The sequence below is a fragment of the Piliocolobus tephrosceles genome, chromosome 8, assembly GCF_002776525.5.
Source record: "Piliocolobus tephrosceles isolate RC106 chromosome 8, ASM277652v3, whole genome shotgun sequence".
In the NCBI taxonomy this organism is placed as follows: domain Eukaryota; kingdom Metazoa; phylum Chordata; class Mammalia; order Primates; family Cercopithecidae; genus Piliocolobus; species Piliocolobus tephrosceles.
In genome coordinates, this window is record NC_045441.1 from 29,656,621 (window position 1) to 29,728,709 (window position 72,089).

Sequence of the window (72,089 nt, forward strand, 5' to 3'; positions counted from 1 at the left end):
ACCCATTTTCTATATTTAGATTTCAAATAAGATTTAAAAATAAAGTTATATCAAAAGCCACTTCTCTATTTGCTGTGCTCGCAAGGTTTTGCTGCATGTATACTTGGAAATGAAACTCATAGTCTAATGGGGAGAATCTCAGTATGAGTGTTATATAGTTTCTCCATCTAGGGAGGATGAGTGGGGCTCATCCTGGGTACCAACTTTGTAGGTAATAAATCTTATGAAGTTCTGTGACTCCCTTCCCACCTGATGTGCTGTAGAGTTTCATAGTTGAGGTTATTTCACTTGGGGAGAGACCCATCTGACCCTACTGAGAGGTCATTTTCTGCTTCAGGTACTAGAAAAAGAGGTTAAACATAACAACACCCTTTTGGCTTGAGGATTATTATTTGACTTGAGGAGCTCCCTTAGTTGGCAATTTCCTACCAAGAAGGATCTCCACATACCTCTGGAACTCTTTTGAGATAGGTCTATACTTCTCTGTTAGGCTTTTTACGTCATCAGTATTTCTCTTGCTCTATGATTCAATGGAAAGATGACAAGAAAGGAATCTCCTGGATTTTCATATATGGGGAAGCAGCATGGAAATTCTGGAAGTCTCTTGATGCCGCTTTCAAGCTCCTGACATATTCAGGCAAGCGAGACCTGGCATGCATCAAGGCAGCAAGGAGGGCACAGACTGCATTTACAGAACTACATTTTGTTTGGCAATACAATACAGGAGACATTAGCAAAACGCAAAGACAAAACAAAGGTCACTTACATAGTATCAGGATGAATGATGGTCAGCACTGACTAGTGTGATATCAGAATTAGAACTGAGTGTAGAAGCCAACTTCAGAAACTGTGAAAAGAGAGGGGAGAAGGATGACCTAGCTTAATTTGAAGAGATGGTAACTTGCTGGCATCTGGCTACTGAAAAGAACAAAACGCTTGACCTCCTAGTAGTGCCAGGGGCTATCTTAAAAGCAACAATGATCAACAGGTCAGAAGTTATTAAAATAAAGAGACAAAAAGCAGGATATTATGAAGTTAAAATGGCAAGATGTCGTGATTGGTTGCTTTAGAAATGGTGAGGGGCAGAATGAATGAAAATGGATGCGAATATTTCTGACCCAGCTAACCTAAGTGTTGATAGAGTGATTAATATGAGTGGGCAATTACAGAATCTTGGCTACTTTAGGGAAAGAATTGTAGTTTTGGATATGATGAATGAAGGGAAGTAAAGAGATGAAAATTAAATCCCAGAAATCAAAAGAAAAGGTAAATCTGAGAGTCCAGGTGTAAAGGTGAGAACTGAAGCCATTGCTTTGGGTCACCAATAGAGTATACATTAAGAAACCAGAGGAAAGGGACTGGAATTGGGTAGATGAAGGAAAGTAAGAGAAGTACAGTATAGTAAATGCATAAAACAGTAATGCAGTTATTTGTTATCATTATCAAGTATTATATACTGTGCATTATTATCAATGCTATACTTTTTATGATTAGCAGTGTAGTAGATTTGTGTGCACCAGCACCACCCCAAACATGTGAGTGATGCATTGTGCTATGACTTTATGATAATTATAACATCACAAGGAGATAGCAATTTTTCAGCTCCATTATAATCTTACGGACTCCTGTTGACTGAAATATTGTTATGCAGCACATGGCTATGTATATGAATATACAGAAAACAAATAGCCCTTAGAAATTAAAATGTTACAGATAGCAGGCTGGGCACGGTGACTCATGCCTATAATCCCAGAACTTGGGGAGGCCAAGGCAGGTAGATCACCTGAGGTCAGGAGTTTGAGACCAGCCTGGCTAACATGGTGAAACACTGTCTTTACTAAAAATACAAAAATTAGCCAGGTGTGGTGGCACACGCCTGTAATCCCAGCTACTCGGGAGGCTGAGGCAGGAGAATCACTTGAATCCAGGAGGCAGAGATTGCAGTGAGCCAAGATTGCACCACTGCACTGCAGCCTGAGTGACAGAGAGTTTGTCTCAAACAATAAAAAAAAAAAGATATAAAATAAAATCTTATAGATAGCAGAGATTGAGAACTCAACAGTGGGTTAGAAAATAAAGTTAAGGAACTATTCCAGGAAAATGAAAAAAGATGGAAACCAGGTTTAAAAAAGTAAAGGACAAGACCCAGAAGGCTCAACATCTGAATAACTTGTCTCTCCAGAAAAAGATAGTACACAAATAGATTGAAGATGATCATCATTCAAGATTTTTTTTTTTTTTTTCAAAATGAGGTGAGTTTCCAGATTCAAAGTCTTACAGGGTGTTCAATACCTGATGAAAATAGATCCACACCAATGATCATCATTGTAAAGTTTCAGAATGCTGGAGACAATGAAACAAAAATCCTCCAGAGAGAAAAAAGAAAGTCCATAGAGATGATTAAGAATCAGAATGGAATCTGACTTTTCTGGATTATGCTAGAAGCAAAAAAAGAGATAGAACAATGCCTTTAAAACTTTGAAGGGAAAAAGAACTCCCTGCTATAATTCTATACCTAGCCAAGCTATTAATCAATTATAAGAGTAAAAATGAAGACATTTTCAAACATGCAATGTCTCAAATACTTTGCCTTCCTTCTACTCCTTTTCAAAAAGGCATTAACAGATGTTTTCCAGCAGAGGAGGTAGTAATCTAGAAAGAGGAAGAGACAGAATGCAGAAAGCAAGAGAGTCAAGTCAAACTAGAGACAACAATGAGGAAGGGAGATTCCAGAATGACAATAGTGCCCAAGGGGCTGAGGAAAATCAGTCCATATTAGAACATCATGACTCAGAAGGCAGGCATGTTGAGGGCTGTTATCTCCATGATTTCTATTCTAATACTATATTTTTAATCTGACAGAATAGCTAAAGGAATTGCTTCTTCAAAACAAAGAAGTATGTCATTAAAGAAGAAGTCATGACATGCAGGAGCTAGAGAACCCAAACAAGGAGAAAAGCAAGAGAATTCTAAGGATGATGGACAAAGGGAAGTCCTAGGATGACAGCTATGAAAAAGCCTAGAGATGTTTCAAAACAAAACAAAATTAAGCGAATAAGTCATTGAAGGATTACTGATGTAATTTATCTCATGAAAAATTAACCTGACAAGCTTTGGAAAGATGTTGAAATAATTAACAATACATATAAAGAAAACTAAGTCAACAAAAAGACAAGGCATGTATTAAGTTCGGGAAAAGCAAAAGTGAAAAAGGAAGCAGAATCATAGTACACGGTAATGCTCTGTTGCAAAGAATATTTTCGTATGTATAATAATGCTAACACTGACTATTGGCTCAACCTCAAAATACAGTATTATTATGAGTATGGGAGAGAATACACAGAGGAAATGGTGGTATTAGAGAGCCAAATCCTAATCTATCAATACAGGAAATCAGCAGATGATGTCTAAAGTTGATGAATCAAAAGACAGAAGTATCATATTATTTAAGAAATATAAAGATGTATAAATACCTGAAGTAATTGCTGAGTCAAAAGTAGTTGCCTTGAGGAGGACCGTAGAAAATGAAGAGGAATAGGGTGAGAAACTTCTATATTCTATATTTTTAACAAGTCTCTTAGCAGAATTTACTCTTATGCCTTATACATTATTATGGACTTGAAAATATAACAGCAATTCACACTTCTTTGAACAAAGAAACTATTTAACATTGACTCTTGATACCAGTAATCACGGAGGCCTGGGTTGGTGTGATTATCTGGTCCAGCAATTTTGACCAAATGGATTGCTTACTCTCCAGGTACTGCAGTTGTGCCAGCAGAAAGAATATAACATAGGAAGCTTTCTGGAGCTGGAGCGCAGCTACCCAGACCTCCCAGTCTTTTGGCTAAGAATACTCTTCATTTAACAAAGAATTATGGCCAGGATTGGATTGCAATATGTTAACCTTTCATTTAATTTAGTTCATAATGTTGAATTGGTACTAAAATCTATTTATGGCCTTTTCCCTTTTCTACTTTCTTCCAGGAACATTATCTGGCATTCTAAACTGGGGGAAAGTCTGTATAAGGAACCTCTAAATCTTGGCAGAAAGTATAAATTGTTAGAGATCTCATGAGTAAGACCAAGCTGTGGGATGTCTCAGGATTGACCTTCTAGATCATCTTTTCCAACCCCCTCATTTTACATGTTACAGAAAAGTGCAGCCAAAAAAGGACTCAGTGATTTATCCAAGGCCCTGCATCTTACTAATGGCATGGAAAGGATGAAAATTCAAGTTTCCTGACTTCAGCTCAATGGCTCCTTCTTTATTGCATTATGCTACTAATATAATGATACTGCAGCAAACTAAACTACACTATACTACACTGTACAACCCTGTATACCTCACACTGCATTATATCATATCACTCTATATATACGACAAAGCAACAAACTACGGCACCTCACCACACCACTGTACTACTTTGTACCACACTACTTTGCACTGTGCTATGCTATGCTACAGTATACTATACTACACCATACCACTCCACACTAAACTATACTATACAATACTACATTACTGAGGAAATAACCTGGAATGACTGTTAATCTTTAATCTTCTGGAAGCAATCCACAGAAGTCCTCTAATATCCCTACATGCAAATTTAGTCTAGCCCTACTTCTTTTTTTTAAAGATTTTAAAGTATTTATTAAATAAAGGGAATTGAGGGTTCAAACTGGAAGTGGGCATCAGGGTCAAGGTTATTTGCCAATGTGTAACAAACTATCCCAAAACTTAGCTAGAAACAATTTACTGTTTTTTTAAAATCAACTTTTATTGTAGATATAGTGGGTACATGTGTAGGTTTGTAGATGGGTATATCGCACCCAGGTAGTGAGCAGAATACCCAGTACGTAGTTTATGTCTGATGCCTCGCTTCCACCTCTAGTATTCCCCAGTGTCTATTGTTCCCATGTTTATGTCCATATGTGCTCAATGTTTAGCTCCCACTTGTAAGTGAGAACATGCAGTATTTGGTTTCCTGTTCCTCTGTTAATTCACTCAGGATTATGGCCTCCAGCTCCATCTGTGTTGTCACAAAGGACATGATTTCATTCTTTTTTATGGGTGTGCAGTATTCCATAGTGTGTATGTACCACATTTTATTTATCCAAATGTCCATGGATGGGCATTTAGGTTGATTCCATGTCTTTGCTATTGCAAATAGTATGACAATACATGTACAAGTGCATGTGTCTTTTTGATAGAATGATCTATTTTCCTTTGGATGTATACCCAGTAATGGGATTGCTGGGTCAAATGATAGCTGTGTCTTAAGTTCTTTGAGAAATCTCCAAACTGCTTTCCACAGTAGCTGAACTAATTTACATTCCCAAAGACAGTGTATAAGACTTAAAAAAAAATTCAGCTTTTATTTTAGATTCAGGGGGTACATGTGTAGGTTTGTTACATTGGTATATTGCATGATACTGAGGCTTGGGGTATGATTGATTCTGTCACCAAGGTAGTGAACATTGTACCCAATAGTTAGTTTTTCAACCCTCTCTCCCACTACCCCTTCTCCAATGCCTATTGTTGCCCTCTTCATGTCCATGTGTACCCAATGTTTAACTCCCATTAATAGGTGAGAACATGCAGCATTTGGCTTTCTGTCTGTGTGTTAACTTGTAGTCCCATTTTTTTTTTTTTTTTTTTTTTGAGATGTAGTCTTGCTCTGTCACCCAGACTGGAGTGCAGTGGCATAATCTTGGTTCACTGCAACATCTGCCTCCCAGGTTCAAGCGATTCTCCTGCCTCAGCCTCCTGAGTAGCTGAGATTACAGGCACACGCCACCACACCCAGCTAATTTTTGTATTTTTAGTAGAGATGGGGTTTCACCCTGTTGGCCAGCTGGTCATCAACTCCTAACCTCAAGTGATCTGCCTGCCTTGGCCTCCTAAAGTGCTGGGATTACGGGCATGAACCACTGCGCCCAGCCATGGCTCCATTTTTTGAGCTAACACTTACTCTCTTTGTTCCATGCATCTTATCCTAACCCTCTCGCAGTCCTGCAGTGGTCTTTGGGACACAGTCACCTTCCGTGTAGCAGACTGCCATACTCTTTGCTGATTTTCTGGACTGTGCTGGATGCTAATCCAGGGTCATGTCCTTGTGCTGATCCCTTCACTTCGTCGTTGTTTTTTGCCCACTTGCATGGTGCCTCATTTTGAAGCCAGAGTTCTATGGATGCCTTTGTGTTCTCGAGTCCCTTCTGTGTGATTCTGGCATCCTTTCTAACAAACTGAGGAGTTTCTCAGCTCTGACTTTGGACTAGGAAGACCACAGCCTTGCTGTCACCTTGCCCTCTCCCCTACTCCAAGCGTTGGTGCTATCCATCAAGAACTTGGGCTAAGAATGTCATTCCTTTTTTTTTTTTTTTTTTTTTTTATTATACTTTAAGTTCTAGGGTACATGTGCATAACGTGCAGGTTACATATGTATACATGTGCCATGTTGTCATTCCTACCCTTACCAGCAGTAGGAGTATCCTACTACCAGAGAAGAGTTGGATTTGGTGAGAGCATTTGGCTAAAACGTTGGCCCTTGATGCCAGATCTGGATTTATCACTTACCAGGTGGTGACCTGAATATCAGCTTCCTCACCTCGGAAATGGAGATAATAATAAGGCCTCTTCCATAGCATTGTTGTGAGGATTAAATGTAATCATGCCTAGCAGACTTTTTGCACAGTCCCTAACATATAGTAGGTGCTGAATAAATGTTGGGTATTTTATTTTCTTGTATCCTTTGAAAGAGACTTGGTAATATTACCTGAAACCAAGGTTCAGGAAGTTGAGTAACTTGTCCACAATAACTGTTATAAGGGATGGAAATGAGACCAGAAGCCCATGTTCCAACCCCTTCCATATCCTGCCTCTTTGAAAATCAAGCCCCTGGCCAGTCTGAATTTCTGAGCAATGCTCTGCCCACCTGTTGGGCAGCTCCAGCTAGGATCCCCCCTGGTGCCAGGCATCTGTCTGAATCGTGACGAGAACATGTTGATCCCTGTTGGACCTGTGCCTAGCCCACCCAGCAGAAACTTCCCCGCCAGCCTCTGCAGCAAGGACAGCTCTCTCAGCTCCCGTTCCAACCTACAGAGCAGAGCCGGTGCCAATGCCACTCTCTGCCCCAGGCCTGTCTGACTGCAGGTAGGCTGCTCTGACTCACCGGAGAATCCTGAGCTCTGACTCATTTTTTGTCTAATGTCTTTTGCAGGGTCAACATGACAGCCACATATGGAAGGGGCGTGGAGAAGAAAGGATAGGGGAAAAAGAAGAAAGGTTGTTTTTACCATCAGCCCTGTGTTGAAGTCAACAGGAAATGGCCCAGTGTGAATCAAACACCATACTGTCCCGACTAAAAGGGAATGAAGATCTCTTCTGAGTGACTTAAGAGTTAATCAGGACCAGGTCAAGAGTTTATCACCCAGAGTTCCATGTTTGAATTTTGGAGAATTCCCTTTGTTTCATTTCAGCACATTCACTTCAGTGCCCGTGTCTATTTTAATAGCCTGGAATGCAATTCCCTTTGCCCATTATTCTCTTTCACTATGGGTTTTTCCGACCCTCGGGGTAGATTTATGCTTCTAGTTGAATGATTACTCAGTGAGTCTTTGCCAAGGGATGTTCTGTTCCAAGAATGACACATCTCTTTGGGGATGACTCTCTACCTAACCAGGGTGGGTGGGAGGTCAGGGGAAGCCCCTACCCAGAAGAAAATAGTTTCTTTGTGTGCTTGAAGAAAAACACTCAGATGATGAACAGCCTGATTTGGGGGCTGTGTGTGGGTGAGCCACTCCAGTGAAGTCGTCCTCAACGCTCCCTCAGAAGGAGAGATTATGAATTTAATGAGCAGAAGAATTCTGACAAGCCTTAAAGCCAAAGGCAATTAGCAAAGGATGAATAACTTGAATTCTTTGCAGTTATGAAATCACTTCATCCTAATGAAATTATACACGCATATATCTTTATAATATGTTTTATCTATATATCTACATGACACAAAAGACTATAATGTAATCTGTGTGCATATACATGCATTTCTTACTGTGCATTCAGTGACACACTAGTACTAGGAGATGGTACATGAAAATAGAGTGTCATGGTCAAATCTAATTGGAAATGCTACATGCTAGGGCTCCAACATGTATGCACAAAGGCCACTGGATAATGGGGACATCCCCATTGGGATATAAATATTCTGAGAAATCTTACAATAAGGATCTTGTTTATTGACTCTCCCATTTCAAATATATTTGAATATACAATCATCTCCCTGCCTTAATATCTACCAGTGTCCCCAAAGAATCGATGCTCTACAATGTACTTTGAGGAATGCTGTAATACTGTAATAGGACACTTTTTGCAAGGCAGACCAAAATGTTCTCTTCTTTGATGATGCCAATGCTGAAAATATTTTTGCCATTCATGTTTTGCCATTGCTTTAAAATACTATGTGAGGCTCTTTGGAATGTGGTAAATGGTGGTCAAACTTTGTTCTCTGAAGTGATTTGGTTTTTAGAAACTACCTTTACTCAAATGTATGTCTATTGAAATTAGACAGGTGACTGATTAAGCCAAGCCATACAAGCCAACAGCAAAATATGTCTGTATGACTGAAAAAAAATAAGCTTTGGTCTCACTTCATAACTGGATAATTACATCAACTTTTGGTCCGGATTCCCAATCTCTGCCCTTTCCCTGCCTTATGCTATGTTAACACTGGACTAACCTTTCTAAATTAAATGATACCTTGTCACTTTCCTTAATCAGAGCCTTGGGGGTCCCTGGGATGAGACTCTCCTGCATTGCCCCATTTTAAAGATTTCCAAGAATCCCCATGCATGCAAACTTATTTTCTTCTACTCTCCTAATCCATGACATTTCCAAACTAGTGTTCTTAGTGTCTTGAAATTTCCTGGGAACTCCTTGTCCTGTGCCAGTTGCCTGAGATATTCAACTTTCTTCTTTCAACCAATGTATAATTACTTAAGACCCAATTTATTCGTTATCTTTTCTTATAGCTTGATTAAATATGCACTTATTCATCAGTGTAATTGTTCTTTAGATGTCTTTAAGACATCTAATTCCAGGCTATATTTCAGGCTATATTTCAATTCCAGGCTATATTCCAGGCTATATTTCAATCTGAAGAAAGGGAACCTATTGAAAAATGACATAAAATATAAGAAATCATTTTGATTCTGGAATATATGATATACTCTGGAATATCTGACATGGTCTCAGATATTTGTCACATTTTCTCATGTAACATAATTTAGCAAAGAATTATTTACTCCCTTAATATAGGACAATTACTTCACGTTCCTGACTCTTAACAGCATTTTAAGTTATTTGATGCCAAAGAGTCACGTCTTTCAGTTTTTCTGACTTCTTCTTGCACGTGACACATGTGAAGTCTTCTCAAATCTTTTCTAGTATGAGGAAGAGCAAAAAATAAATTTTAACTACTTTATAAAAATGTATTGATTATTTTATATGTCAGAGTTTCAGTGGAAACAAGAAAGTTAGGCAGTTTCTGCTTAGGTTAATGTTTTGTCAATTTTTCCACTCCTCCATTCTGTTATACAATCAAACCGTTCCTTCATGTCTAGGTGCCATTCATTTGGGAGAGACAAAGAGTGTCTTGTGTAATTCAGGAATCCACTAACATGGTACTTTCCTAAAAAGAATGATAAATCAGGATGACCTAAAGAAGTAAGAATGCATGGCCCCAATCCCTGTCTGTTTCCACACCTGGTCATAGCCCTTCTATATATTCACCATATTGCTCTGAGGGTGTGAGCCATGACTCCTCTCTGGAAAACTCAGCATTACGTAATGTGTGGTTAAGCCCCTGAGAAACACTGTAGATGTAGTATTAGACCAATAATGTGAGGAAGATGAAGTATGAGTGTTTTACCATAAACTGCAACACTGAGGATCATTAAATGATATTTCTGACCCCTACTCTGTCTACATTTCATTGTTACCTTGGTAGCAAAATGGCTTTAATTATTATTACAAAATTCTGGTAGACTGGCATATCATCATAATGGCAAACCCTAGGTTCTGCCCAATTGCCTTACCATTTAAAAACATTTCAAACTTGCAGTACACTGGTCTGATAATTTATTTCTATGAATACCACATTTCCTATTGAAGAGTGGAAGGTATAGAATTTGAGGAACTTCACTTGGACAAAAGAAACTCTGGAGCGCATGGGACATCAACACCTGCAGGTGTGCTAATGCTAGAAATGAACAAAACATTTATGAATAAATTCAGCACTTTGGTCCTACTGTATATGGCTTGACACTGACTAATACTTATTATTATTATTATTAGGATGTTTACATGATCTTAGTATGCTGCAGTGACCTATGAGATCTTTATTGTGGAAAATGTTTTCCCCAGATGATTGTCCAGGTTTCAGAGGCATGGACACAGAGCTGGAAGTGAGGGGCAGAAGTCATCTCCTGGGCGAATTACCGATCTGTATAGTGACGATTGGCAGAGTCAGTATTAGAGTGCAAAGGCACAGTGATAGCATACCCTACTGAAAAGTACACATCACAGCCATTCTTTCAGACTTGTAGAAATTTGGAGACATCTATGTGACTTAAAATGTCAGCTGATTTTAACCCTTTCATCATTAGATCCATTGATGTCAAAAATGTAACACAAGAAAAATTAAATCCTGTGTATTTTTTCCTGGACAGAGGATTGTTACACTAAGGGTTTCTACATAATTTACCTTCCAAATCAGGCAAATTAAAAAAAAATCCCACATCATAATTGTGTGTACTTATGGGGTACACAGTGATGTTTTGATACACATAATGTATAGATCAGATTATCATCTCAAACATTTATTTTTGTTTTGGGAACATTCAATATCTTCCTTCTAACTCTTTGAAACGATATAATACACTGTTGTTAACTATTCGTCTTACAGTGTCATAGAATGCTAGAACGTATTCCTCCTATCTAGCTATAATTTTCTATTCTTCAACAAATCTTTTCCTATGACCTCCTTCCCCCTCTATTTCACAGCCTGTAGTATCTTCGGTTCTACTTTTTCCTTTTATAAGATACAGTTTTAAGAGAGAAAGGGACTACAGCTAATACTTAATGCTGGAACGACAGATATAAATCTGGGATACTAAATTATACTATACAGTACTAAATTGGGGTTTAGAATGTATCCTGAAAAGTTAAAATGCAGACGGTGCTTAAAAGAAAGCAAGGGATATAATAAAAGATGCAAAAATTAAATAACAAATAGATCACTAAAAAGTGCTTATCAGTCCGAGATATTTAAAACTACTCCCTTCCCTGAACTCGATAGTCAAATACTCAAAAACACTTCTTGTTGAAAAATGATCTTGAGAAGGGCAGTCCCAAGAGAAGTATTTGGTGTGCAAGAATTCTAAGCTCCAGTGTTTCTGACGAATGGCGTAGAGGAAGACCCTGGCTTTGACTCCCACAGGACCTTCTTTCCTCCCCATTGGCGATTAGTCACTCCATGTTTAAAACTGAAACGTTCATTTTAAATACTACAAAAATGTGGCACAGAGCGCAGGCAAGGCATCTGTTCCAGCAAAATGTTATGTTTTGATCATTTTCAAAAATGATTTTTCTGTTTTTAAAGAAAGTGTGTGGACATGGGGATGAGTCAGTCAATCTGAGGGGTACTGTATGCTGGGTTATTTTGAAAGCTGCAAAATTTAAAAATACATGGAAAGAAAATAATTTTCCTTAAATATTATTTCAATTTTATTCTTTGACTTAGTATTTTTTTTTTCTTTTTTAATCTTTCCATAGCATCAGATTCCTTGCCAGAGGAAAAAAATGCCATCCTTGAAGGCAGCTATAGAATCATCATCATATGGAATTCTAGATACAGGCCTACAAAAATGTTTATACTTGTATTCAAAGGTCTAGGTAATCTTTATTGGAAAAAGTGGCATATCTTATGCAAAGGTGATGTACTTAGATATATAACTGCACTTTTTAAAAAAACAGTTCCTGATTACTTAAATATTACCAAAAATCAATCTATTCCCTGTATAGAACTTCTACCACTTAATATTAGATCTACTACTCATGTGTGATTGTGCGAAAATTGTATCATAACCTCAATATTTTCAATCCTAATACATACGCCCTTTCATTTTCTGAAATGAAATGCATTTAGTTTACTAACAGTGGTTCATAGCCCCCGCCCTGTCCAAATGTAGGCTATTCTCCAAAATTAGAATATTTGGGAGTCTTAATGTAGGACACAATAAAACAAAATTTCAGTAAGATTTCTCTTACTTTTTTTTTCTCTATAGTCTTGCAGTATTCCTTTTCCATAGACCCTCAAAAGCAAGCTGAGCCGCTCTGTTTCTGGGCATACTCATGCAGTTTGGTCTCACTTTGCTAGCTCAAATCCCTACTGAGGAAGAAACTCTCAAGTTCCAGTAGAGAACAAACACCAACTTGTTGTGTTTTCCATAGCAGATCACCTTATATGTGTCCATTTCTTTATCTGGAGAAATGGGGAGACATGACAGTTATCCACTTCCAATCATAGACTGCTGAATTCTGAGATGTTAGAAATTATTTGCGTTTGTAAAGCATGTACCAGTTAGAGTTTAAAATTCCACCATATTGGTTGAACCAGATCAGAACAGCCACCTAAACAACTATTTTTATCTTGATCTGTTCATTTTGGCCACCTAAAGCAGCACAATCAATTGGACCAACCATTCTGAGATACAAATTGGCTGGTAAGAAAGCCAAAACACCAGATTGGCTGCTTTTTTTAATTGGTGTTTTTCACGATATGAAAATATTGGGTGAAAATGGAAAAACTGAGTCAAAGATCCAGATGTTTGATCTTCCCGTTGCCAAATAACCACACATTTTGTAGCATTCATATTTGCAACTGAATTTCTCAGCTTTCACCAGAAAGCCTGTCATCATATAGATATAGCCTTAGAAGATCTGTAAACACAAAACTGATATGGTCCCAAGAAAAAAGAATCTCTTTTACCCAAGATAACAGTTGCTTGTGTATCTGCTGTTTTTTCCTTACTAGGCAGCTTCCTGAAAAGGAAGCGACAAGGGCCATTGTTCAAAATCCTGCAGTGTTCCCATCTTTATCTAGGCCTAAATCTGCCTAGAAAGGAGCATACCTTCGTAAGCTGATTAACAGCCACAACAAGAAGAGCTTCTCTCCTGAACTGGTTCAATTAGTCATTCAGATGTAGATACAAAAGCATCACTGCATCATTGCCAGGGGCATGACCCAGGCCCAGGTCTTTTGAATTGACCTGTTAAACACTGACCAGGACTTCCGTTAGGCATTGGAATGGGTGCATCAAGCTGTTCTATGTATTCTAAATCCAGTTTGCTAACAACACTTACGTAGTTCAATGAGCTTAGCAAAAATGAATACTATTACCCTTAAGCATGTGTGGTGGGGGCAGGGGAGATAAAGTTACGAGTTAAATGTATTGTCATTTTGCCTATTTCTGATGGCTGACATTTGTTTGCATTGCTTCTTCTGCACCCAGGCACATATTAATTCAAAGCCACAACCACAGTATGTATTATCTGTAATTTTTCTTTTCTCCTCCTTGGATTCACTCCTCTTGAAATATCACATTTTAATTATGTGCATAGCAATGACTTCATTGCTTCTTAACTCAGCAGCAGCCAACTCATTTTCCCCCGATGGTATGATGACCTGTCCTGTGGGAGAAATCCATCTGTTTATATTCTTTAAGCTGTATCTACACAAGGAACAGGTTTTGTATGTTTTGAAACCATCTTTCCTCATTTCACTACTTATTGCTTGCCTAGAAAGGAGAAAGCAAGGAACCAAGAGGAAATCATCACATTCAATAAGCATTTCTAGCAACATTAATAAAGTAAGGACACTTGCATAAAGAACATGGCGTAAAAATTATCAAAGGCCATGGATTCCACCCAAGGTAAGTATTTTATCTCAGTGTCAAATACATGTATAAACCCATTAGCATGGGACTTTGTATACAGAGTAACAAATAATAGCTATATTTTTTCATTAGGATAATATATGAAAGGACCAAAAGATGAAATATTTGACCCTTGGCACTATGTGAATGTTAATGAAAACTCTTTCTGCAGACCCGATTGTCTATCTGATGCTAATTATAGGTTTATAAAGGAAAGTGATTTTACCTGTCTGGCATGAATTCCTGGCTTGACAGTAAACATTGTTTGAAATGTACTTAATAGAGTGCCTTCAAAAGAAATTTTGTACTGTCAACTTACTTTTACAAGTAATTGGAGAAGATTGTTATCACCTGTCACAGGAAATCTTTACATGAGAAGGGTTTATTCCAGGAAGAAACTCAGGAAGAAACCCTTCTCATGTAGAACGTTTTGCTCATCCATATAGTTTCTGGATTCCACCATGGATAGAATGGTCTTCACTTCATAGATGGCCCCTGTTAATTGTGGAAATTCTATACAATGAGATAATGTGTCAGATTTGGATCCAGAGAAAACTCCAAGAGCAATCCTGGGACAGAGTTGGTAAAAGATTGGAAAAGTGCCCTTCTCAGTCTGTAGGGAAGGCACATCTTCACAGGGAAGAATGAATATAATTCTTCTTCACTCTCACTCATCAAAGAACTAGGTAAAGACCCATGAGGATACAAAGCATTGTTTAATCTAAGCAATGTCAAATTTAGCCAATCCCCAGCAGCCCATAATGATAGCCAAGCACAGCCTCATTCAGACATAAACAGGCTTAATTTTAGAACTAATACAAATTTAGATTAGCAGGATATTCTTAGGTTCTTCACAAACAGTTAGAAATGGAAGATAGTTTATTACTGTCCTATCCGTGAGCTCCAAGAGCTTGGAGGTGGACAGGGGGCTGGGTACCCATGAGAGTGTGCTACTTCAGCTTTACTTCCTAATCCCACTGAGATGCAGACTGTATGGCTGGCCCTTCTGCTCAGCCATCATTTTTTTCTTACTGATTCCTTCACATAACTGAATTAGGGATCTGAAAATTTCCCTAATTCTAAGAGATCTGGGCTCATCTATGAACCCTAGGCATATTACATAACATTTCACCGTTATTTGGAAAAAAAGAAAGAAAAGCATAGTAAACATACGAAGAGCTAAGAAGACAGAAGAATCATTTTGGGCTGGAACATTCAGAAAAATGCTCCCAGAGGGCAAATAAAATGTGTTGGGTTTTGAAGGATAAATAAAAGCTGATGATAAAGACATTCTAAGAAAGCAAATGATGAAAGAGAAGAGAAATCTGACATGCAGGGAATAACCAGGAAGTGAATACTAGTGCTCAGGAAGTTGATTTTGTTTCATCTCTACTTCCTCAGTGAGGAGCAACACCTAGACACTCCTACTATTGTCTCCAGCAACCTTATGAGACTAATTTATTTTTATTTATTTATTTATTTATTTTACCAGAAGAGAGGACATTATGTTCACAATTGCTTCTTTTCAGGTAATGGTTTCAGACTTACGTCAATTACATTCCCCAAGTCCCGGTGAAGCATGTTTCATCATCCTTAAACATTGTGCCAATTATCAAGCTGTTGTCTTTCAGCTTCAAATTCACCCTTCTACTATCAGCTTTGGGAAAGTGAACCTGGGATTCTGAAAACCACTTTTCTGCCTGGTCGGAGGGTACCATATTAGACTCCGCCAGTGCAGAGACTGGGGGAGACTGCTGAAGCAGGGAGAAGGACTTGCTTGTTCCTGTCTGATTCTTGCTTCAGTGCTCCTTCACTCTAGCAGTAAGGTTGCCTTCCTGGAGCAGCAGCTGAATCTAGCTAGCAATTTTTCCAGCTCAGAGTCAGGCTTATGAAATTCTTCTCAGAGACACCAGCAGTACACTGGGCCTTCTTGTAGGCCTGGATTCCCACACCACAGAGCTACTGCTCCAAGCTTTTAAGGGTTGAAAGTTCCAGCTTCTTCCCTTAGTTCCCCAGCCCTATGGGTGGTGGCTCTTTCTTGCGGTTGTGCCCTCCATGATACTTTAGAATCCTTCTTTCACTCTTTCTATATGTAATTAACAGTTCTTTATATGGAATTCTCTCCATTAAAATAACCTGAGTGGTTTCAGTTTCCTAACTGGACCCTGACTGAATCACAGATGAAGAACCTAAAACTTAAATAGATTATTTAGTTAATTAACTTTTTTAAGTTCCCACAAGTAACTTGTAATGCTGGTGGTCTAGATTTGAACTACAGCTCTTCTGACTAATGTCTTACTCTTTTAGCCCTCACTATAATTAGCCTCCAGCTAGACACCTGCAGAGACAGAGCATTTTTTTTTCCAACTATTGCAACCCACTTGAATTAGTCAAGACTTTTATGGTTTTAGGTGGTAGAAATCCAAACAGAGTTAGATTAGCACAAAGGAAGAATTTCTTGACTCACATAACTATATGTTGCGAAAGGAAAGGGTAGGAGGGGGATTCTGCTGAATGTATGGCCAGGCCCTAGCCCTGTGCCTGGGATAGAGGAGTTTCTCTTCACCACCCTCAGCCTCCACTACACATGCCCACACCTCTCCTTCCTGTTTCATTTTTTCAAATTGCAGGAAACCCACCTGCTGGGTTATAAGTTCCAATTTCACCATCAGAGAGACCAAAGACTTGTTTTTTCTCCCTCTGATCCCAAGTTCAAAAATCCCAGGAAAGGGATCTGCTGGATCGGGACCTTTTGGATCAGGAGTTCATACCTGTTCCAATCACTGATGATTGGTTGTAAGGAAAGGCTAGAGGGTGACACCAATGCCTTTCCAGTTTGGAATAGGTACGTTTTCCCATTGACCATAAATAGTAGTCAAGGGAGAAGGATTTATAAACCAAGAGAAGCTCCCACGTAAACCCCAGAGTTAAAATAGAGGAAGGATTTCCCAGCAGAAGCTTGTATGCTAGTCTAGGCAAGCAAAACAATAGATGTCTAATATCTTACTCTTGCTCTAAACTTTGCATTCATACTCTGCATGTCTACAGTACAATAATAAATCACATCTATGTTTTGTAGAAACAAGCTATAGATCATTATTAATTAAATGCATGGGTTTTTTTGGTAAGTGACTAGTCCTACAAATACTGGGTTTGAAATGTCTTCCTTTTCTTTTTATAATGTTCCTATAAAATCTTTCATAATAGTTTAAATGTGTTAATGAATCAATATATAGTCATAAGCCTCAAACACTAAAGATCTTTCAGTCAGTATTACTGGGGCCAACTCTGATATTCATAGGATGAAAAGAATTTATTTTAAAATAAATTAAGGCACTTTGGAAGGCCGAGGCAGGTGGATCACGAGGTCAGGAGTTTGAGACCAGTCTGGCCAACATAGTGAAACCGCATCTCTACCAAAAATACAAAAAATTAGCTGGGTGTGGTGGTGTGCACCTGTAATCCCAGCTACTCCGGAGGCCGAGGCAGGATAACCCCAGAGGCAGAGGTTGCAGTGAGCTGAGATCCCACCACTGCACTCCAGGCCAGGAGACAATGTGACTCCATCTCAAAAAAATAAACAAATGATAAATTAATTAATTAACATATAGTAAGCACCGTGTCTTAGGTGCTGGTTTTGGAGTTTCACATTTTATTTAGCACCACAATGACCCTATGAAGTGAGCATGATCATTCCTTCTTTTCAGAGGAGGAAATTAAGGCTTGGTGAGAGTAAATCACTTACCCAAATGGATGAAATTAGTAGGCAGTCAATGCAGGACTATAATGTAGATCTAAAGGATTTAAAGCCACATTTTATTTGCACTACATCAGGTTTTCCCCACTGAGCTCTGTGGAGTGCAGTTTTTAGCAGAGACACCTCAGGGGCCACTACCAGCTCCAATCAGCTGGACTTGTACATCTGACTCCACTTTGCCCCCATCTCTGCATCAGAAAACAGCTCTGCCTTCATACTGTGTTCATTCGGGGTTTCTTTTGAGCTCTCTTTAAAATAAATTAAACCATGGTAACTTTATACTAGCAGCATCCCTGCCCTCCACTCACTACATGCCAGCAGCACTCCCTTCTCTAGTGGCAGCAATAAAAAATGTCTCCTTGGCTGAGCGCAGTAGCTCATGCCTGTAATCCCAGCGATTTGGGAGGCTGGGACCAGAAGTTTAAGCCTACCCTGGGCAACATAGCCAGACCCCTATCTCTCCAAAAAAAAAAGTTTCCAGATATGGGATTGGTAAATGTCCCCTGGATGGTAAGGTAAAATCGTGCCCCAGTTGAGAACTATTGTTTTAAAACAACCCACCTCTTTTATGTTTGTTTGTTTGTTTTTGTTTATAGAAGGAAAAGGTTTAATCGACTCACTGTTCAGCATGGCTGGGGAGGCCCCAGGAACTTACAATTATGGCAAAAGGTGAAGCAAACATCCGTCTTCACATGGTGGCAGAAAGGAGAAGAATGAGCAAAAGGGGGAAAAGCCCCTTATAAAATCATCAGATCTCATGAGAACTCACTCACTATCATGAGAACAACATGGAGGTAACCACCCCTGTGATTCAATGACCTCCCACCAGGTCCCTCCCATGACATGTAGGAATTACGGGAACTATAATTCAAGGTGAGATTTGGGTGGGGACACAGCCAAACCATATCACTATGTTTTATGACATTTTATATGCATCTTAGTGTATTGCCTACTTTCACAATTATTTATTTATTTATTTTTAATTTTTAATTTTTTTTATTTGTCCATAAGTTATTGGAGTACAGGTGGTATTTGGTTACATACATAAGTTCTTTAGAGGTGATTTGTGAGATTTTGGTGCACCCATCACCCGAGCAGTATACACTGCACCATATTTGTAGTCTTTTATCCCTCATCCCCTCCCACTCTTCCCCCGAAGTCCCCAAAGTCCACTGCATCATTCTTATGCCTTTGTGTCCTCATAGTGTAGCTCCCACATGTCAGTGAGAATATACAATGTTTGGTTTTCCATTCCTGAATTACTTCAGTTAGAATATTAGTCTCTAATCTCATCCAGGTCACTAAAAATGCTGTTAATGTGTTCCTTTTCACGGCTGTGTAGTATTCCATTGTATATGTATACTAAAGTTTCTTTATTCACTTGTTGATTGATGGGCATTTTGGTCGGTTCCACGATTTTGCAATTGTGAATTGTGGTAAACATGCATGTACAAGTATCTTTTTTGAATAATAACTTCTTTTCCTCTGGGTAGATACTCAGTGGTAGGATTGTTGGATCAAATGGTAGTTCTACTTTTAGTTCTTTAAGGAGTCTCCACACTGTTTTTCATAGTGGCTGTACTAGTTTACATTTCCACCAGCAGTGTAGAAGTGTTCCCTGTTCCCTACATCCACACCAACATCTACTTTTTTTTTTTTTTTTTTTTTTGTTTTTTTTTTTTTACTGATTTGTTTGAGTTCATCGTAGATTCTGGATATTAGGAGTTTGTCAGACGTATAGATTGTGAAGATTTTCTCCCACTCTGTGGGTTGTCTGTTTACTCTGCTGACTGTTCCTTTTGCCGTGCAAAAGCTCTTTAGTTTAATTAGGTCCCAGCTATCTATCCTTGTTTTTATTGCATTTGCTTTTGGGTTCTTGGTCATGAAATCCTTGACTAAGCCAACATCTAGAAGGATTTTTCCAATGTTAATTTCTAGAATTTTTAAAGTTTCACGTCTTAGGTTTAAGTCCTTAATCTGCCTTGAGTTGAAGTTTGTATAAGGAAAGAGATGAGGACCCAGTTTCATTCTCCTACATGTGGCTAACCAGTTACATTTTTTTTCTTTTGAGATGGAGTCTGGCTCTGTCACCAAGGCTGGAGTGTAGTGGTGCGATATCGGCCCACTGAAACCTTTGCATCCTGGGTTCCAGCAATTCTCCCGCCTCAGCCTCCTGAGTAGCCGGGATTACAGCCACATGTCACCATGCCCAGCTAATTGTTTGTATTGTTTTGTAGAGATGGGGTTTCACCATGTTGGCCAGGCTGGTCTCGAACTCCTGACCTTCAAGTAATCCGCCTGCCTTGGCCTCCCAAAGTGCTGGGATTACAGGTGTGAACCACCGTGCCCATTTCTCTTCTCATACAAAGATACTGTTAATGGGTTTTAATGGTTTTTTAAAAATGGGTTTTTAAAAAAAATGGAACCAGGGCATCATAATGTGTTATATTTATAAACACCTGAGTTCAAAATGATATTGAACCGTTGTTTTTATTGAAATCTTTACATGGGTCATCACATTTTGAAAGCTTGAAAATGCTAGAGCCACACATTGAGCAATTATCTTAAGTGTTAAGAAATTTGCTTCTAATTTGTGGCTTTTGATGTTGTTCTTCATTAATACTCAGGCTTGTTGAGAGAAGCAGAGCATCTTAGCACTGGAAGGAATGTCAAGAGGTTATTGGCTGCACCACTATGCCTACTTGCAAATCAACATCTGGACCATTCCTAGATCAATGTTTAAGAACAGGGAATCATGTATCTAATTATTGCCAGATAATATTACTTAAAATGAAAGTTCCTTAATGTTTACCTGACACATCATTGGCATCTCATTCAGCAAGCTACTTCATTTATTTAGCTTGGCATAATTCTCCAGCACACACAAGAATTATCCCCTGATCAAAGCTAGGCATCATATGGGCTTTAATGAGGCTGTTTTATGGTTAAGCTGAGAAAGCCTTTCCCTCACCTATAAAATTTGTAAGACAAATTATTTTGATCATACAAATTGAAGAACATTGGACCTCAATGGCTCATTTTTATGTTTTAGAGAGCTTTCAAAAATTATTTTATAAGAATAATTTTTATTCTGCCTATAAGTTCTTACTTCCCAGTTAGGGTATGATGATCTTTTATTTAGTTATGTGTCATTGATAGGTGACTCAGTTTTTCTTTAGGAGGTGCCATTCTCAGCCATCTCCTCCATAACTAGCTACAGGATGGTATATTAAGAGATTTGCTTCTGATTCCACTGGAAACACAAACTATCAATGTATTAGCAAAGCAATATATTTAAAGGATTTCCTAAGGAAACTTAGTCTATTTCCCTAGAGATCCTTAAACTGTGAGGCCCAAGGGTTTTAAAAGGGTTATGAACCCCCCAAAATTAAAAATGTATGTAAAAATGTGTATTAATTTAGGGAGGTAAGGAAGCTGGAGAGATTTTCAGACATCTTAGTCCAAAAATATTGTCCTTTTAAACCAGGTTAGGGGAACTGAGAATTATATAATCTGTAGCAGTCTCCTCTGTAGAATTCGTTTGACTGATTGTGCTTTGTTGATATGCCATAAATCCTGAAGGCACTCCTTATGATACTAACAGCTGTTTCTCCTATAGAGATGTTTGTGGAGAGTGTTTTCTGTTGCATTATACAGTTTATTCTTTATGAGTAAACCTTGGGGAAAAAATTCTCTTTTAGTGTAAGTGTGAAGAATAGCTATGCATCCACTGACCAATTATTTGGTGTTTATATTATGGGCAAAAGAAATTATGCAACTGCCCACATTTCTCTCCTCATCTTGGCTGTGGGAAAGCCTAATGCTCAATTTGTGGCCCACCTTTTAGCAACTGTACAGGACTCCTTGGTATGCTTAATTGGATCAGACACATTCTTGGTTCCATTTTCTGTCCCTAGGGGTGTTTTTCTTTCTTTTTTTCCTCAAAATCCTAATATTTATATTACTGTGCTGTTTTATAACTGTTTATGAGGTTCAAACCTGTTTTGAAACATGGTAGATTGTAAATACACTTTTTAAATAGTAACAAACAACTAAAATGAAAAAGAACAAAGCCAAATGATTAATGGTATTCTGTGGCTGGGGAAGATGCTGATGATAAAAAGGACCTTCACATATGAATAGGAATTCTTCCAACAGAGAAAGTAGAAGAAGAAGTGTTGTTGCAGGAGGATTGCAGCAACAATGGCATTAGATAAGCTTGAGGAGTTTGAAAGGAGCAGCAGCCCTTGTTTGCATGGATTGAGACTGGAAAGAGTAGGAGGAACATCATGGTTTGCAAGCTAAGTTAGACTCAGGTTGTGAAATGCCCAGTTTACTGTGCTATGGGTGTGGCTTTATCTTGCAGACAATGGAAAATGACTAAGTAATTTAAGTCACAAAAGTGGTGTGATTAGAATGTACTCTAGGAAGATAACTCTAGTGACCCTGAGGAGGAGGAAGTGGAACTAATGGAGAGAATGAAGGCATGAAGACCTGTACAAGTCATTTACAGCCTGTTTGTTTGTTTGTTTTCCCCATCTCAGAGCCAACTCTCAGAGCCAACTTCAATAAAAAACAGACCAGGTTATACAGGAATAGCCTCTTTGCCTCCAGAAAACAAGGTCTGAAAGAAAAAAAAATCTTGGCGTCCAGATCCGGAGTCCTGGACTGCTGGGAACCTAAAAGTCTAGTTACTCTGCTTACCTTCATCCTACATGACCCATTTTTTCCAGGAATCTCTGCTCAGGTTCTAGGTGTCCATTCATTCAATCTCTTCATTCCAGTCCTTGGTACCCATGTCACTGCTTCAGCCCATTGACTAAGAACCACAGCTCTCTTCTTTACTCCTGTCAGTTTCCTTTGATGTGGGCATAGACCTTGAACCAGTAATCTCACATCTTAACTTGAATCCCCTTCCCTGGTTTACAGAATCACCATGTGCTGAGAATAGCTGCTGCCTGGAAATCTGGTTGCCACGCCCAACTTTTCCTATGTCCATTATCCACAGATTGTTGATTTTGCTAAGGGTGTCCTAAGTTTGGTATACCTCTTTGTACTTGCTTTTGGAGCAACAGTAGGGGCTGGAAGACTACCCCTGCAATTTTTATTCGCTTCTTTTCTGCCCTTACCTCTCTTTATCTTGTGATCATAGCCTATGTCCTTCTCCTGCAGGGAACTCCAAAAATGTAGTGAACCAGAGGTCAGCCTGTTTACTGATGATAAGGAAGCTGTTGGTATAGAGTCGTGTCCCATATAATGAAGTTTTGGTCAATGGACCACATATATGATGGTGGTCCCATAAGATTATAATGGAGTTGAAAAATTTCTATCACTTCACGATGTCATAACCCATTGTAACACTGTAGCACAACATGACAACATGTTATTCATGTGATGATGCTGGTATAAACAAACCCATGGCACTGTCAATTGTATAAAAATTTGGCACATTCAATTATGTACAGCACATAATACTTGAGGGCAATAATAAATGACAGTGTTACTGGTTTATGTGTTTACTATACTTTTGACCATTATTTTGGAGTGTATTCCTTCTACTTATTAAAAAAAGTTAACTATAAAACAGCCTCAGGTAGATCCTTTGGGTGGGTTAGGGTTAGGGTTAGGGCATTTTTTGTCACAGGAGATGACAGCTCCATGTGTGTTAGCAACCCTGAAGACCTCCCAGTGGGGCAAGATGTGAAGGTTAAAGACAGTGATATTGGTGATCCTGACCCTGTGTGGACCTAAGCTACTGTGTGTGCTTGTGTCTTAGTTTTTAACAAAAAAGTTAAAAAACATAAAATAAAAAATTTAAAAATAGAAAAATAGCTTATAGAATAAAGATATGCAGAAAGAAAATATTTTGTGCAGCTGTACAATGTGCTTGTGTTTGAAACTACTATAAGAGAGTAAAAAAATTAAAAATTAAAAGTTCATAAGGTTAAAAAGTTGCAGTACCTAAGGTTAACTTATTATTGAAGACAGTTTTCAATATATTTAGTGTAGCTTAAGTGCACAGTGTTTATAGTCTGCAGTAATGTACAATAATGACCTAGACCTTCACATTTACTCTCCACTCAGTCACTGACTCCCCAGAGCAGCTTCCAGTCCTGCATGCTCCATTCATGGTAAGTGCCCTATACGGTGTACTATTTTTAAAAATGTTTTATACCATAGTTTTACTGTTCTTTGTAATATTTAGATACAAAAATACTTCACATTGTGTTGCAGTTGCCTACAGAATTCATATAGGAACGTGCTGTACAGGTTTGCAGCCTACGAGCAGTAGGCTATACTATACAGCCTAAGTGTGTAGTAGGCTATACAGTCAGGTTTGTGGTAAGTACATTCTGTGATGTTCGCATAATGAAATTGTCTAATGATGCATTTCTCAGAATATATCCACATCTCATTAAGCAACACAGGACTGTACTAGTAATAAATTAAAAGACTGAACTGTGACAACAGAAATAAGGAGTGGAATTGAGAAGTCTTTCAATTGTGAGATTCAATTGTGAGAATTTTATGATTGGATGGTAAGGTTTAGCGATGAAGAATCAAAGAAAGGTCTTTGTTTTAAAGCTTGGCTGAGTATTGATGACGACACTGACTCATTTCTACTTCAGTCCTCTCTCGCTCCTCTGTCTGTCACTGTCAAGCTTCTTGGCTACCCATGCTGTAGTGACCCCTTAATGTCCTCCCATTCAGTCTTCACTCCTTCCGGTCTATGTCTCTCTCCATTCTGTATTCTTCCTCCACCTCTTCACTGAGCCTTTTCTTTCTCAAGATAGTCAGAAAACTCCATGATGCCAAATCCCATCTCAGGAGCTCTCTCAACAGCACTGGGCACCAATGTTTATCATTCTTCTCTTGTTGAAACATTCCCTTCTCTTGGCTTTTGTAACACAATCCTCTCTTGGGTTTCTTTCTTCTTTTGTGACCTACCCATCTTATTCACCATTGACTCAGCAAGCATTCATTGAATTCATACACTGTGTTTGGTACAGTTCTAAGAGCTGGGATATGGTAGTAAACCACACTGACAAAATCTCCAACCCTATAGAACTGGCAGTCTTGTATGGGGAGACAAACAGTGAAATAAATACCTAAAATAGATAATATGTGAGATAATGAGAAACGTTAAGGAGAAAAATAAAACTATAAGGTATGAAGAGGCATGAAGGGGCTCAATTTTAAGAAGGGAGATTAGAGAAGTTCTCACTGAGGTGACATGTGAACAATAAAGATGGAGGGCCACCCTCAAAGATAAGTGGTGGGAGATTTTTCCAGGAGGGAATAAATGGGACAGATGCCCAATAATGTAGGCCTATGTGTCTGAAAAAGATGAAGAAGGCAAGGCCAGTGGATGAGGTCTGGGCAGTGAGAAGGGAAATTGGGGGCCTACTAGGGTTTATTAGGACTTTGTGTTTTCCAAGTGAGATAGGAATCATATGAACAATTTTAAGCTGGTAAGTGACAAGATCCAACACATCTCACAGAATCATGCTGGCTTTTGAATTGGGAAGAGATTGCCTGGGGACAAGGATAGAAACAGGGAGGTGGCTATGGTTGTCTGGTCATTGAACCAGTGTACTTGTGGTGTATGTGGTAAAATAAAAACAAAATGAATTGTGGAGATACATGGAGGTACAGGTGATGGTATTTGTTGATGGGTTACATGTAGGTGTGAAAAAAAGAAGAGAAAAAGAAGCTAAGAATGACTCTAAGCTTTTTGACATGAATTTTTTAAAAAAAGAATGGAGCTGTATTAATTTAACTGGGAAAGATGACAAAACAGGTTTGGGAAGGCTGATCAGTTTTGGTTGTAGAGATGGTATACCTGTGTAATGAAATATTTGAGTTTGGGTAGAGTTTCAATAAAGAGAGACACACTTCTCAAAAGAAGACATTTATGCAGCCAACAGACACATGAAGAAATGCTCATCATTACTGGCTATCAGAGAAATGCAAATCAAAACCATAATGAGATACCATCTCACACCAGTTAGAATGGCGATCATTAAAAGGTCAGGAAACAACAGGTGCTGGAGGGGATGTGGAGAAATAGGAGCACTTTTACACCGTTGGTGGGATTGTAAACTAGTTCAACCATTGTGGAAGATAGTGTGGCGATTCCTCAAGGATCTAGAACTAGAAATACCATTTGACCCAGCCATCTCATTACTGGGTGTATACCCAAAGGACTATAAATCATGCTGCTATAAAGACACATGCACATGTATGTTTACTGTGGCACTATTCACAATAGCAAAGACTTGGAACCAACACAAACGTCCATCAATGACAGACTGGATTAAGAAAATGTGGCACATATATACACCATGGAATACTATGTAGTCATAAAAAAAGATGAGTTCATGTCCTTTGTAGGGACATGGATGATGCTGGAAACTATCATTCTAGCAAACTATCACAAGGACAGAAAACCAAAAACTGCATGTTCTCACTCATAGGTGGGAATTGAACAATGAGAACACTTGGACACAGGAAGGGCAACATCACACACTGGGGCCTGTCATGGGGTGGAAGGAGGGGGGAGGGACAGCATTAAGAGATATACCTAATGTAAATGATGAGTTAATGGGTGCAGCACACCAACATGGCACATGTATACACCTACACATTGTGCACATGTACCCTAGAACTTAAAGCATAATAATAATAAAAAAAAAAAAAAAACAAGAGATACATTTGAGAATAACCAGCATATGGATGGATTTGCAAGTCATCATACTGGATGAGATCACCAATAAATTGGGTTTTGAAAATAAGAAAATGTCTGAGCCCTGGGGCACTCCAAAGTGTAGTTGTCTGGCTGATGAGAAGAACATTACGGAAGACCACAAACAACTGACATTGAACAAGGAAGAAAACTAGACGTGGTGCCTTGAAAGTCAAATAAGATAAATTCTTTAAAGAGCAGGGGATAAAAACTTGTGTCTCCTGATGCTGATAGAGAGACTACAGTTCTTTTTTTTTTTTTTTTTTTTTTTTTTTTTTTTTTTTGAGACGGAGTCTTGCTCTGTCGCCCGTGCTGGAGTGCAGTGGCCTGATCTCAGCTCACTGCAAGCTCCGCCTCCCGGGTTTATGCCATTCTCCTGCCTCAGCCTCCGGAGCAGCTGGGACCACAGGCGCCCGCCACCACGCAGGGCTAGTTTTTTGTATTTTTAGTAGAGACGGGGTTTCAGCGTGTTAGCCAGGATGGTCTCGATCTCCTGACCTCGTGATCCGCCCGTCTCGGCCTCCCAAAGTGCTGGGATTACAGGCTTGAGCCACCGCGCCCGGCCAAGACTACAGTTCTTAGTTTGCCCAGGACAAGCTTCAATCTGTTGTCTCCACATAATTATTAATAGCTCCTCCTTTCATTCTCATAAGTGAAGTAGTCAGCCAATTGATGAGTCCAGTAGGATCAATTGATAATTAACTATTATATTTAGAAATGTGAAAGTCATTAATGACTTTGATATGAGTAGTTGTGTTGAGGGCCTAGGCAGAGGGGCTCAGGATAGAATTTGGGTACAAGGAATTGAGGAACATGAATAAAGACAACTGAATCAAGAGGTTTTGCTGAAAAGGGGAAGCAGAAATGTAGGTGGTAGCTGGAAGGTAAACTGTTGTCAGTCAAGATTGGTATACCAGTCTTGCTGGGTGCGGTGGCTCACTCCTGTCATCCCAGCACTTTGGGAGGCCAAGGCAGGTGGATCACGAGGTCAGGAGATCGAGACCATCCTGGCTAATATGATGAAACCCCATCTCTCCTAAAAATACAAAAATTAGCTGGGCGTGGTGGCACATGCCTGTAGTTCCAGCTACTTGGGAGGCTGAGGCAGGAGAATTGCTTGAACCCAGGAGGTGGAGGTTGCAGTGAGCCAAGATTGCGCCATTGCACTCCAGCCAGGGCAACAGGGCAAGACTGACTCTGTCTCAAAAAAAAAAAAGACTGGCAGGTTTTATTTGTGTGTTTATTTGTGTTGGTAAGATGGGCTTCCACATTTCCTCAATTCCATCTCCTTTGTCTGCCCTCTAAGTGTTGGACTTCATCAGGGAAAAGTCTTAAGCCTTTTTATTCTAAATTCTCTTCCTTGATTTACTCACCAATTCTCATGGTTGTAAATACAACCTAATTTTGACAACTTCCAAAAAAAAAGGGTTGACTTTTTCTGTTCTGAGCTCAAGATCTGCAATTTAATTGCCAGATTCAAATAGCTTCTTGAATTCACAGCTAATGAACATCTCACACTTAACATCTCCCAAACTGAATTTCTATCCTTCTTCTTGCCAAATCTCCTTCAGCCCCATGCCTTCCCCGTCCTGTCCATGCCACCCCATTCTGTACAGAGGTGCTCAAGTCAGAAGCCTTGTGATCATTCTTGAAATTTCTTCCTTGCTTATCTTCCTGTATCTCACTCATCACTAAGTCATGTCAAATCTCCCTTAAAATACGGATAATATATTACACCAGCCCTGGATACTTAGACCCGTTCTTCATCTTTTCTCTTCTCTGTTCTATAATACAGGGGGTTTAGCCCTGGAAGCTGTGCTCCCAGGTGCCCATGTCAGCTGGTTTCTGATTGTATTCCATTCCATCCATGGGAGGCATCGACAGGATAATGGAGCAGGAGGAAAGGAGATAACAGGGCCCTTCTTTCTCCACTCATTTTAGGTGGTGTCTTCTTAACTCCACCTTTCAATCAGGAGACTTTTGGCCAGAAACTCCAGTAATGCCATCTTCTCACCTTGGTCCCTCCAGCCTTCATCATTCTCTGCCAGTGGGGCCAGGTGAAAAGGTGTTGTTTAATCTCCAGGTTACCTAATTTTCCCCTGTGGGCTTCTCAGAAATTCCATCACCTAATTAGTAACTCCACAGATTCAATTTCCTCCACTTTCTTCTATTTTAAACAGAGTGCTTCTGGTTGCTGTTTTGTTGGCTCCTCAGAAATGGTCATATTCACCTGCTCTTCTCCTCTTCATGAATGGCTGTATTCTAAGGTATCATCATCTCTTCCCTGAGCTGCTGCCCTCTAGCTGGTTTCTCCACCTCTCATCTTTCATTCCTCTTATTCATTCACACAGTTGCCAGAGTGATCTTTAAAACAAACAAACAAACAAACAAACAAACCCAAATCATACTGTTCAATGGCTTTCAGTTCAATATAGAATAACAGACTACCCTCTTAACCTGCCTACAAGACCATGTATACTTTGGCCTCTGACAGTTTCTCCAACAATATCTCACTCATTCTATGCCACATCCTTCTCCCCTATCTCCTACAGACCTTATCCTTTTCATGAAACTCCTCCTCACATATCACACAAACTTGGTTCCTTCCCTCTACCCTGTTATTTTCTATTTTGGTTTTCTGGTCTTCTCCTTTGTTTGACGCACCATGATTTCTACTCAAGTGTTTACTTGTATGTAACAAAATTTTCCTTTTTCAACAAAATTTTCAAGAGGTCAGGGAATGAGATTGTAGTGTTTCTTATAATTTAACCAGTGCCAGTTTGACTTGTAGAGTGTCTTCCTAGAGGACACCAGATAATGTTTGAATAAATGAATGAATACACATTACTTAATCACACTAACATTTTTTTCACCATTAGGTTCCAGTTATTCTCTTCTCAGAGGCATAATCAATAACCAAAATGGTTGTGAATTATAGCTGGAGTTGCTAAATGGACCAGGCCCTGCTCTAATAGATAGTTAGGGGCTTTATGCTGAAAGGAAAGCTGAGGTATCTTTGGTTTGGGGAATCGGGATTCAAACAGTCACTGATCCTTTCCCAACCTCTTTCTCTTTCTCTCTGTTAATCTTATTACTTCCTCTTATCAACTCCTTCAAATGTGCTGTACTTTCCAAAGGAAAACCCAAAGTTCTTGGCATGACATGTAAGGTTCCTGTAATCCCATGCCAGCCTCTTTCCATATCCAGGAGTAAATGACCACCTTCTATCCCCATAGCCTGTTTTCAGTCAGTATGGCTGTCTTAGAAGTACCACTGTGACACACATGAGCAGGCTTTTCCACCCCTACTCCATGCCACTGTCCTTGAAGCTCCCTTTACCAGCAATACCTTCTCTTTCTTGCCACCTAAGAAACCCTAGTCAGCCTCTTTATCCCACACAGCACCTCCTCATACCCTGAGCTTCTCCTCAGTACCACCCTCTGTGTCAGTCCCCCTGCTGTGTCCCCTAGCACCCAGTGTTTCTCTATTTCGTTGTTTATCACATTATATTTTATTGTTTTTAAAAGGTCTCACTGCTTGAGACTACGAGCAGGGACCATATCTTGTTCCTATTTGCATTCCAACACATGGTGCAGGATCTGAAAGGCACTTAACAAGCTTGTGTTGAACCAATGGTTGGGTACATTGCAATTTGGTTTTTGCACACCTTCATCAGCTCAAGAAATAATTTTGCCTCAGAAACTTCTATTTGTTTCCTCCCTCCTCTTAGTTCCCACATTGCACTTCATAACGAGTTGTTCCCTTCATATTGTAGCTTTGAGCTCAGCCACCACCTACCCATCTGCTCCCCCTGCCCCCTGGCCTATTGACTCTGCCTGCTGTTCCCACTTTGCCTTCCTTCCTCCTCAGTGGCAAATCTGGCTCCAGAGCCTCTACTTTCCATGGGACAGGAAGAAGCCGTATCGGGACTGTGATCTTGCTGCGGGGGGCTGGGGGGAAGGCACAGAGTGGCCCTGCCACCCACTGCCCACCCTCACCCTGTGTTCCTCAGCACTGAAAGCACTCCCAGGGCCCGATGAGCTAATCCATTCTGCCTCAGCCACGAGGGTGCAGTGGGAGGAGACATTCTGCAAATCAAAGAAATAATCAGGGACTCATTTGCATGCACTATTGATTTTGGTTCCAGGAAATGTTAATAGCAGCAGAGAGTGAGACCCTCATACCTCTTTATGCTGAAAAGCAACCCTTCTACTTTTTCCATTGCAGCCCAGAATGAACTAGAGTGTGATTCTGGCATTTAATTAGTGGGGATCTGCAAGGCTGAATTCCTCTTTGTGGAGTAGCAGTGATGAACTCTAACCTTTCTTGACATGACAGCCTGTTAGCTTCTCCAAAACCATTTCTTTTAAAAAGACACGCATAAAGCAATGATCACTTTTGATTGTGCATGGCTCTGTTTCTATGACTGGTACCAGGAATGATCTGGTTTTTCTTTCCGCAATATTCTTCCTTGGATGAAAGGACTAGGAGAAAGCCCTGCAACCCCACGAGTCCGCGCGTTTGTTGAAATCAGTTCAAGATCATCCAGGTCTGCAAAACTCGGCTGAAGCAGCTTGTTGCATAATTTACCAGAGAAAAGAGGGCCATCTGGAGAGCCAATCTGGAGAACTCGAGCAAAGGCAGAGTCTTTTTTTTTCCCCTCTTAAGTTATCCTGATTGACTCCCTGCCTATATTGGGCCTCCGCAGTGCTTGGCCCGCATCCTGAAAGATGGCAGTCCAGGTCAAAGGCCTTGGCCTCCTGGCTTTGAACCCTGGCAAAGCACTGCCTGGCCCACAACTGCTAGTAGCCCCACCTACCAGAGCTGTGCAAGGTTCTCAGTCACCTCCCACCTGTCTTACCCCATGACACTGTGGGGGCCTGTGTCATTCCCAAGGACAGCTGGTTCACGCATATGCAGAGGAGGCAGCTACCCACAAAGGGATGTGGGAAAGCTCTACCAAATTTTAAAACAATAAAAATAAAAAATAAAAAGAAAGAAAGAAATCTGCCTTAACCTCTAGTCAAGGAGAAAGTCATTTCTTCCACAAAGATTAAATCCTTTGTGTTAAAGCAATCTATTTCTTTTCAATCCAGAGACTGTGAGTGCTTCTATAGGGTAGTGAACACAATAAACTAGTAACAGAGAATAGTATTTTTGTCAGTGATTTAGGTGATATTTTAAGAGGTATAAAGAGTTTCTATAGAATTTTCCTTCCATAGAGCCTGGGGAAGAGGCTAAGGGGCTGGGGAGGAGGGCAGCTCCTATCAACCACCTCTACCTGCCCCCTCTCCAGTCCCATCCTGTGCCCTGAATCCGGCTGCCCTGGACTCCAGGTGCCACCTATGTGCTGGCTATAGCTGATTTGTAGTGATTTCCTGAAATGTTCCACTGAGTAGCTTTCTGGAATGGGAAAGAAACAGCACAGACTTCAGATTTATGAGGTCTGCCACAAGTATGGGATGAGAGGAAGTTCAAGGAATTTTCCAACCCTGTGCTAGCCACCTTTCTTAGTCTACAATGCTTTAATATGATCACAGATGAAGGTAGTCAATGCTCGTCCTAGGATTCAGCCAGTTAAAAATAAAATAATTGAGAGTCTGACATTGGATAAATTACATAACTTTCCAGGCTTAATTTCTCATCTATATCATAGAAATAACAGTGTTTATCTGATTAGATTTTTAAAACTCCAATACATGCATAAGTCTTGCCAAGTAACTATATGTCCGATTAAAAAGTGTTTTCCTTTTCTTTCTTATATGCTTTAAAATGCACAAGTTTTTACACAATCCAATTTTACTGGTTTGGCAGTATAGAATTTCCTCTGTGTGTACCTCAAGGGTACTGAAGTTCAGGCTCTAGGAGTCTGTTTCTTGAATGGCAGGGCACCTTTGGCTTCCTTTCCTGCCAAAACCTTGAACTCAGGCGTGCGGGGCAGGGGGAGGATTTATGCAGTCTTGCATGGACGTCTACAGTGCCTCGGCTGAACAATGTGTTAATTATGGCCTTTCCGTCTCAACTGCACCTGCCCGTTTCACTATCAGAAAGAAAAATCTTTCCTTTCTTCCTTGCTTCACTGTTATACTTTAGAACCATGATTGTTTTGCCGAAATAGATATTGACTAGAGAAGGACAAACCTCAAAGGTTTTGGATTAAGTTCTCTTTCTGATAAACATGATGGAGTTTGAATGCTCTGGGGAGTCTTATTTAAGCTATCTTAACCTTTGGGGCCCATGAAAACTGGAGGAAAAATTTCTTTCTTACCACTTTCTTTGGTTTGCTACCATTAGAAGAGACCATGCTGAAAGCACAGGTCACTCCAAGGCTTTAGCTGCAATTGTTTTGCGATTTGTTTTGAAATCCTAGGGAAACAATACTTGTATACATGCAAAACAGGAATAATAAGCTAATCTTTGGCATACCAGGGGTTCTTAATCCCTTTTACTCTTTGGCCTGTCAATGCGAAAGTCTGGTGAATTCCAGGAACCCCTTTCCTAAGTAATGTTTTTTCAGTGCCTATACTAAAAACATGTAGGATTTAAAGAAACTCAATTATACTGAAATACAGTTTTCTCTGCGAGCCAATCGGTTTCTGTCGAAATGCAAAAAGATCTTTAAAAATTACATTTGCTGCCTTTTTATTATTAAAAAAACCCCTGCTTATTATTTAGTAAAGGTGTAAAATTTGAAAATTATAATAAAAGTATAAGAAAAATTTAAAAATCACCTACAGCTTCAATTTCAAAAGAATCTTTGAATATTAATTCACCTGTGATAGGTGGTCAGATTACAAAGGAGAACTTTTTGGGTTTTTGTTTTTTTTTTTCAGTGCTCAGAGCCCAGTCAAGGTGCACATGAACGGTGAGCACAACCTTTGAGAACTTTTCAATCAACACCTAGTCCCGGAGCTGAATGGGACACAAGAGTCTAGCTAATTCAGTACTACTGAATCTAGTGTGAGCATCAGATGCATCTGGGGAGATTGTTTTTTTTAATTTAGATTTTCAGGTTCTATTCCGGGCCTTCTGACCAAGAATCTCCAGAGACAAGGTCGAAGAATCTGAATTTTTAAAGGCCGCTTAGGAACATCTGATTATCAGCAAGTCTTGGGAACCACTGATAATACAATCCACCCACCTCAGTGCAGAATGCTTCCCAACAAGGTCTCTAAATGCTTCTTCCAAAGCATGTTTGGGTTTGGAGATTCAGCTCAAATGCTCTGACACAGACTGTCCTAAACTAGTATCATCCCAGCCTGTGACAGAAATTGAAAAACAAGTAATACTTCATGCTCTAAAATCTTGATTTCTGCTTAGTTGTGTCCTCATCAAATAGCTGCTTTCTATTTCCCATGGCCAAGTGCACAGAAGAAGGGGGTGGGGGCGGGGGGCGGCTGGCTGGCTCTAGCATTTGGCTGGACAGAGTGAGAGCTATATTGGAGGGGGGGCCGGGGTGGGGGACTGATTCTTGGAGTGACTCTCTGGATCTGGATCGTGGGCTTTTTCATCCTCGTGAAGTCTACGTGCTGCGTTTTATTCATTAGCACCTACAAGGGACTAATTGCCATCAGGCATGTAGGTGGAATTCCTGGCAGGGAGCAAGAAATGGAATAGGTTTGATGACAACCAATGATCTGCCAAAGCCCTGTCAGAAGGAGAACAGAGTCTTGCTGTCACTCATCCACCCCTTTAAATTCAAATGAAGATGCTTCTGAGTGGGGAGGGGGAGGGGGTTGGCACCCGTCCAACTTTGCATTGAAGATACTGTACATTTTTACTGTATATGTGAAAGTCCCTGCTCCTGGTGGTGCTGTTTCTTAAATGAGGAAAAGAGAGAAAGAAAAATAGAAAAAGAAAAAGAAAATCTGAGGCCTTGCGTTAGGCCTGCTGTACTTACTACTTTCTCTAATGTCAGTGGCCAGAGGTGACTCGGGCAATCACTGACAGGCATCAAGGGGACTCCACACTTCCTCTAACTGTGTGCACAACCTCATGTGAATTATGTACATATTTCCATGGTGCTTCTCATTTTCTCAAGGAGACTGTACTCCACAAAAGATGAAGAACCATTGCCGTAGAGTATCAGTGCTGTCATGGGACATTTGAAGGTCACAGTCACACAAATGGAACCAAGATCCCTGGCAGGAAGCAATTCAAGCTACCGGTAAAGCTCCACTGATCCAAATAGCAATTTTGCAAGTAACAGTAATTTCATGAAGTTACACATACAAGGCATGGGTGTGTAACCACTTCCCCCAATGACAGTGGGTAGTAGTAGCTGTGGGTAGCAGTGCTCATGTATTTAAATCAGATCTAGTTATCTCTGACAAATGCCAAGAATGCTTTTAACTATCTCAAGTAATAAACTTCCCCGGCTCAAGTAAAAGTCAGCCTTTTCTGCAGGGAACAGCCACAGCTTTCCTTCTCATTCTTGTAGCCCATTCTCCTCCTCCCTGCTATTTTCTGCAGCAGGGAGGGAGTAGACCAGTTCCGACCTCTGTGGTGTAGATCAACTGTTACTCGGTAAAGTGAAGGCATGACTCAGCGACATCATGCTGATTTATTGAAGAAAACTACAAAATCTCTGGTCTCAAAGACATTTAGCAGAATGACAGGAAATTATCTATCTTGGGTAGTTCTATGGTTGAAGAGGAGTTTGATTAGATGACCCCATAAAAGTCTTTTAATGTTATTAAGTTAGTAATCAATTAAAATTGTTATCATCACATCCTATGTAAAATTTTGAGGTTTTTTTTTTCTTTTTTTTTTCCCCCAGCAAAAGTGTTTTCGAAAAGTTTATCTTACTGAATTACTTGGCTGTTTATTTCACAAGTACTTTATTTTGTTTTTCTACATTTTCTTAAGATGACTACAAATGTTATGCCAGTGACATTTGTAGGTGGAATCAAAACAGCGTTAATTAGTTGTATTGAAGAGTTCCCTGACTTTAGCCTGTTTGTCAGTAACAAAGACACAGTATATTTTCCTTAGCTCTCATGAGTAACTAGTCCTTCAAGGATCAACATGTTACCTTAAAACACCTCTGCTTTAAACCAAAGGAATACATCAGTTACAGAGATACTGTGTGGGAATATTTTTCCTGAGAGAATTGGTAGTTAATGAGCATGTTTATCCTTTTTCTGTTGGAAAATGTTTTTATCCAGTCCCAAAATGGTGCCCATAAGCTTTATATTAATTAATTTTTATTCATCAGTTGACATTTATGCATTTTCAGGAAGGTACATTTAAATATCAAATGGTGGCCTGCTGCAGTGGCTCATGCGTGTAATCCCAGTGTCACAGAATCCTTAGGGTGTCACTTTGCCAGCCGGAAACCTCTGTAGCTGGCACCACCTTCTGCCTGAGTATTGCTCATGCCTGCTGGACTTGTTCAGCCCACTCCGCCTGGTAGGCTGTGCTCAGCTTGCGTTACTGACCCAGATCGCACACCTGCCAAGGGCCAGCCAGGTGCAGGGTGGTGAGGGGTGTGTGGGCAAGTGAGCACAGGGTTCAGCCACTGCACATAGCCAGGCACATCAATCGCTGTTGTGGAGCAGGCAACTCCAGGCCCCAGCACAGGTGCTGGCTCCATGCAAGGCTGCAACTGGACCAGATGTACTGCACACGGCTTCTGCTGCAGGCACCCGTGTCTGGATGAGGGGAATGCATTGGCACCCGAAAGGTTGGAGACACCAGGAACTTCAAAGAGGGAGTGATAACCCTGGCTCAGGGATGCCCTAGGTCTGGGTTCCCCAAAAGGCCTCAGTTCTTCTCTACTCCTAGTCACCTGTAAAGTAGCAAGTTGAGAGGAGGTTGCTGTGTCTCCACCCTGTTTGTCTTAAAGCTCTTCTCCCCTTCTCCTTGTCGCTCACAAGTAGCAAAGAGCAGGGAAGGGAGCATGTCTCAGCCCTGTTGGTGTTACAGCTCTTTTTGTCCTGCCATTCGGCAGGTCCTGAGTTCTTGTCCTGTGTCCTGGAAGAATTAGATACTTGGACAACTGGAGGGTGAGCAAGGCAGAGAGGAGCTTCACTGAGCAGCAGAACAGTTCTTGGGAGAGGAGACCTGTGGTGGGTATCTCCTTCCCATAAGCAGGTCATCCCAATGATTGGAGGACACCCAAAGAAGAAAGCTCCTTCCCACAACTGGCAGTCCCAATGTCTGTGTGAATCTGGCTGAGTCCAGGGTTTTTATGGACTCAGGTGGAGGAAGTGCGTGCTAAGTGGTCTATGGGCTACGGTGGGCAGGCCCAGAAAAAGCACCATAAGTTCTCACTCCTGGCTGTGGACTCCACCACCCAGAGCTTACAGCTTGGCCCCCAGGCTTCAGTTGTCCCTGGCTTGAAGGTGAGGCTTCACCAGAGACCTGCCCTTTCCACCCAGGAGCCTGTCTTCCATCATCATGCTGTCCTCCATGCCCTGGCTGCTTGGGCACAGGGGTGCCTGAAGGCCCTCAGCGAGCTGTCCTCAGCTCCTTGGCGGCCTGCTTTCCTGAACCCATTGGTGCCCAAAGCTTCAGAGGGGGGCAGAGGCGGCGAGGGTGCTGGTGTGTCAGTGCTGCTCTGAGCGCACACACACTTGGCCAGGTTTCGGCAGCACCTGAGCTTAGCTTCAAACTTGCTCCAATTGGAGCTGGTGCCAGGAGCAGAAGAGGCCAGGCAGTGGGAATAGGCACTTCCAAGCCTGTGTGGGGATGGGGTTTCCTGGCCCTGAGAACACAGGGATGCCTGGATCCATAGCCATGGCTGGGCTGCTGTGCTGTGCCTGGGACCACCAGGCGTCCTGTCAACTCGGAAGGGGGTGGGGCTCCTGTTGGCTCCACAGAGTGTGCAGCCCTGACCACACCAACCCCGCCGCAGCTGGCATCCCTGAAGCAGCTGCTCCAGACAGGCTGCCACTGCCATCACCAGCACTTTAGGAGGCTACAACCGGCAGATTGCTTGAGCCAAGGAATTTGAGATCAGCCTGGGCAATGTGGCAAAACTCCATCTCTTAAAAAAAAAAAATTGAAAAAATTAGCTGGGCGTGGTGGTGCCGGCCTGTAGTTCCAGCTACTAGGGAGACTGAGGTGGGAGGATCATCTGAGCCCGGGAGGCTGAGGTTACAGTGAGCTGTGATCATGCCACTGCACTCCAGCCTGGGTGACAGAGTGAGACCCTGTCTCCAAATAAATAAATAAGTATCAAATGTTAGTGAACTTCCTATTAAAATCACCAGTGTTGATGGAGATGAGTGAAAGATTAATTTAGGATGGTAGGTGGAGTTAGGAAAGGGGAGTTGTTTCTCTACCATTTTGTGCCCTGATATTTGGAAGGAAACAGAGCTTCATCTTGCTGTGTCATCTGTGGATACATAGACACAACCAACAATGTTGTGAAGCAGGAGGGAGATGGAGGGAGAAAAGAGAATGCAAAAGAAAGCAAAGACAGGAGTGGTGCAGACATAGAATTACACCAAATGGGCTGCAGTTGGAACTCATGTGTGAAACTGTAGAGAAAAAGGGCAGGGATGTGGAGGAATTCTTCAAACACCGCCTTTGAACTCTTTCTTAAATCCATGCCTACTGGGGAGTGGATGAACGATTCCTCTTTTCAACATAAGGAATGGTGAATTGGGGTCCAAGCAGAGCCCCCTAATCTCACAATGAGTTGTATAAACTGAAAAGATCCTTGGCAAAATGTTATTTTTCCATTATCTGTCTGCAGTTGCTTTTCTTGTAATTCCTCCTGGTACTCATTGTAGTTCAGGGCTCACCTTTTTCCACCCATCATCACAGGATAATATCCCATCAGAATTCAAGCAATGCCTCATTTCCAATTACCTGCCAACTAAATTTTCTCAAAATTCACCTGTTCTCCTTATGCCATTAAGCTCCTACTTTCTGCTTGACTGAGAGTAGATGTTGTTATTATGCCTTTAAGTTTGAGAAAACAATCTGATCAAATGTCAAGTTGCTCTTAAGCCAGATTTTACTAATGAGGCAGAAAGTGGTCATTTCTAGAAATCACCGGGAAAGAAAATACAACGTTATACAGAATTATACAACATTATATAAAGCATTATACAATTATACAACATTATATAGAATACAATTATCCTAAATAAATAAATAAGTATCAAATGTTAGTGAACTTTGTATTAAAACCACCAGTGTTAATGGAGATGAGTGAAAGATTAATTTAGGATGGTAGGTGGAGTTAGGAAAGGGGAGTTGTGGAGATTCAGAGCTTGGGGTTGTACTCTGGGATGAGTCTCTAAATAGCTCAAAAACGTGAACAGACTTCTCCTTTCTCCTGAGGTTGGTGAAAGCTGCTCCCAGGGAAGTCTGTTCGCCAGACTTATTGATGCTTCCAGGGGGATCTGTTTCTCTAGCCAGCCCACTGTGTCTGGTTTAGAATCTTTAGTTAGGATGTTTGGTTGCAGATCTTTGGCTTCAGATTTGTCACTGTTTTGCCTCCCATTGTGGACAGGATGTTTCATTTACTTTATCCTTGGCCCCAGCTGCCCAGTCATCCAGTTAACCAGCCAACTTTTTCTCCTGACCCCAGATCCTAGGACCCCAATTCATTGGGAAGCAGTGATTACACAGCTAGGCATTTTTTACCCTTCGAATTATGTCAAGTAGAGAAGGGCCAATAGATACTGAGAAGAAAACAATACTGACTGCCTACTAGGTGCCACGTATTTTGCAGGGATCATTCCAGAATCCTTACAACCACACCATGGAGCAGTTATTATATCCTCATTTTGAACATGAGAAAACTAAGACTCAGATAAATAACTTATCAAATTTACACAAATAGGAACTAGCAGAGCTGGGACTCAAACCCAGATCTATCTGATTTCAAAATATTTGCCATCTGTAATACACTAACCATAGTCTCACAGAAGGCACCAGCCTACCTACTTGACTGGATCCACCTGTGAGGACCAATGACTATGCCATTGTTATTTTGATTAATGAAATCCATTCCTAATTCAAGAAACACCTGATACACGCTTTAGGCATATAATGTATAAAAGATACAAAGAACAAAATAATAGTTATCCCTTCTCTTAAAATTCTCTCAGTCTACAGGAGAGGAAGTTAAATAAGTAATCATAATATGGAGTAATATTGTGAGGGTTGTTGATAAAAAATGCTAAGGGGCTGGGAAATAGCTAAGGAAGGATTTATTCTGGGAGTTAGGATGAGATATGTTCAAGGAACTTTTGTTTTTTCTATTTTTTAAAGCGGGAAACTTTTGATCCAGACCCAATGTTTAAGTAAGGATCTTCCAGGAAAATATGATGGGCCAAGGGTTCCAGTTGGAAGAAACTTACGAGCAAAGATGCAGAGATAAGCAAGTTTCTGGATTTTTCTGGAACCTGTGAATTATCTGACGTAGTTAGTAAAGTGCTTCTCGGGTGTCTGGCTTCAAATACCCATACGAGTAGAGTAGAAAGGTTTTATGTAACATTTGCGGTGAGGATGGAAATTACCTTACCAAAGCAGAATTTCAAGTTTTTTCCTTTAAAAAAAAAAAAAAAAAAAAAAAAGATGGTTTCTGGCATTCTATTCCAAACTATACATGTATTTGTTTATAAGCAATATTTTTCAATTTACTTACTCTATGAATTATTTACTTTTTCTTGAGGAATATTTGAAACCGCAGGATGATGTATCAAGTTCATCCAGGGGCTTTGTGTATGCCCTGGTGACTTTACAAACTACTATCTCAGAGTTCATGCCATTCTGTCTCATTTGAGAAGCATGGAGCTCAAATACATGTGTATGGTTAAGTCGTACCTAGAGATGAGGCTGAAAATGGAAGCTGGGTTCAGTTTAGGAAGTGTTCAGGTCAATCAGATAATGGGATCATGTACACGTTTTTACGAATGTATCAAAAAATCTTTTTGTGTAATATGTGTTCTGAGACACAATCTAATTGTTCACAGCAGTTGGTTATATCAATAAAAAAGCAAGTTATTTGATAAACATTTTCCCAGTGAAGAGCAGACTGTCTTTTATCCTCTAGTCATTAATTTCCCCCCGCCCTACACTTATCTCTTTGTTGCTTGTACACATGCAGCCACATTCAATTCAATTCAATCACTCCTTGACCCATGCCCTTAATGCAATTGTCCAGCCTAACGATGGGCAGCTATAAAAGATGATCAAGTTCACTTAGAAAACACAGAAGTGCTGGAAGGTTTGTAACAGGAAAGAGATAAATATAAATCTGGCTTTCAGCCTGCCAATTTTAGTACAGAAAATTCTATGAAAAAATTTAATGCTACCAAACTCATTCATATTTGGTGGGTTTGGTTCAGATTTTCTTTCCCCTCACCTTGGACTACTTGAGCTCCTGTTATCAAGGCTGGCCTCACCCCTGGGTCACTGGGAAGGCCCTCTTCCCCCTCTCCCACCTTCAGTTATGCCTGAAATACTTTAAGTAGGAGACCAGTCAATCAATTTTGCCTCCACAATATGAGTAACACCTAGCACTAAATTCATACAAAGAGATGAAAACTGAAATCAGACATTTCCTAAGGCAGCGAGTATGGGTCGATAGGAAGGAGGAGAACACACAGGGGTGTTCGAGGCCAGAAGGGATACCAGCTGGACCCTGTCTCAGAGAAAGCAAAAAAATGGTGAACAGTCGGTTTTACCCAAGGCTTGCGTTAATGAACCTTCACTACCTACTTGGTGACCCCATGATGGAAAACATGCTTCTTCTGCCGGCAGCTTGTGCTGTGAAAGGCTAAAGATATTAAAATTATAATTAAATATAAATTTACAAAAATTCTAAGACAAAGGTTTTATTCTGACTCCCTGCAATTCAATTCAGACCATCACCAACAAATCAGTTATAAATACCTACAAACATCCTTAAGCTTGGTCCACAACAATGAAAAGACCCATCAACAAGAAACATAAAGTAATGAAACTGAATTAAAAATCATTTTTCAGAATGCAAGTGGATATGTTGACACTACATGCCACATGTCCCACAATTCAAATAATCTTGGGTGTTCTCTAAGACCATTAAAAATCACTGTGAAGAAAGGACATTTGATTATCGTGCTTGTACAAGTAAGGGTAAAGGGTTAGTATGATGATTCTTGTACAGCAGTAATTTGGATGTGGGATGATATTAGTAACTATAAATAAAATCAGTAAGAAATCTAAAGTGCTTAGTAAAGGTATTTTCATATCTTCTAGGAAAGACAATTTTAAGTTGTATAAAGCAAAGTGACAATTACTCTGTCCACTGATGTTTGTCTGTATTCTAAAGGCCATAACTATATTCTAAAGACACTAGGAAAGAAAATGCTACCAAGATGTAGTAAGGACACTTGTGAGAAGCAAAATAAATTACAAAACAAATGGCCTATCTGAATGCATCACTAACGTGCATGGTCTTGCCCTTGAACTTGTTGGAGTGCTATTTGCTACACTGTACATTACTAGAGGAAATAATCAATAGTCGTATCAGTTTATAACAGGCCCAGCAATTGCATATCTAGAGTTCTCCTGAGCCTTACAAAATTGGGCATCCTAGATCCCATGTATATGATTGAGCCATCATTTCTGAAATCTGATTTCAATTGGCAAGTGACCCCACATTGTCACCACTTCTTTCACATCTTTCTGTCTAGTATATTCCAGGAAGGACAGCCTTCCTTGGTGCCCATGCTTTGAGCTGTCTCTGCATTGATGCTGTGTGTTTTCAATTTTTTTTCCGTTCTATGAAACAAGGGTGGACTTAGAGAAAGAAGAAAGCACCACACAGAGCCTCTAGACTATGTATTAGTTGCAAAATGAAGAAGGCAGTAGAGGAGGAGAGTCATCTTCCATCTTCTCTTTTGGGACACTGAAAATAGGTGGAATTCTAGATAAACCAAGGAGTCTTTCTAAAATAAATCCACAAACTCATAGACTAAAACTCAGCTTATCCTGTTAAAATATTTTATATGACACAGCTCTTAGTCCTGTACTTTCTGACTTTAAAAAGTGGTAGAAAATACTAGGAAACACTTAGATGAATATGTTTCGTGGTGGCCACATTAGAACCATAGGCACAAGATAGTTACAGAGAATGAACTATTGAATGTAAGCAAATCTTTCACTTACAGTGAATTTGCCACTTTAAACCAGTTCTGCCCCCAATATTTTTAATGGAAATTCCTAAAATGTGTTAAAATTATGCTAGTCATAATTAAACCTTTTTTATTGATACATAATAGCTGTACATATTTATGAATATATATGATATTTTGCTATATGCATATAATGTGTAATTATCAAATCAGGGTAACTGTGATATTTTCAATGACACAGAAGGCATATGTGCTCAGTAGTCTATAGAATATCCTTTGGTGTTATTGAGTTATAATGGTTACCTACCCTTAAACTCACTGACCCCATGCTGTATCTATTCTTTCTTTTTCCTGCATGATCAAGCCCAATCAGGTGATGAGCTGACAACACTTATGTCTTCTGGCCCTACCCTCCTGAAATACATGAATTCTAATCTGCATCAGTTGAGAAACCAGGTTCTCCAACTAGTGAAATTGAATGTTTTTTCTTTTTTCTTTTTTGTAGAGATGAGGTCTTGCTATGTGACCGAGGCTCGTCTCCAACTCCTAGGCTTAAGTGATCCTCACACTTCAGCCTCCCGAAATGCAGCAATTACAGGCATGAGCCACTGTGCCCAGCCCGGGACTGGATTTAAAGTAGGAGTAGAGAGGTGCTAAGTTGAGATATGAAAAAAGTGCATGGACTTTGGGGTTGTAATTGGCTACTTCAGGGTTAATTTCAGATTGGTGTTAATATTCCTGAGATCTGAGCTGTGAAATAAGTGATCCTTGGATAAGTGAGGTAATAAAATGGTGAGGTTTTTTCCATAGCTTAGATAAAGCATACCTATTTTGTAAAAATATGTTTCAGGTGTAAAAGATACTCTGTTTTGTTTTATAACAATGATCTGCTGAGAATGATTACCAAACACAGAAATCTCATGAGTTTACAAGACTTGTTTTCCTACAGAGGCCAAACCTGTCTAGGAATATAATAGTTCTTTTAGTCTTTCAGATGCCTGGAGCAATTGAAGGAAAACACTATGTTTGAATTTACTAATGCTGTTTATTTCCCTGATGTTGTCATTTCATCATGGTTACTGGAAGGGGTCACCAACACATTTTTAAAAATGGAAAAGTAGTGTTTAGTTTTAGTGAAAGAAGATGACCAAACGTCTGATAGCATCTCTGAGGTTAACAAGATGGGATGATGCCCAGTTTCAGACCACAAAACAACACAGAGGAATGAATATTATATGTCATTTCTAGTGGGATAAGACTCTGAGAACAGTCCACTTTTCCAGTTTGGTGTTCATTATAAACAGGGATTTCAATTTGCTAGACTTACACACATCTGAGTACTTGTACACACAAGCCCAAAGACACAGACTATGTAACACTACCAAAACATCTGCATTTAAATTTGTGTAATTGGTTTAAAAGCCATTGCTGGGAAAAAAATGTTTGTATTGCCAGATAATAGTTCAGAGCTACTGTAGATTCTAACTTTTAAAATATCCATGCAAACACAAGGAAATAGAATGAACCTGTATTTTAGGAGAACAATATTATTTATTAGGTAACTGAAATGTATGATATTTTAATCTCTGCAAAACAACTCTGGGTCCTAGAGAGAGGGCAGTCTGACCACCTTGATGACATACTTGATCAAGGCTTCTATACCATTGGCTTCCTGAGACTTCCTTTTATTTCACACTCATACAGCAATTACTATGTACACCACAGATTAAGCCCTTTACAAGTACTAATTCATTTTATTCTATTAACAATCCTAGGGAATATGCAATAGTAGTACCCCGATGTCCTAGGGAGGTCAACTGAAGCACCGAGAAATAACTTGCTTTTTACAGGTTTTGAAGCCAGCAATCTGGCTGCAGACTCTGCCTTTAATTACTAATGTATGTTACCTTATTAATTTGTATTCACGTGGGACCTGGGGCTAAGCCACTGTTGCCAAACACCCACTATGCCAGCCCAGCTGGGTCACTGGAGGTGTCAGGGTCAATTGCATGCTATACTCAGGCCAACTCTCCACATGACAGACAAGGTAGGCTCTGGCTCTGGGTCCAGTCTTCAGTTCATACTCCTTCCCTTTCATCACAAAAGCCTCTTTTGACATTCTTTTAGGTTGGGAGAGGATGAAGTACATGAGAAAGCACTCATTTCCTTTCTTGCCAATGAATTGCATATGCATCTCTCTAAATCCATCATAAAATATCGAATAATGTGGAAACTTAAAATAGGAGTGGCGGTCTCAATTCATTTGCTCCTTAAGGTCCCTTTGTTGCTATGCAAACCTTTTCCCAGCAACCAGTATTGTATAAAAGGGGTATTAAGAAGGACATTATTTCTCTAGCTATAAAATCTGTGGTGTTATAGCTTTCCCTAAAGCAATGCATAACAACTTGCCTGTCATTTTTATATTTTTTAGTTTAGAAAGGTTACTCAAGTGATGCTTCTATCTTAGATGGAGCATTTAACTAGCTAATTATATGTCAGTTTCAATTGATCAATCAACCAATTATACAAATTTAAAATCTACTTAACCAGATAACTCTTGCCACCACAAAATATGAAAAATTCAACAGGAAAATATTCTAGTTAATCTCAGAATTCTTTTCAATTCCCACAGTCATTCATTCCTGAGCCATTAGAGAGCAAATTCACTCTGTTTAAGTTATATCAATCTCTTCTTATCAACATGGCTATCATTTACTAATCCTTAGAGGATTGCTTTAGGAGGATAAAATAACAAAAATAACAAATTTTATTTGGGACATTTTGATTTTGAAGAGTTTGTAAGACATCCATGAGGAACAGCTCTAAGGCATTTGGAAATGTTGGTCTTAAACTCACAAAATGAGGTAGCTTAGGGACATACTTTAGAGTTTTGAATCATTTTCTTATATTTAAGTTGAAAAGTTCATTGGAAAAAAGGTAATTTGTCTCTAGATTGTGAAGGGTCTTAGGTATCAGCTGCAAGAAACTTGTAATTTATAAACAAGGGACAAGAGGCATTCTCTTGCCCTCAAAGTTTGACTGCATGCATACTTTAGAAAAGACATCTTGTGGTGTTCAAAGGATGTAAACATGAGGCTATAGGAAAGTCTGAAAAGAGGTGATGAAGTCTAGAACCAGAACCATAGAAATGAAAATCCATACACAGGAGAGTTGAGAACAAAGAGAAATGAAATGTCATTTATAATAAAATGGAAATAATCTTTTGGTTTTTATAAGAGAAAGATTCGCTGGTTTAGTTTACTCTGGAGAGGCAAAAGAAAGACATCTGGGCAACGTAGCAGAATGCTGGACTGAATTTGAAGAAATAGGGATTTTTATGAGCATGGGTATGTCTAATGTTTACTTTTAAGTGGTTTCTGTTGCCGTGATATTAATGTGGTAAATTTCAGGTTTGTGGTTGTTTATTTTGTTTGTTTTTGTGGCAATATTGAAAACAGTCTGGGTTTGACATAGAAAGGTCTACATGATATATCAATAACAACCCATGAATCACATAGAATTGGCAAAATCAAAGCTCTGTCTGCACATGGTTTAGGGTTTGAGCCAATTTCATCCTGCATCTCAAAAGATAGGTTTCCATGGAGTACCTGGGTTACTTGAGTTCTGGAGCAGCAGAACTATATGTGCTCTTGGCTTGGGTAATAAGGAGGAGAAATACGTATTCTCCCACAGCCTCATGGAGTTGTACAGCTAAGCTTGCCAAGCTCAGTACATAAACACCAGCTAGAGAAATGTAAACCTGACACTAACCCTTAACCCTCTGACAAAACACAAATTTAAACATCCAAACACTGGCTGCTCTCAGTTCCGTAAGAAACCATTGTTTTCTTCCACCAGTCCTCAGGCAGCAGAACAGCAAATGCTAAGGTACCAGGTGATCCCAGCCAGATGTAGTATTTACCCAGGAGAGATACAGAGGCAAATAACACATAGTCCCAATCCCTGTGAAGCACATTGTCTACTAACAAAGGCAGCTATTTCCCCCAGTGAATTAAAGAGCAGTACAATGGTGAAGATATGAACTGAATCACACAGAACACCTTAGAGGAAGAAACAACTGACTCTTTGGAGGGTCACTACGTTTCCTTTTACACCATTCCCTACTCCCAAAGACTTCCTCTTTCAACTAGTGCATTCAAGAGATGAAGGTTTTGACACCTGAAATTTCAGACATCAGACCTCTGTAAACGGGGATATTTTTCCAGAAGATTCACATATATTAAGGCCAGTATTGCCGTGGAGTAAAAAGGGAATGCAGCATTCTGCTAGCTGCTTTAGATGCATTACCTTATGTAATCCTTCTATCACCTGTATGAAGCTGGTATTATCATTGCTACCTCAAAAATCAGGAAAGAATAGTAAGAATAGTCAGAATTCAAACCCTTATCTACCTGATTCCAAAGCTCTCACTTTTCCCACTAAGCCTAACTTAATCCCCCAAGGTAGGGTTCTGACACATTTCCTCATTGTATAAGACATTATGTGCATTGTAACACCTGCCCTAAAATAAACATACGTGCATATGCACACAGGTACACACATATATAAAGCATCATTAAGTGCTAGGCAAGTTCTAATTGAAGCCACAATCAGATACCACTACACACATAGAATGGTAAAGAAAACAAAACAAACACAAACACAGAAAACCTGTTAATACCAAGTGCTGGTGAAGATTTGGAATAACTGAAATGCTCATACCTTGCAGGCGGAAATGCAATGGCTGAGCCACACTGGAAAAGCTTGGCAGTTTACTATGATATTAAACATATAAGTATATAATCCACAAACTCAACTCCTAGGCATTTTACATAAGGTAAATGAAAACACTTGTCCATGCAAAAACCCGTATATGAATGTTTATAGTAGCTTTCTTTATAACCCCAAACTAGAAATAACCAAAACAACTATCTGCTGAGGAGTGAACAAACAACTGTGGCACATCCATACAATGGGATGATACCTGAAAGTAAAAAGGAAATAAACTACTGACACATGTACCAACACTGTGGAATCTCAAAAGCATCATGTTAAATGAAAGAAGCCAGACACAAAAGGGGCTAAATACTGTACAAATCATTTACATGACTTTCTAGAAAAGTCACAACTAGGGGACAGAAATCGGATCAGTGCTTGGTGGGAGTTTGGTGAGAAAAGGGAACTGGTTACACAGGGACACAGAAAACTTTTTGAAGTGATAGGCATATCTTGGTGGCAGCTATATGACTGCTCATGTTGCTAAAAGCTTGTACTCGTGCTATAAATAAAAATGATAGATTTTGGTTTATGTAAGATACGCATTTTTTTTTTTTTAAAGGAACTGTACACCTAAAGGAGTGGATTTCTCCACATGTAAGTTTACCTCAATAAACACACAAACACAAATGTCTTTCTAGAAAAATGTACTTCAATACAAAACTAAACATTTTTGTTTAATCTCTTTGAGCTATTCCTGCTATGGCCTGTTTACAAATCCCACCCACAAGGTACCATCTTCTGTGGAAGACTTTGTATTGTGAGTAAGGATACTAGAAAACAGTAAGTTAGTAATTTGTTCCATTTACCATCACTCTGCTACACATTCAGACAAAGCACGAGTGTGAAAGAATTTGAGCCTATTACCAAGATTAATGGAAACCCAGATGGGGGACTCCTGAAGAACTAAGAGCTTCATCTGAAATCCAGTGGAAAACAATTGTCTCAGAGTCACGTGAAGTGCTACAAAAGCCAAAACTTATAACTAAGTCCGACTGCCTTCCAGGCATGGTTTGACAGCCTTGTGGGGTCTGAGAGCAGAGGCCTGAGAACAGAGATTTATGCCACAAATTAAGCTCCTAAAACTCCGGTGGAATATTTTGTGAGCCCCTTGGCCATATGAAACTGCACTGCTAACTGTCACTACAAGAGAACATTCTAAAAATGATGTGGAATGGGGTGCAGGACAGGGAGTATTTAATTAAAAAAAAAAAAAAAAAACCTTTGTAAAAATAAAAATAAAAATTTAAGAGCTATTTTGCAATTCTAAAACTTGCCTCATGTTCCAATGATGTCTGAACATGCTTGGGGCCATAATTTAAATAATTTTTTTCTCAACCAGTGGGGTGTAATTTTTAAATTACTGAAGATGTCCAAAGATAGTCACGTTTTTCATCTGTGAAAAACAAGACATTTTCTGAGAATTTCTACTTGCCCTATTACTCATTTTTTAGACACTTAAGACCTTTGAGGGTTAAGAGGCATAAATAACACAAAGAATGATACTGAGAAAACATAAAATGAAGAACAGGGCAAAACTAGAAATTCTGTCCCAAGTGGGTCTTAACTGAACCATATGCAGTATTACATATTATTGAACAGTCATGAGTTTCCAATTCACTATAATGTTTTCCTCTGTGCTCACAAGTTGCTTGGCGAGGTCAAGCAAGCTAGCAAAAGGAAGCACTTATTCAGAGCCCATCTGAAAGAGGAAGAACCATGAACAGTGAATAAACAGGTGGAGGCAGGTATATTACAAAACTCTATGCATTTTCAAGGTTTGTGTCAATACGAACAGGGCTTTCTCTCTAATCCCAGGGGCAGGATTTCAAAACACAGGCTTGGCTGGAATATTTATATAATTTCTCATCACCTGACTAAAGCCAAATCCTAACCACAATAATTGGTCTATTAAAAGATGTAGTTCTAGCAACTCTGGCAGATGAATCATTCAGAAACATGCACCCACATTTATGCTCCTCTTGGCTACACATAAGCAAACAAAACAAAACAAATAAACCACAGAGAAGGCAGAATGGGTATAAGAAATTCCCACTCTAGCTGGTCCCTAACTCTCTATCTTTAATATATACTAAAGGCTAAATTTATATATATAAATGGCTGTAAAAAAAGACAAACATCCCGGGAACATAACCTGCAGAAAGACTTGTATTTCTTTTGGGATATAAGTGAAGAGTTTCAGAGGAAATTGGGAGAAGTACTTTCCTTTGGGCAATTCGTTTCTTGGACCGGCACTCCCGTCCTCCTGTTTATTTTTGCCTATCATCCTCCTTAAGCTCCAAGCACAACCTTTCCTTTTCCATCATTTTCATTTCTTTGTCACCTTTTTATTGATACTTCTCCTTCTCATTAATGTAAATTATGAATTATGATCAAGCAGTATCAGGTCCTTTTCAAGATACAACAATACTGAAGGGTTCTCGAAGAGGGTTAATATACACACTTAGTGGTAGGGCCAGCTCCGATGTCTCACCACCACTGGGCTCGTTTTTTCCTCACTACTGCTTGGGGGACACAGTCTCACAAGAGCCGTGGGACATCGTCCAAGATGAGAATCTGCTGTTAGCCAAGGTCTTCCAGAAGAGACCAGAAATACTGAAAATGATTATTCCACAGCCCCAGGGACCAGAGCAGGATCAGGACCTGCTTCAGCGTTCCACCCCGCAGTCATCTTCATCAGGGACTCAGAGACCCGGCAGCAGCATGGTTCGCACCACGGTCCCCAACCCGGTCTGGGCCCTGGGAAGTCCTCTTCACAAGGCCAATGCACTTGGCCTGTGCGCGAGGCCTCTCCTCACAGTCAGGGCGAAGCCCCGGCTGCTCCAGGCCCCCTGGTGCCACCTGAGGTGGAGGAGGCCCGGGTCCCACCTGCGCAATCGCCCAGCCCCCCTGTCTCGTTAGGCCCCGCCGCTCTGCCACTCCTGCGGGACCTACTGGGTAGGGCTCCGGTATCCGCCCTCCACCCTCGCTCCTGTGGGCGTGGCCTCCTCTGCACTTGGAACCCATTGGTCTGCAAGTGATACTTTAGAAATGGAGACCAGGAATCCTGCAAAAATGGATATTGGTTTTTTTCTGCCCTGTGGTGTCAGCTGATTCTTCTACTTGGCCTCCTCCCGTGGTTTCTGTAGTTTTTTCTTGGGTCCTAGATTAATCCACCATCCTCCTGAGATTCAGCTGCAGCTGAGAATCCTGACTTTTACAGTGCCAGGGAGGGTAACGGGATGTTTCAGGGTGACACAGCTAGTGAAATCAGGACAAAGAATAGACTGATTCTTTTCCACCACTACAGACAAGAGAAGCAAGCCTCCTTGTCCAGGATTGAATACAGAGCCAGTGCTGTATTTCTAACTTCACTGGCATTATCCGTACTCAAGAAAACAGCCAGGACTGATAAGTGGAGAATGGGGCAATAATATATTTTATTCACAATTGTTACCTTAAATATTACTTATGAATTGTTCTTTACTTGAAAATGAATACAAAGCAAGACTGAAAATTCCTGCTTAACCGTGTCAGCCTGTGTGGAATTACCATGCCGTCAATAAAACTCCTAATAAGATATTGTTGTAACTTTTATGTCAATAATTATTAATTTGTAACATAATATAGTTCTACTTGGGTCAAAACAACTAAAAATGTAAAGATTTTCTCTCTAAATTTTCTCCCATAATAAAGACATTTGTTTCTCTAGAAATGAAAATCATGAAATTTATAAGACGTTATGTCATAATTTTGAAAGGAATTACAAATGTCGGGTGGTAGAATATCCTACACAGTGCAGGTTCCTTTTATATATTTGCTGATATGTAGTTTCCTTTTTTCTGCCTGAATACCAAATATTGCTTGGAAGGGAGTGGTGACAGGGTTCATGGGTCAAACTTGTCAAGAAGAGTCAAAATTGTAGCTAAGAAAAAAAAAATCTACGTCAATATAAAGAGCAAGGCAAGGACTGAACCTTAGAGAGTTGAGAAGAGCAAAGGTAATAAGGAAAGGTAACTGGGAATCAGACCGTCTTTTTTTAGTGTAGCACCTGGTATCTTTTGGAGACGTGTAACAGCTTTCAAGGAGTGATGTTGAATTGAACACTAAAGTGAAAATGCATGCTAAATATCTCAAGGGATCAGAATGTATTGGGTAGATTTGACACCTGTGTTGTTGATGAATAAATCTCTAATCTCCCCCATTAAAATATCAATCCATTTTTTTCAGTTCACCTTCTGATATACCACAGAACAAATCTAGTCTCTGAATAAACGAATATTTAAAAAATCAAGATCAGCTAGCATCTCTCTTTTTAGTATACTTCAATAAAAATTGCACCAGGTCCATCATATATTTCAATTACAAAATAATCTCTAAAACTTTTACCATTCTGATCTTTTTCAGTTTCTGAAAGACTCCTTAAAAGCATAGTCCAAAATTGTATAAAGTACTTTAGATGAGATTTGAAAACTCTGAGTTCCAGAAGTTCTATTATCAGGACCATAAATTTATATTAATATTTAAAATATCTGCTATTATGTTCACTTTCTTAGCAACTGTACCATATTATTAGCTCACATCAACTTGAGGGAAAAAAACGTTTGTGGCAGGAGATTTCCCAAACTGATCAAGCAGGTCTTAAATTGGAAATTTGTGGAGGAAGGTGAATTACAACCTGAGATGCAGAATGGGGCATTATAGCACAATTCACAGAAGTGTCATAGAGAGATAGTTCCTGAACAGTATCTGTGACTTCAGCTAAGCTCTTCAGAATTCATACAAATTCTCAATCACTCTGGAGTAAGGGTACTTTAAAAACCAGGCAGAACTGAGGGGAATATTAGGGTGGCTGCCTCAGAAAGTACCTGAATTGTCTAAAGATCTTGATCCCCTTATTTCTCTGACCAAGTTTGACTGCTGTGTTCCTGATTTCCTTCTGAGTTTATAGCTCTCCTGTCTCCTCAGCTTGTGATAACCCTTCTCCCCCCTCCCCACCACCCCACTTCTTCTCTTCAGCGTGACTGACCTAGCTGTTTGGTCTTATGTTCAACTTCAAACACGCATCCTTTATTTTTTATCTATTCTTCCCTGTTCATTTTAGTATCTTGCTCCATGCTACCGATTCTGTCTTTTCTTAAATACATTTCTGCCTTTATCACTATGTGGTATTCATCATAGGCACCTGTATATCCTACAGATCTAAATTATCTTTTTGGGTTGTAACATGAACAACTCGGCAACTGGCATTTGGTTAATATAGCCAATTTTATATAAGTAAAATCCATATCACGGCTATCACTATGGCTTGGCAGGATGAGTCTTAAAAATGTAGGACAACACTGGAAAAGATGAAATCTGTCTTAAAGGAAAGAGATTTAATGTACAAAGTGAATTTTGCATTAGAAGTAGATTGATTTGTTAAACAGTGTATTAAAAAGGATATTGGCAAGCAGAGAAAAAAATGGTGTTTCTGAGAGATACCACAGACTGCTCAAAGAAAGAGAGAGAAGATACAACTGATGCTTTCTTAATATAGATTATAACTCTAGTATTCAGGCTATTAGTGTCAGAAACCTTACCTCTCTCATCTTTGAATTCCCTTTAGATTTTAGCAAAATGCTTTTTGAATTGAAATTAGTCTTCTGTTGGTAGTGTCTTAATGCAGAACAGTTGATATATTCTTGATGTAACCAGAAGAATCTTTTATGACTCAAAAGCTAGAAAAATCCCCGGGAAAATGGTTTACTTTGGCCTTGATCTAGACAACAAAATAGGATAGAAGAGCTAACACTCACCAAACTCTTTCAGGCATTCTGCAGTCCTCATCTCATTGAGTCTTCATAAAATCCAACTGAAGTACAATTTTTAGACCTATTTTTTAGATGAGGAAGTAAATACTCAGATTAATAACTGTTTTATAGGCAGTAACTATTAATGAGGGAGTTAGAAAGAAAACTTTAGCTTCAGAGTCTGTGATCCGTCGGATCCACCATGCAATTCTTCAGTGACTGGTGAGAAGCAAGTGAGAAGAGCCTTGGAAAATAAATGTTTATGTCATCCTAGTGAGAAGAAAGCAGAAAGAGCACTTAGGGCACGTAGCTTCTGGGAAAAGTTTTCTCAGATTTCAAAAAAGAGAAAGAAAAAAGATGTATTTAACCAAAAAGGAAGCCTAATGAGTGCCATGTAGCCCTGAGGATGGTACCAGGGAAAGCTCAGAATAAACTCATGTTTATATAACTGCTAAACACAAGCAAATAAATAAATAAATAATATTTTTTGCACATATGCTTGGAATAAAAAAGTTGGCAAAGAATGTATGGCCCTACTGTTTCAAGAAGGTTGCATGATGATATTACACAATTTAAAGAAAAGATAACATGGAGTAGCCCCTATTTGTTTTTATCTTTCCCACTGAGGTAAACAGCCTTCCAAATTAAAATTACCTTGCAAGTATTGTTAAGAGGCTACTGTTATCCAGGGTAAAAAAAAAGTAGAATAAAACAGTACTAAAAAACAGCATCAAGAAAGGTCTTGATAAGTTTTGCAACAATCAGTGTGAACAGAGCTTGTCAATGTGATTATGGAGTCATTCTGAGTATGCATGGAGATAGCACGGGGAATGAGAGGGATGCCATAGACCAGACAGGGAAAAACATTGTATTTCAGAAACTCCAGCTGTACTTAAGAGAGGGAGGTGGGACTAGAGAATTGGAACTGGGTCTTTTTTTTTTTGTAATTCCTGTAACACTGGGCATCCCACTTGTGGATCATGGCATTTAATAAACGCTTTTTTTCCATTCTGAATGGAGACAATTTTTCAATTCAAATACATATGAAACAAGTATAGCACCATATAGTTGGCAGAGTTTATAGAGCGCTTTCAGTTTCTTAGAGAAATGGAATTATAAAGCTAAGAAATCAATGTAAACTCTAAATGTTACTATTATTATCACAATTAATAATATATTTTCAGTGCAGCCAATATTTCCCTTGGTTACCATTTTCCAGTTGCTGCATAAGGCACTGGGGATGTAAAGATAAATGAGGAAGGCTTTGTTCTCGAGTTTCCCACTATCTTGAGCTAATAACAACCAGGCAGTGACTTCACAGAGAACTTCGTCTTCAGGAAACGTGTGTCTGTGAACAACAGGGTGTCCTAGGCAATAGCCAATCACACATGAAAGTATGGATTATTATGATTTATAAAGAGAGAGGTAAATGAGGATTTCAACTGTAAATCCTTTAAAATATCAGAACCCTGGTTCTTAGAACTACACATATTGAATGCCACAAGGCAGTGCACAGCAAAGGAAGATAGTGGTGTTTATTCCATGCCGTGCATTGTTCTAAGAGTTTATCTGTACTACCTCATTTAATGCTCACAACAACCCTGTGAGGTAGCAACATTATTCTACAAAGGAGAAAACTAAAGCATAGAAAAATGAAACACTTTGCCCAAATCACAAATATAGTAAGTAGTAGAACCTAGATTTTAACCTGACCAATTTGATTACAGACTCCATCATCTTTTTTTTTTTTTTTTTTTAGTTTAGGACTCCTGATTTTTATTGTTTATTTATGTACTCACTAATTTGCAAAATTCTATAATCCACAATGGATTTCTCCTATCATTTGTGCTAATTAGTGGAATTCTATGGTACTAATAAATCAACATTATCCAAACACGGTTTTTGGAGATACGGTTGTAATACATTCTTGCATAGGAATTTTTAAAAATTAGATAATGGTTCACCACTGCAATTCCCATTTTTACTGATAGGATTTTGATGTAGATCCTTCTACAGCTGGATTTTTAAAAGTTTTTATTCTGTTTTAAGTTTTGAGATACATGTGCAGGACGTGCAGGTTTTTTACATAGGTAAATGTGTGCCATGGCGGTTTGCTGCACCTATCAACCCATCACCTATGTATTAAACCCTGCATGAATTAGCTGTTTATCCTAATGCTCTCCCTGCCCTCGCTGCCACCCAACAGGCCCCAGTGTGTGATGTTGCCCTCCCTGTGTCCATGTGTTCTTATTGTTCAGCTCCCACTTATGAGTGAGAACATGTGGTGTTTGGTTTTCTGTTCCTGTGTTCGTTTGCTAAGATGATGGTTTCCAGCTTCTTCCATGTACTCCTGCAAAGGACATGATCTCATTCCATATTATGGCTGCATAATATTCTGTGGTGTATATGTACCACATTTGCTTTATCTAGTCTATCATTGATGGGCATTTGGGTTGATTCTGTGTTTTTGTTACTGTGAATAGTGCTGCAATAAACATACGTGTGTGTGTTTCCTTATAATAGGATGATTTTTATTTCTTTGGGTATATATCCAGCAATGGAATTTCTGGATCAAATGGTGTTTCTCGTTCTAGATCCTTGAGGAATCGCCACATTGTCTTCCACAATGGTTGAACTAATTTATATTCCCAGCATCAGTTTGCACTAAACCAAAATATAATTATGCTCTAAATAAGGAAAGACAAGGGAGAAAAAAAATGGTAAATTGATCTTGCTTTGGACTCTGCCTCTCTTTTCTGTCCTCATCAATCCTCTCATCTTGGTCCCCAGTACCCTGCTGAGAGCTCTCTTTCCAAAGGAACATTGTCTAATAATCCTATTCATACTAAAGTATTAAAGGCCCCATGATGGATCATTCCCAGATGTTTGCATTTTAAAAAAGATAAACTCAAGAAGAGGGGACTGTATAACACACCCCCAAAAAATGACTAATAAGAAAAATCTAAGACTATTAATGAGGGTTTTCTAGATTATAGAGGGTGTGGTTCACGCTCTTAGGAATAATATCAACTTTCCTACCTGAGAGTGGTCAATAGAGCACAAAATATATTTGGGGAAAATTTCGAGGAGCCATCTTTAAAAGATGAACTTTGAACATGGTCAAGGCAGAAGCAACAGGTTCAGAATCTCAGGTCAGGAAGAATGGGGGCTCTCGTGGCGGCAGGAAGAGCAAGAGCAAAGCTACAGAGAGGAGAGTTTCTGAAACACAGACCTATCTCTCATGAACCTAAACAACCCTGCAGTCAGGGAGTCCATCCCAAAATACATTTTCTGAAGGTAAAACAAGTTAATAATTAGTTCTCGCCATTATCTTACTTTTACAGAATTTTCTGCTATATGTAAAACAAATTGAGGTTAACACAAAGGTTATTCTTTTCTGTGTGTGTGTGCATTTTGCCCTGGAAATTTAATATTCTGTCTTTTGCTTTTGAAACATAATGTTTTATGTGGAAAGCCTATACTGGACTGTATCCAAGAGGACTTTATCATTAAAATCCCAAAATCTCCATCAGATAGTTTCATTTATAAGACAAAAACTGTTTTACATTAAAACAAGAATGGTAGAATTTTAATACTCTTTATTTCTTTCTAGAAGAATGTTATAGTCTCACAAAATAATTACAGTATATGCTTAATTTGAGAAATAGAATGCTACATGATAACCATACACATGTACATAAGCTACAATGAGTTTACAAGTCTTTTATCCAGTCTCCCACTTAGTCAGATGATAAGACCCTCTTGTGACTCATTCTTTTTCTCTATTTTTCAATTCTCTAACTTCCTGGAAGCTCCTCTGTTCTGGTGGTTGGGTGGGACGGAAGCATTCACCCAGAAAATGAGCTCGAAAGATTCTCCCATGAGTTCTTGGTTCACTGTTTTGTTTTGTTTTGTTTTTCCCATGTATTTTGCCTGGAAAGAAAGGCCAGAGTTAATAAGTCAAGCAACAGATAGATGAAACTAATTTTGCTATATTGTTTGTCCAGAACATTGTGGGTGAGAATATTTGTAAATAGGGGGAGTTTTTTGCCTTTACAAAAATTACAGATTTATTTCTAAATATATATCTTCATATCACTCTAAATGTGTGTGGTAGGATTGGAAAAGAAATTAAGAATGCCTTTTTACTTTATCAAAAATCAATACGAATATAACAGTGTTTACCCCCAATGAAGTAAAAGCTTGATCGAAACACTAACGAAGGAATGTTCACTCTAATATTCAAATGAATAAAATCATATTTACTCTCAGTTTTTAGAGGTGAAATCTATACAACTATTAGGAATTCCATGTATTCCAACTCATAGATTGATTGGTTAATTCCTTCTAACATTCAAGGGGTGGATACAGGTGGCCATACCTTTTATTCTGAAAAGAAAATGTAACAATTTATTAAATAATTACATTTCATAAAAATAATATGAGAAAATAGAGATGGAATTCACTTATAAAAGTAGACAAGGAACCCTCACATGAAATATAAAGGGTTAAGCATTCTCACTACACACACAAAAAGGCAACTATGTGAAGAGATGGACATGTTAATTAGCTTGACTGTAGTAATGATTTTACTGTGATTATGTATATCAAAACATAATATTGTGCAACTTAAATATATATAATTTTTATTTAAAAGCCAAAACAAAAATTACATGATACAATAAAAGCATAATCTCCCATAACCAAGTAAAATATATCCAGTAATATAAATGTTTAAATATGAGACTGTCAGCATAATATAAGCAGCATGAAGTTACCATAGATTCTTTGAGAATTACATATACATTTCTAAGAAACATTGATTTCAGGAAGTTTAAAAAGTACCTCGGCACTTTACTTTTAATAAAAGAAACACTACCTTTGTAAATTAATAGCCAAAATTATTCATAGTGGAGAAATAATAAATATTTTCAACATGGAGGGAAATACACCTATTAGAAATACCTGGGAATAATTTAGTCCCTGGCAAGATAGTGAATGAGCATAATCTTCTAATTCCCTTCCCAACGCAACACTGTAAATGCTGTATATACTGATACCATAGAAACAACAATCTATTGCTACATCCTGGGAAAGCCCTGGAAAGAGAACATGGGGTCGACTGAGGAGTGATGCACTAGCCAGAGAGAAGAAAGTTCAGAGACCAAGGGCAGGGCAAGACCTTTCCTTTGTGTGTGTAGGCATGTGTTTTTGCAGATTCCTCTCACACACACATCAAGGAGTGAACCATTGCCTTCTCCCATGCCACTTTGAGACAGGAAACAGGCCAATCTCCCAAGAACAGGCCAGAGGTTGTTCCCTATACTGTCTGGAGTTAGTGAGTGTATTACAACGGGCACAGATGGTCCAGTCAGCTCCTCAGTATTTTCTCCTCCAGTAACCCTCATCCACCCCAAGGTTTGACTGATTACAAGAAAGAAACTTCGCGTTTGGAAAGAATCAGTGCCTGCATGGGGGTACTGGGATAATTTCTGTGGGGCAGTGTCATTTGTCAAAGCTTTGGTCAATAAGGAATGATGGAATTTAGCTTGTCGTGAGATAGGTTTTTTTTCTGTGAGCCCTGACCCACTCGAAACTTATCAGGATGAACACATGTTAGGGTCTAGACTTTCACTCCTCCTACGGGTGCATATTACCAGTTAAGGAAATGTGAGATCTAAAGAATAATAACAAAACTTCTGAGGAATACTACTCCTTTAAGAGAGAGACAAAATAAAACCCAAAAAACAAAAACTGAACAACCTATTCATCATAAAATGAATTGTCTAGAGAGAATAACTTTTTAAGGTCAGCATAATAAGTTTCTCAAAGAGGTAAGAAAGAATTTGATAAAAAGAAACAGGGATAAATATTTATGAAGAACAAATTGAGAAGATTAAGTGTGAAACTACATAGAGGATTAAAAACTAAATAAAAAGGTATTGAAAGGTGGAATGGATACAGCAAAAGAATAAATAAGTTTCTGTCAAATTGGATTAATGAATTATGAGTCAACAAGAAGAGAGAAAGAAGGAAGACTTTAATTAAAATTTAAGACGTATGAAGGATAAAAGTAGAAATGTTAGCATTCATATAATAGGAATCTCAAAAGAAAGAGAAAACTATACATGGGAGGAAGAAAATAATTTTCAAACTAATTATAGAACATTTTCCATAACTTAAGTAATATGAAAGACCTCAGGCTGAAAGGACTTAGAGTATGAAACAGTATTCCTAAGGAAGGGGGAAAAAGTCAACATCCAGTTGTATTAAATGAAATTTAGAAACATAAAAATTAGAAAAAAGTTAGCAAAATTATAGAATAGAGCAATGACATATTTTTTGTCTATCATAAAATTGCCAACGTGACACAGGAGAAATAGAAAAGCCATTAAATAAAGAGAAATAAAAGCTCAGATGGCATTTTATGGATGTTCATTCAAACTTTCAAGGGTAGGATACTCTTTGTTTTATACAAGAGGATTAAAAAATATATAAACAGGGTAAGTTTCTTAGCCTATTTTACATGACTTATGTAACTTTGATACCAATAGTAGATGAAGTTACTATAAAGAAACTAAATGTGGGGCCCATCTCACTTATTAAAATACATGTAAAGTGCTACATAAATTTAGAGGAAACTTTTGATAAAAGTCAAGGCATATATAATATTAAAACAATAGTTAAAATTATTCTTTAAGTTATTCTTTTATCAATAACTTGGATCAAATATTTTACTTAATAAGAAAGTTTGGATGAATCTACTTTATAATTACAGACAGATGAAAATGCCCACCAGTCATTGTTACCATTAGTGATGTTTTCAAAAGTCCTAGACAAAGCAATAAGATAAGAAAAGGGAACAAGTGGTAAAGATCTAAATGGATGATGCAAATTCTAATTATTTATAGGTTATATGATCAGTTACCAAAGAAAATCACTGAAAACAGCAAAAAAATCTTTAGAAAAAGCAAACAGGTCAGTAAAATAGTCACATATACAAGATTAATTTAGAAATATTGTGTTCCCTTTTCCAGCAAGAACATAAGAAAGAGAATAGAAAATATATCATAATATCATTATAACATATCTGTAAAACAAGTAAGAAATAAGCTTTAAAGTACATTACACAATAGAAAGAATATCTGAATAAATGGAGACAGATACCATGTTCATGGTTAGAATGAATTTTGATTCATCTGTACATTAATGTCAACTGTAAAAAAACTATGAGAGAATTGTTAAGAACTCTACAAACTTACTGTAAACTTAATATGGATGAATACAGATTCACAAATAGCTAAATCTACCTTCAAAAGGGAGAATAAAGAAAGATGATTTGCATTACCAGTGTTTCAGGCAAAGTACTAAACCACATTAATAAAGAGTGTAATGTTGGTATGGAACACACAGCTCAATGAAATGGATCTGTGTATATGTTGAAACTTATATAAAGTAGATAGCACAAAACTTAGTAGAGAAAAGATGGGTTCTTTAGTAGTGTTAGAAAAACTCATAGGGAAAAATAAATTAGAATTCTTCCATTAAAAAAAGAAACTACACAGGAGGATTAAATACTTAAATATGATAGGAATAAATATAAATATATTAGCAAAATGTGAGTCAATGGATTGTGATCTTGGTATGGAGAAGGACTTTTTAACACCTATGTGCTCTCGAAAGGACAGACAATAAAGAAATAAAGGAATGTATTTGACATAATATTCAGAATTTCTGTCTAATAAAATCATTATAGGCAAAGATAACAGAAACCACATACTGGAAATGGTATTTGAAACATCTAGAGCTAACAAATTTGTGTGGACAAAGAAATGTGGAAAATCAAGAGAAAATACACAATCCAGCAGAATAAACATTTATGTATAATGATAACTGATTCCAAATAGGGGCATCTTGAATGACTCACAAGTTCATGAGGGAGTACTCAGTCTCATTTTTAATAAGCAGCAAGTCTAGAGGGCAATCTGACAATTCTAGGTGAACCTAAGCAAAAGGCTTCCATGACCCAGCAAGCTCTCCCCTCAGCAAATTGTCCAGAAAAATACTTGTTTATGACTGTTACTGGTAGTAACCTAGATATCACCCCAGGAGAAGAGATAAATGGATACATGAGATGCCTTGGAAGCTGGTCTTCTAGAAGGCTTTCCTATCTCAGAAGATCTGCCAAGAGATTAGCAATAGAGCAGATGTCCCAGGGAGCAAGTTCATGTATCATGGTTCCCACTGATGCCTCTTTCATTCAAACTTGTCCCCAAGCAGCAATCAGGGCGTGGTAAGCAATATTCTAAAAAAATATGAATTAGAATCACCTATGGTCTTGTTAAAATACAAAGTGAAGGCCCCATCGCAGACCTACTAAGTCAGAATTGTTATTGGTTTACCCATGGAATTCTTAACGTCTTTAGGAGGGACCAGCTATTGCTAGAGAAAATAACTAGTTTGTACTCAATGGCTGGCATTCAGTGTAATGGGAAAACCAAATGTATATTTAAAATCAATTTAAATAATTTGTGTGTGTGTGTGTGTGTGTGTGTGTGTGTGTGTATGTTTAGGTTGGTAGTTATCCTCAAAACCAGAAATGCAATCTTAGTATCTAACCATAGGGAAAATGGGAGTTTCTTTGTGTGCTTTGGGAGTGGCAGTGGATGTTTTGCCGATGTTTTGCAGATAAAGCATGGGATGGAGATTGTTGCATATGTTGTTGTTGTTGCTATGGGACTGTTAGTTTAGTTTGCAGATGAGTTTTCTTATTTGCTTGTGTGTGGTGAGAGATTCTCGTGGAGAAGTGTATGAAGCAGATGAAAGGGTACAGAGGAGAAAAAATGAAGGCTCCCTCATGAAAGAATTTGTGAAACTTTGAGCCTAAGTTCTGTTATTTTGTGGACTACGTGACAAAGTGTGATTCAGGAAAAGGAGTAGAAGCATGTCTTCCCAACTTCCCATCCAGCTGAGCTCCATGGAGAGTGTCTGCTTTAGAAGGATCAGGAGATAGCTCCCTGGACACTCATCCAGAAGGATCTTTCAAGAAGGGCAAGCAATACAAGGTTGGGAAAAGCAAGGTGGGCATCAGGGGAAGCCAAGAAACACAGAGCTGAATGTGTCAGTGAGGGCACATTGAAGTGACTAGGCAGGTAGCCTAGATGGGACAAGAAGCATTACTGGCAGGGGCCGTTAGAAAAATGGGTAACAGGAGAACTTGGTGAAAGCAAAAAGATAATTGAAGAAACTAGAGATAAAGGGTTGTGTGATCTATAATCAGCTCATGTTCAGAGAAGGCAAGAATATTTGAGATCTCAAAGATATTAGGTCAAGATCCAGGATATGACTGTGCTCATTAGAGGGTGATGGTTACTGGAGTTGAAGGTCAAAGTGGAGGAGGGTAAACAGCGATGAGTCAGAATATCAGCTGTAATGTTTAAGTCACTAATGATGATAGAAGAGAAGGAGCAGAAAGCAGAATGGTGAATCAGGCACAGAAATGGTTGTGGAAGGTAATGAGTGGTGAAGGATGACAAATGCTGCCGAGGAGGCTGATAGAAGTAGACGCTATGGGCTCCCAATGTAAAGAAGTGAAATGATGAGCGATGATCGGTGTTTAAAAAGCAGCCCTGGGGGCCAAGGCCCAGACCTTTAGTGCATTAAGCAGAGTAAGGAATAAAAATGTCCATAAGAGAGTTGAAGAGGTTCCTAGGTCATCAGGATAAAAGCCAGGCTTCACTGCCTAAATGATACTTTGAAGGAAAACAGTGAAAAAACATTTTAAAAAAATTACTCTTAAATTAACAAGACTTCTAAGGAGCTAAATAAAAGGATCTAGAAGTTGAGCCAAAAAGAGAAGCACAAAGGTAGACAGTGGGGATATATGCAATTGAATTAGGTTGGAATGAGAATGAAAGAAAATAGGTGTTTGGTTGTTGTTTTGGGAGCTGGGAGGTGGTAAGGCAGGAGCCAGAAGTGTGGCTGTGAGAATGAGATTGAGAAAGCTAAAGTTTTGAGGAGCAGAGAGTTAAGCACTTGGAAAGGTCTAGTAGAAGTAATGGTGTGTGTCTTCTTCCAAATTGTAAAAGCTGAAAGTATACATATACACGAAAAGGGGGTTTTAAAAAATAAGTTAACTCTAAATACCATGGGGCTTCAGCTTCTAATTACCAATTAGATTTCTTCTTGTGTAATGTGGCATATTTATTTACAAACTGGACATTTTAGCTTTCCTAATTTAAAAAAATCATATTTAAATGAAAGAATGTCAAAGTTACCAGAAATCTAAATAATAAGTTGTTAGATTTTTATAGAAAGAATGTCTATGACAAAGTTTGACAGGATGATGACATTTCATAGTTTGTTCTGATTTTAAACAAAAACAGTTAAAGACCAAGGACTCATCCATCCATTCTTTCTTCCATTTGTTCTTTGTGGATTGATTCATTAAGCAGATCTCTACTGAGTACCTATTGTGTACCAAGTACCATGCTATTGTTTGCGTGAACATTGGTGAATGAAATAGAATGAAACTTCTAATCAGCCAGGCAAAGACTTTGAATGAGAGAACAAAAACTTTTTTAAGAGGATAGAGGGTGGAGATATATATATATATATTTATTTATTTACAAGTTATGGAAAGTGCAGTGAAAGAACTGAACATGGTGCTGTGACAGAGAATTCCTGGGGAGGAGGAACTTCTATGAAAGAGCAATCAGAGAAGGTATCATTGAGATGGTGGCATCCATGCAGATAGCTGCATTGAACAAAGAAGAGACAAACAGTTAGATAAAGAGTGTTCCAGGATGTGCAAAGCCCGCAGGAAGGGAAAGAGCTGACAAAGTTAAGGAATGCATGGAAGACGAGGCTGGCTTCAGCAGAGAGGAAGAAGGAGAGATGTGGAGAGCCAGACTGTGCAGAGCCTTGTTGGTATGTAATTCCAAATTGGGTCATTGAACAAAAACTAGTATGTGAAAGGTGAAACATATATATGCCCAGTGAAAAATGGCTGTTTAACTACAAGCTAATTCTTACTTTTTCCTACTAACCTTGGATTATTAACGTAACAAAAATCTGTTGTTGCTTTTTTTTTAATTTGGTTGTGTTGTGTTTTCCTCTCTACACTTAAAGCATAGAGCTCTAAGTGACTTACTATCTTTAATAAAAACTCCTGTAGGCTGGGGGATATGATGTTGTTCCGGTTAGATTTTCTGTGGTTTAACACAGATGGGGAAAGTATTTTAAGAAGCTTAGCTATTTTGTTAAATGTTTATGACTTGTAAATTCCCAGCCTTTTAGGATTATCCAAATGTGTTGACATTGATGGTGAATTTGAAGGGAAATTAGCCAAATATGTTTTTGTCTAATTAACCAGTCGGGCCTAATAATAGCAGTCAGGGTTGGCGGGTAAAGCAGGGGCTACTTATTTATTACATGGAGATATGTTCATATTATTTTCATTTGAAGTTGAGATTTTCAAATTCTTTCCCACCACTTTCTGGAGTCATTGAATGAGCTGTCAGAGCAAAAATCCTCAACCTCTTTTCTTTCTAAAAAAAATTTTAAAAGAAGAAGAAAATTAGCCTACTAGTTTCATTTCACCAGAAATCTGAAGTTTGACTCTTCCAAACTTCTATTTCTGTGCTTCTCATAAGATACAAAAGGAGAATCAATCACCTCCACTTTTGGCTCGGTGGTCTTGAGAAATAAGAAAAAGTTTGAGTTTCTTGTGATAGGTTTTAATCTCTTGGGTTAGTGGTTTTATAATTCAGCAATTATATATCATCCTTGTTTAAGTAATTGTAGCAGTTAGGTATGCAAAATTTTAAGAGTTCTGTCAGACCAAAATAGTAATATTTAGCAAATTACCACAAGACCTCCTGTAGGGAGAGACAGACATGAGAAAGAAGACTGTCACAGAGTGACTATTATTTCAAAAACTCTAACAATACTTTACATTCAGTTTCACTTATCTTCAAGACAGTACTATGCTATCTTTCATTATTAATTTGTTTGGCACATGAGCTCAATAGGTTCACAAGTCCATTGGCTATGCTGGGAAGCATTCATTTAGACCAAGGTATTTCAGACTCTGAAGTCTGTGCCCTTTTCCTGTTTTCCTCAACGTTAACTTGTTATTCCTGTCACCCAAGGGAAAATATCATCTTGGTCACCTGTGTGTATCAGGCATACAAGTTTGTAGCAAAGTGTATTTTATCTTTAAAAAAAATCGAGGATGATGTTGATGATGATGATGACTGTTCATATATCTCTACCTTCCACTGGATGGGTCAAATAGCAGAATAATGCCACACGAGTGGTGTTTCCTATATTTGGGACTGTAGGGGGAAATAATGATGTATTGGTTGTCTTAGCCTACAAATAATATAAATGGCAGATATAACACAAGTGTGAGCTATTTTTTAATATCAAACATCTTTATTTTGAAGCCCCCCAAAAGCCACCAGAAATCAACTCATTTTAATGTAAGTCATTCACCTCTACAGGCAGCCTAAAGGACTATCTTTTAAGGGTTCCTGTGCTGATTCTACCACTAATGAACTTGAATTGCTGTTCTAGACTTTATTTCTTTTCTATAAAATAAGTGGATTTAAAAATTCTTTTTTACCTATAAAATTCTGAGAGTTGATCTGTGTATATCATTCTGCAGATTGATCAAAGTGGGGCAAAACATTAAGTATTTTTATTTAAAATATAATGGTGAGTTGGTTGTCTTATTCATGGAGAAGTGGTGCATCTACATTTCTCTTTTATGAAGTGTTTTTTTTCCCCTGCTTCAATACATCAGTCATTTAGTAAATTTCACTTAAGAAAAATGCTGAATAATAAGCACACGGGAGACATTTTCTTTATTTCAATTTTGGTAAATGTATTTTAAAATCTTAGATAAGTTTGTTTTGTGTGTTTTTGGCTTTGTTTTTCAGTATTGCTAAAAATGTTACATCAACTTGGCCCCAGGATAGTAATTAACAACCCAGTCAGAGGTTGCTAGTAATTTCCCATTTGTTTAGGAAGAAGATTTTATTAAATAAGCTGGAGTTGTGAGTATTAGCTAGAGAAGACTTTTGAAATTTGCTTTCAACAGAGTAGTATATAAAAAAAGAAATGACCAAAAATGCAATTAAAATGTAAATCTAGAAGTCAAGAAAATAAGAGTTTTCAAAACAAGATAATCTATAGAAGACAAGATCATGAAAGCTTTTGCTTTTGTTGCCTATTCATTCACTTTAATATACATAGAAGAAAGTTAAATGTGAACTAAAACTAGTAGTAGAGTTGTAGAAATAAATGTTGCTCTTAGAACATAATTTTAATTTAGATACACATTGTGCTTATCATAGACCTCCTGATATGTGTAAGAAAGTGTTTCAAGTGTTTGGTTAGAAAAATAATATTAAATATAAACTTTCCCAATAATGGTTGAAAAGGAGTGGAATGTCCTTATTTTAAAGATTTGAATACATAAGAATCACATTTTGATGTTTAACTGTGTTCTGCCTCTTGACTCTGTAGTAAATGAAATGGGAAGAGAAGTGTGACATATGGGTGGAAACAATAGTAATAATAATCAGTAAATCACTCAAGCCTGAAGTATGGAGGTGTCTGGGAAATGTGAAGCCCTGCTGAGATCGGGGCTCCATCCCAATAACATGCTGTCACCTAGACTCTTGAGTGGTATGGGAGGACAAAATGGAGGGGAGTTACTGGGTGATGGCAGCTGATGTTTGGAGAAATCCTCACAACGATCTGTTAGTCTGTCTATAAAGAAGCTTTTGCTTTTGTTGCTTATTCATCCACTTTAATCTGCATAGAAGGAAGCTAAATGTTAATAAAATTAGGAGTGGAACTGTGGAAATAAGCATCGTTCTCAGAATATAACTGCAATTTTGATACAAATAGAATCCTAGTTCTTTTAAAGAAAATGACATGGATTATTTTAAAACTAAAAGTTTTGTTGACCTATGGTGTCGAAATAAAATTCAGCAGAAATTTACTTGAAAGTCTTTCAAAATGTTTTATATAGATTGAAGGGTGGTACTATATACACTGAACATTTATATCACCTTAAAGTTCATATGCTGGAACCTCATCCCCAATGCATTTGGAGGAGCCTTTGAGAGGTGATAGGGTCATGGGATTAGTGCCCTTATAAAGAGAGGCTCCTGTGAGCTCCTTCGCCCTTTCCATCTTGGGAGTACACAGAAAGGAGACAGCAGCCTATGAACTAAGAAAAGAGCTCTCGTCAGATAGTGAATCTGCTGACACCTTGATTTTGGACTTCCCAGCCTCCAGAACTGTGAGAAATAAATATCTATTGTTTATGAAACATGCAGTATATAATTTTCTGTGATAGAAACTAAAATGGATGAAGACAGGAAAAAAGCTAAGAGACCACTGTATTTGCCTTCATACCTTCACACACTAACTCTTCATGTTGTGGAGGTTTTACCTCAGGAAATGGTCACTATGATTTCTGTGTTTTATGTACTGCATTGCATGGTACAAGGAAACATAAAGAACCAAAGCATGTTTTACTAATGTCCTACTCCAAAAATGTTAGTGCTAAAAACCTTTGACTCATAAAATACTGGAAGTAGAAGAGACCTTAGCAATCATTTAAATGAGGATAGACAAACTACCTCCTGGGGCCAAATCCAGCCTGATGCCTGTTTATTTATGGCCTAAGAACTAAGAATAGTTTTTACATTTGTCGATGGTTGAGAAAAATCAAAAGAAGGGTTTTGATTACCTGGGGAAATTATATAAAGTTCGAATATCAGTGTCCATAACTAAAGTTTTATTAGAACACAGCCACAGCCATTAATTTCAGTATTGCCTGTGACAGGTCTAATGGCAGAATGTGTGGGTGTGACAGAGATCTTATGGCCTACAATGCTCAACATTTGCACTATCTGGACCTATACAGATCAAGTTAGTTAACACTTGATCTAGATAGCAAATAAGCTCCTTTGCCAGGATTGATCCTTAGTTAGGGGTTGTCAGGAACCTTTTTGAGGATTCTGCTTTTGGGCTGGGTAGAAAAGTACACAGTGATTGACAGGCAATGTCTACCTCAGACAAGGGAGGGGGATGGTGGCACACGCTCAGTCTTTTCCAGTCAAAGTTCTTTAACTGTATGTAATCCACTGTTTCTGAGTTTGTATTAAAGCTTGTAGAACACAAGTTCATTAAGCTGAGCAAGCCTCTTTTCCATTACACCCGGTACCAAATCAACCCTCCAAGACCATCAGCATGCATATTAAGAATCAGGGAGATAATTTTCTAAAAATGCAGTCCCACCCCACCCCAATACATAGCCAGCATTCTGATCTTGTATATTACGGTGAAGCATAGGAACTTCTGTTTTCAAAAAAGATTGAAATTTAAAAGAGGTTTTTTTCTAGGACTGTGCTGCCCATTACACTAACCACTAGGCACATGAGGTTGTCTAAATTTAAATTAAGTAAAATTTAAAATTAAGTTTCTCAGGTGCACTAGCCACATTTTAAGGGCTCAATGACAATACGAGCCTAGCAGGTTCCAAATTGAACAGCTCAGAATAATATTTCCATCAACATAGAAGGTTCTATTGGACAAAAGAGATTTAAGAGATTCCAGGATTCTAGTTAATCTCAGAAGTTAACTAATCAACTTTATAAAAACAAGATTAGTTCATTTTTACTGTCAGAAACATGCAAGAGAAAGAAAGCAAAAGAAACAATGAGAAAAACAAGTTTAGTATAACGATAGCAATCTTCATCCACTAGGTAATTCTCCCATCTATTTATCATTAAGATGACCAAAAGGATTTATAATTTGAGAACAACCCCATATAGTACTAAAGGGAAGGGAAGGATAATATTTTATGTCAGATTCTTGGAGGGACTTTATTAGCCATAATGTAGGAGAGGTAGGTTTCAGATCCAACTGACCAATGTATGAGTCAACAGACTTAATAGAAAAGTTTGCCTGGAGAAAAAGAATTTGAGATGACAGGAAAATGCCACCAGCTTCAGGAAGTTTACAATGGGTGCTGGAGGCAAAGGTGAGCCATGACAAGTCAATGGGCAGTACTGACATCCTGAGAAAGTGCAATGATGCTGGTCCACAGAGGCATGAGGTTCAGTGACCTTTTCCAGGAAATGTGTGGTGCTGACATCATGCTTTGTAACACATGCTGCTTCCTCAAGTGTCTAATGGATACAGTCACATCACTTAGAGGAAAAGGCTCCATCAAGAGTCACAGTGAATAAGTCTTTTGCAACAATGTCAACGGGCAATGTTACCCTGGCTGGACTTCCCTTAGTGAGCGCTCCCCTCAGTTCTGTTACAGTGAAGACAAAGTCCGAAACAACAAAATAAATAGACAAGAAACCTAAACTTTTCTTTCTCACTAATTCGGTGTGAGACTAGCACAATGCATTTTACATTTATCATCTTCTTCTCTTAGTACTGAAAGACAAAACAAAATGGAAATATGTCCGTAACTATCAAGATGAACAAATGGATAAAAGTGCCCAGATACATGAAACAGCAAGTAGTTCAAAAGAAGAAAACCCACGGAGGAATAAATGTTTCCACAAATCTATGGAAGAGATTTACCACAAGGGAAATTAGAGAAAATCTTTCAAAATTTCTCTGATTTGTGGAGTTACTATGTTTCTGAACAAGGCACTCATCCTAAAGAATACCATTCAGATGAAATGAATAATTAACAAAGACTTGTAATGGCATGAAGGCAGAAAACACATATTGAATATTACAGATCAAATCAGAGAATTATACCAGGTTGAGAAATTATCCTGGAATTTAGATGAAAAAAATGAGATAAATGTGCCAATCAAAAATATAAGTTGCATTGATGACAAATCCAAGAAGTCAAAGATACGTATAGGAGAAAACAGAGCAATTACAGGAAAAGCAATTCCCAACAAAATAACAGAAGGTTGTTTTCTTGGGGGTTGGTGGTGGTGGGGGGAGTATAGGAATTAAAACCAAAGCCAAAACAGCCTATCTAAAAATATGACGATGTAAGTCCTGAATTGAAAAAAAAATAAGCAACAAGATGACGGGGAACAATGTGTATAAAAAGAAAAAACTCAAGTTGACATCAGACTCTCTACAATTTGAAAAATACTTAAGAGAAAGGAACTCAAGACTCTTGAGAGAAATATATTGAAACCCAAGAATGTTATAGCCAGACAGGCTATCATTCACATTTGAGAGCAATAGAGAGATAATAATAGACATGAAAGGATTCCAAATGTTTTTACCCACATTCTTTTTCTGCAAAAAATAAAGATTTTTTTTAAAAAACTTGAAAAAGTATTCCAGCTGACTGAAGAATGACTCAAACCGACAAACTAAATTATAGGGATTATGTGTAATAAAAGAAAGTATGATGCGTAATTAAAACCAATTGGGATTAGACTAGATTGTGCTGTAAAAAAAAATAGTAGTAATGAAAACCAATCAGAGTCAATATTTAAATCACCATTTTTAATATAGTAAGAAGTTTAAATCAATAGAAAAAATTTAAGTATTTTTTCCAAAAGAAACTTAAAGTGTTTAAAAAAATGATAATATTCTGGATATGAAGTCCCAAATTATACCAGCAAAATCTTAGAGTAGGAGTGTGAATAATTGCTTGCAAAATCTTTCGTTTTATGCGTGTGGGGGGAATTCTCAAATTCATATACTTTATTTTTGAAGTGATAAATATATATATAGATAGAATTAAATAGAGATATATAAAGGTATTTTAAATGTAAATTAACCATTAGTTGGAAAAATGGGATGCATAATTTTCAAATTATGAGAAGTAAGAGAAACAAAGAAAACTTGGAAACGTAGGAAGGAAATCTGAAAAGATACAAATAACATAGCAAGAAAGCAAAAAATTTAATTTACCTCATTTATTTTGAGACAGAGTCTTTCTCTATCGCCCAGGCTGAAGTGCAGTGGCACTATCATAGTTCATTGAAGCTTCAAACTTCTGGGCTCAAGTTATCTTCCCACCTCAGCTCCTGAGTAGCTGGGGTTACCAGCACACACCACCATGCCTGTCATGCCACATTTTTTTCTTTGTAGAGAAGGGGTCTAGCTATGTTGTCCAGGCTGGTCATGAAGTCCTGGGCTCAATCCTCCTACTGCGTTGGCATCCCAAGATGTTGGGATTACAGGTGTCAGTACCATGCCCAGCTGCAAAGTTTTTAAAAATGAAATCATTAAAATAAAACTGAAAATCATGGCCACGCACGGTGGTTCAACCTGTAAGCCTAGCACTATGGGAGGCCGAGACAGGTGGATCACTTGAGGCCAGTAGTTCAAAACCAACCTGGCCAATGGAGCAAAACCCTGTCTCTACTAAAAATCCAAAAATTATCTGAGCATGGTGGTACACGCCTGCGGTCCCAGCTATTCCAGAGGCTGAGGCAGGAGAATCACTTGAACCCAGGAGACGGAAGTTGCAGTGACACAAGATCATGCCATTGTACTCTAGCCTCAGTGACAGAGCGAGACTTTGTCTCAAAAAATATATATATATAAAATATAAAATAAATATGTAAATGATAATGGCTAAAATTTGATAGATGCTTTTTACCCTTTTAATTTCTTAGTGACCATTTCCTTTATTTCAGATTTGATACACTTTATATTTACTTTGTTTGGGAAAGCTTCTTGAAGGAAACAGAAATACACCCTTATTCCACAGTTGTTCCTAATTCTAGTTTCAATACCCTCAGAAATACAAGCAACGGTCAAAAAGCCATAGAGATTTTAGGATAAATTTTTTCTTTCATTTCTTTTTGATTTTGAAGTTTGCGATTTCTTAGTTGGTGTCCCAACCTCACCTTGTAAACTTCTAATTGTCCTGCGTTCCCAAAGTGTAAAGGGATGCCAAATATGTGTGTGTTTAG